This window comes from Electrophorus electricus, chromosome 6 (assembly GCF_041902795.1).
Source record: "Electrophorus electricus isolate QZ-2024a chromosome 6, ASM4190279v1, whole genome shotgun sequence".
In the NCBI taxonomy this organism is placed as follows: Eukaryota; Metazoa; Chordata; class Actinopteri; order Gymnotiformes; family Gymnotidae; genus Electrophorus; species Electrophorus electricus.
The window spans coordinates 13497051-13567579 of record NC_137502.1 but is presented as its reverse complement, the minus strand read 5'-3'; the positions used below and the strand labels follow the sequence as shown (position 1 = coordinate 13567579).

The 70529-nt window shown below is 38.0% G+C and overlaps 6 protein-coding genes and 1 pseudogene across 11 annotated transcripts in view; all 7 read left to right on the top strand.

Annotated features, from left to right (window-relative positions):
- The first annotated feature begins 1881 nt into the window (after positions 1–1881).
- On the top strand, positions 1882–10684 carry chrna3 (cholinergic receptor, nicotinic, alpha 3). 2 transcript variants are annotated; one of them, XM_027008015.3, is made up of 6 exons: positions 1882–2054; positions 3047–3186; positions 5943–5987; positions 7852–7961; positions 8095–9253; positions 9690–10684. In XM_027008015.3, exons 1-6 carry the CDS (start codon positions 1958–1960, stop codon positions 9816–9818), a joined length of 1680 nt encoding a protein of 559 aa, XP_026863816.2. In that variant the 5' UTR covers positions 1882–1957; the 3' UTR covers positions 9819–10684. The 2 variants fall into 2 exon arrangements, with proteins under 2 accessions (XP_026863816.2, XP_081572090.1); XM_081715964.1 differs by lacking the exon at positions 3047–3186 and having other exon boundaries at positions 9690–10683.
- A 1818-nt stretch (positions 10685–12502) lies between these two features.
- Positions 12503–14794, top strand: LOC145658563 (uncharacterized). The gene is made up of 7 exons (XM_081715965.1): positions 12503–13391; positions 13653–13751; positions 13885–13909; positions 13996–14045; positions 14236–14275; positions 14478–14518; positions 14691–14794. The coding sequence occupies exons 1-7, from the start codon at positions 13124–13126 to the stop codon at positions 14753–14755; spliced, it is 588 nt and encodes a 195-aa protein (XP_081572091.1). The 5' UTR covers positions 12503–13123; the 3' UTR covers positions 14756–14794.
- A 6703-nt stretch (positions 14795–21497) lies between these two features.
- On the top strand, positions 21498–23828 carry LOC145658554 (uncharacterized). The gene is made up of 5 exons (XM_081715824.1): positions 21498–21707; positions 22006–22030; positions 22129–22196; positions 22404–22528; positions 22804–23828. The coding sequence occupies exon 5, from the start codon at positions 22812–22814 to the stop codon at positions 23121–23123; it is 312 nt and encodes a 103-aa protein (XP_081571950.1). The 5' UTR covers positions 21498–21707; positions 22006–22030; positions 22129–22196; positions 22404–22528; positions 22804–22811; the 3' UTR covers positions 23124–23828.
- Positions 23829–28485: 4657 nt separating this feature from the next.
- Positions 28486–37850, top strand: chrna5 (cholinergic receptor, nicotinic, alpha 5). The gene is made up of 11 exons (XM_081716018.1): positions 28486–28623; positions 28958–29101; positions 32148–32299; positions 32588–32632; positions 33169–33278; positions 33518–33695; positions 33879–34211; positions 34437–34811; positions 34946–35024; positions 35256–35347; positions 37664–37850. The coding sequence occupies exons 2-11, from the start codon at positions 29029–29031 to the stop codon at positions 37679–37681; spliced, it is 1455 nt and encodes a 484-aa protein (XP_081572144.1). The 5' UTR covers positions 28486–28623; positions 28958–29028; the 3' UTR covers positions 37682–37850.
- Positions 37851–39576: 1726 nt separating this feature from the next.
- LOC145658478 (uncharacterized) lies at positions 39577–41194 on the top strand (annotated as a pseudogene).
- Positions 41195–49317: 8123 nt separating this feature from the next.
- On the top strand, positions 49318–56441 carry ugt5f1 (UDP glucuronosyltransferase 5 family, polypeptide F1). The gene is given in 5 exon segments (XM_081716647.1): positions 49318–49637; positions 53735–54175; positions 54177–54437; positions 54439–55097; positions 55099–56441. Coding segments are annotated over 4 exon segments (1491 nt in total). The 5' UTR covers positions 49318–49637; positions 53735–53773; the 3' UTR covers positions 55268–56441.
- Positions 56442–63029: 6588 nt separating this feature from the next.
- nptnb (neuroplastin b) overlaps positions 63030–70529 on the top strand; it is a 23226-nt gene continuing 15726 nt past the window's right edge. Inside the window, exons 1-3 of one of the 5 annotated variants that reach the window (XM_081715585.1) lie at positions 63030–63184; positions 63522–63688; positions 70190–70529. The exon at positions 70190–70529 is cut by the window's right edge and continues 8 nt beyond it. In XM_081715585.1, coding sequence (XP_081571711.1) covers positions 63613–63688; positions 70190–70529 — 416 coding nt within the window. In that variant the 5' untranslated portion in view covers positions 63030–63184; positions 63522–63612. Of the gene's footprint in view, positions 63185–63306; positions 63689–66819; positions 66938–70189 lie in introns of those variants that run through there. The other 4 variants (XM_081715587.1, XM_081715586.1, XR_014124075.1 and 1 more) reach the window with 4 other exon arrangements.

Sequence of the window (70529 nt, the reverse complement as noted above, 5' to 3'; positions counted from 1 at the left end):
GCTGTTAACACAAGCATCCTGCACTACACCTGGCTACATGACACCTAACTTTATACTCAGATCATCAAACGGCATTCAATCAGACTTCATCAGCTGCCTGACAAAGTGGAGAAGCACAAGTCTTGATATAGTTGACTCGAAGACCTATATAGTTGACATAGTTGAATGTCTCTCACACGCATACATGCTCAAGACGTAACATTCCAGTCTGCAGGAATGAAAGCTAGGTCATTGCTATCCATCCCTGTGGTTGCACCCAGAGCTCCCAACCAGAGGAGACATTTTGCCGTTATTGTAGCAAAGCATGTAGCAAGTCTCCACCAAGATTAGCTGCAAGTAATTTATGTCAGTCTTAGGCATACACCCTCCATCGCCACATAAAAAGCTCGACACTTTCAGCTTCAAGCTTGTTTAAAAAATTGTTACATATTTTCATACTTATTGACAGACTTGCTAAAACTATATATACACATTTCCAAAAAGGTAATAAATGCAACATCAAACTATCTGAAAGTGTGTTTACTATAGACATCGTCAACGCCATCTTTATCGTCATTGCTCCTTTTGCATACCGTCTTCGGTACTGAATTGCACAAACCTCTGAAAATACAAAGACGACGCAATACCCCTGGAGTTTGAACGTACTAGAGACAATGTAAAAATTCTGCAGAGTAAGACTATGTCCTCTTTTTCCCTGATATGTCCCCTTTTGGGACCTAAAAATGTGTCCAAACGGGATTTCTAAAATGTCCGGGATTTCGCTTTCCTTTCATGCTGATATTTGTTTTCTACAATCGTCATACACTGATGCTGCTTTTGCATTGCTCTGACCATTCTTTATAGGTCCCGCCTTCTCGCACACCACAATTGGTCGATCATGTACACGCCGTACACGGAACCACTGGCCACACTGCTTCTCAGAAGCGTATGGCTAGAGACTGTACATTAAGTTAATCTTCTATATGATCTTTTGTATGACGCATTAACAAGGTAAAAAAACAAAACAGCAACAACAACAACAAAAAAGCCAAATGCAGAGCTCTGAGCGTTGGGCTCGTTTTGGTGATGTACCTTTTGTCCGTGTGTAGCCTGCAAATGATAAAATCATTTGACGTACATCAGTCTCCTTACGCTTACACTCGACCACCTACACTGATTTAATTACTTTTTAGGCTCGTGAGTCTATTAGAACAGAACTTAAAAACAAATCGGACAGAATTATAGATATGAAGCGACTGAGTTTGTGTGGAAATCAATATTTTTATATCTATTGATCTTCAGGAAAATATAACTGGGTACACCAGAACTACCGAAAAATATCTAGCGAAGTAGTGGATTTTTATGGCAAGTGATTTAAATTTATTCCATGATGATGAATAAATTAATTTTATTTGTAAGGAACATCTGAATGGAGAGGAATAAGATTATCTGGCCATATAGGCTCTGAAGTCTATTGTAATTGCATTGTAGTTATTATTTTCCTGTAATAAAATATATTTGTTAAAAGTAGTTATGTATAGGTGACCCATCCCCCTGTCCCCTTTTAAAGACCAAAATATGGTCACTCTACCTAATATTTAGTTGATACTATTAATGTATCTTAAGTTTCATTTCCATTAAGCGAACTGTGAAAGGCAAGAGTTTCATTCATCTTAAGGAGTGAAAATTGATTGACTAAATAATCGGTTATCTTATTCTAATGTAACTACCTTGGGCTGGTTCTAACATAAGTCAATATGAACTTAACCAGCACCGGTCTTGTAAATATTTAGAGTATCCGTAGGGAAAAGTACCCATTTCGGTTATCATAAATGACAGAAGCGCTCTGCCACCCCCACTCTATCTCACTCTTGCTGGTCTCGGTATGGTACTCGTCTTTCGTACTCAACATCCCACAGGAGCGCTTACTTTTCGTGCGCTGTCTAGATATCTTCGTCTTCACGCGGCCGCAGTATTTATGGATGAATATTTCAGGAATTATCCAGATTTAACAATGAATGCCATAGCCTCCCAATTTTTCCTCGTCTGCTACAGCCTTGTTTTCCTTTTTCAAGGTAAGCAGAAAGAAGATTAATATGGTCTTTAAAAGAAGCGACAGACTTTTGTGCTACTTGTTGCAGGCTATAAACATGTAAAGAGTAGCAGTTAAAGACATGACATGTCTACTCAACCTTTGCAGTCAAGGTGACAAAAACAGACAATACACGGAATATGAAAGCCAGTAGTCAGACGTTTGCTTAAATGTAGAATTTTGCATTGTTTTTGGCTGCAATAACATTTCCATGTGTAGGAATGAAGTGATCAAGCAGCTGTAACAAATTCTTGTAGCATATATGCTTAAAATGTAGATTCAGATGCAGATTCATATAAGCGTTAGTTTAGTAAATCTGCACGTGGAAGTTCTAAACGAGCTCAAGCGGTAACCGATAAGTGTTACTTAAAGATTGCCTATGTTAGCCTGACAGTCTGTTTTTTAAAATGACAAATTAGTATTACGCCCTTGTCTCAGCGAAACTGCTGAAAGTGGATGTAATTATTCTGACCTGCAAAACTCTATTATTATTGAAACGTTATCGAAACATTTGAGGACGAAAGCGTTTGCGTTTCCCCTCTCGCTCTCTTCCCAACGGTTTCAGCGTTTAGTGAGGATTAACTACTCTGACGTTCAAACGATTTAACCAAAGGTCGCAGAATGGAGTTCGTATAGCTCTGACACTAAAGGAAATTGTACTGTCATATTCAGTGAACTGCTCTGAAAACAGATCCTGTAGCCTTCAGGAAAAAAAAAAAGTGTTTAAGTGACATCACGAAGATTCGCGGGTCATACCTGTGTATTGTCTCTGATGAAGTTTTATTTCCAATATATTTACTTACTAGTGGGTCTAAAATTGTGAATGTTATTTTCAAGCAGAATTCAATCCTTGCCTTTCAATGACAAAATTGACTATCACTGCCTAGGGCAAAATGTAAAATTGTTAAGATCTAATGAAAAGTAGAATCATTACAAAATAATATCACTTCTTTCATTCACCTGTACTTTTTTCAGGAGGAACCTGCTCTGAGGCAGAGCATAAATTGTTTTCCATGATCTTCTCCAAATACAACCAGTACATCAGACCAGTGGAGAATGTTTCAGACCCTGTAATAGTCCAGTTTGAGGTCTCAATGTCCCAGCTGGTTAAAGTGGTAAGTGGTAAAAGCAGACAGTAGTGTACTGTGGACTGTGTTGGCTTCATTGTAAAGAATGCAGAAGAAGGCTGGACACTGCCACGAAGACAAATCACTCAGTGAGCATACTGTCTGGCAGCATGCCTGTCTGGGTGTGTGTGTGTGTGTGTGTGCGTGAGTGTGTGTGCGTGTGTGTGTGTGCGGGTGTGTGTGTGTGTGTGTGTGTGTGTGTGTGTGTGAGTGTGCGTGTGTGTGTGTGTGTGTGAGTGTGTGTGTGTGTGTGTGTGTGTGAGTGTGTGTGTGTGTGTGTGTGTGTGTGTGTGTGTGTGTGCGTGTGTGTGCGTGTGCGTGAGTGTGTGTGCGTGTGTGTGTGTGTGTGTATGTGAGTAGTAGATACTTTTTGTGCACAGTTTATGTATGTTTTGTGTGCATGGGTTTGCACATGTGCTTTTTTATCCACCCACTCTATTTAGTCATGAAATGGGTTGTCGGCTCCATTTTTGGTAACACAGCTTCATGCTCCGGTACACGCTAGCTATGCTGTCTGAATTAGTCCTAAAAACACAGAGCTTTGGGGGAGGCTAAAAGGATCAGTGGTCATGAGTGAATGCGTGACTGGTCAGAAGGAAACAGGACTTGTCTGCTTATCCCTCGTGTCCTGCTTTCTGCCTCACTCTCTCGTTTACCCTTCAGCAATTGTTATCTTTCAGTGCCTGTTGCCATCAGACCATATCACTATCTTTAACCTTACCCATCAGTGCTAATCTTTCTTTGTTCCTATATCTATCTATCTATCTATCTATCTATCTATCTATCTATCTATCTATCTATCTATCTATCTATCTATCTATCTATCTATCTATCTATCTATCTATCTATCTATCTATCTGTCTGTCTGTCTGTCTGTCTGTCTGTCTGTCTGTCTGTCTGTCTGTTACTTATAACTGTCTATTACAGATTATAACAAATGCTTATTTTTGGAGTGATAGACAGAAGGATAGAGATGTAGGGGAGAAACAGAAGAAAATAGGAGAGTGAATGGATGTTTTCAAAAAAGAAAATATGTTGCTGTGACTAAAGTCCAATATGTTTATTAATGACCACAGTCAGAAACATGACACAATTAAACTGGCTCATATAATTGTATTTAACACACAAAATATTTCCACAAAATATTGATAGATTCTGATGCTGCAATTTATCCATCACAATACTATTCTAATTGACTTCAGCCAGAAACAGTAATCTGCAACTGTTGTTTTAAACCATGCCATTGTCAGACTGTCTAATTTTATAAAATACCACTTTAGTATGTCCTTGTCACAGCAGCGCAATTGCCAAAAGTGACTGTAATTATGTGGTGCATTATTCTGGAACAACATTTGCATCTGAAAGCTTTAATTTGCTTTTCTCTCTTGCTTCCGTTCTGTCTGGATTGGTGTTTAATGAGGATTACTCTAATGCTCAATCAACACTTTTGCTAAATGTTGCATGGCTATGCACAAAGTGGCTTTGGGGAAATAATCTGCTGCTTGTTGCAATTCAAGATGACATAAAATGGAAAACCAAAGCATGTCTCCTCAACAGAAATAAGCTTTGGAAGTTTTGACAGGCACTTGTGCCAGCCCCTAAGGAGAGTGAACAACTCTAAAGGGCCTTAATTATTCATCCCAATATTTGTCTTTGATGCAAATATGCATGCAGTTTTGGACACATCTTGACCTAGCCTGATCTAAATGCTTAGATGACCTCATCTCTCTTATATATACCTCTGCAACATGTGTGCTTTAAATCCATCATTTAGAGAGCATTTTATCTTCTTTTTCTTGTACGGGCTATGAAATGGCTAGCAAATGATGGCAAAGCTCTCATTAAGCTGTCATAAAAGAACATTAACCATTGTGATTAGTCATGTTGATGCTGATGGTAGAATTTTAATTTGGGGTGGGGTGGGGGGGGGTTACAAAAGGGTAGTTACAATCTGCCATTGTTAATAACTTTCATTATATTTAAGTATTTTTCATGAATTGCTTTAATACCACTTGTTATACGGTAACACCAACCGTTTTCATGTTTAAAGTGAGTTAGTTGCTTTTGAATTTGCCTTTGAGAGTCAATTGGATGATACTACAGCTTGTCCTACTATGTTTAGGAATTTTATACTGGAGATCCTCCTTATTCAGAACTATTAAGTCTATTCAATGTATCACATCTTAGGTCTGAGCTCTATAGTCCATTTCCTTTTAAAATGAGTCTTTGTAGACCACTGGTCCTGCGAACTAGATCACACACCTAGGGAAACGTTTGGGAGTTCGTGAATGAGGTCTACCATATCAATACCAAGCATGATTTGTGTTTGTGTATCAGTGGGAATGTTTACTTCCTTGGACATTCCTTTCCTTCGGTGAAGTTGCTCCAAGCTCTTGATCTCTTTTCGTGATCTGGGACTTGTGCTGTGGTGTCCCTTCAGCAGCTGAGGTAGCACACTTGGCAGGCAGCCCTGAGGTCCTGCAGTGCCGAGCGGCATGCCTTTAGGCACGGGGGCTCAGGTGGCTGTTCCACTCCACCAGAGCCCAGGCCATCTGTGGACTACTGCGAGACGGCAATGGGACACGGTCGCCTTCCACAGAGCCATGCCTGCAGACGGATTGCTTATGATAGCCCCTTTCTTTTCTGTGCTCTGAAGTATTCATTTAGGGAAAGCGTTGTGTTCCCCTAGTGACTAGCAGTCTACTTATCACTATGTCTCTCCCCACCCCCTGCATTTTTCACAGGATGAGGTCAATCAGATTATGGAGACCAATTTGTGGCTACGGCACGTAAGTTTTCACCTCCTTCACCCATGAGTGGAGTTCACAAGGTCACTGCAAGTGCCAAACCATTAGCTCCAACACTGCAGACTGTCACCACATTATCATATTTCTGCAGACTGAGGTCAATGACCAAACACTGTGATAAGCTCTGAAAGAATATTGCTAAATCAGAAGATTAACATTTCAGTGAACAGTGAGCCATTTGTCACTCAGAAAAGAAATTACCCAATGAGATTTTTTTTATGTGAACATGTCACAAATTCAAGTTCATAATTAATTATTTTTAAAATTCCAAATTTACATCTCTCCAGTATCCTCTCACTTACTGTGTCTCTCTCACTCTTACAGAAACTAGAATCCAATGTTCAGTTTTCACAAAGCTTTCTTTCATTTAGTTGTGTTTAAAAAATGCAACATGCATTTCTGTATATCAGTTCTAGATTTCAGCCTGGTCATTATGATTTTATATGGTGGATAAACCATCAAAAGGTTAATGCGACCAGATACTATGAGTTAACATGACAATTGTAAATGTTTCCCATTGCTGTCTTTTGAAAAGGGAATCATTTACACAATCTCACTGTAACCTGGAAGAAGCAGAGTTCCACAGGAATTCTGCTTTAGTTTTAGACTTTCAACTATGCAGAACATCACTATGCTTGCATCACCTGGTACACATTGATCCTCATTTTTCTTGCCTTTATGGGATTACAGTATACTGTGTGAAGCACATTCAAGTTCATCGACTTGGATGAACATTTATTACACACAACGGCACTCACATATAACATGAATGATGAACATGAACATGAATATATTTAACAACAATGAGACTAACCATATCATCATCACGCTACACCAACAATGACCAATACACTGCACACAATGACAAGGGTTTATATACATAAAGACGAACAAGGTGCATGTGTGTGCAGGTGTGATTGCAAACAAAACAACCCTCCCACTGCACGTGGTGGGCCAAACCACATGACAAAATTAAAAGCTAAAGCATCTTAGAAAGAAAGTTTTGTATTTATCTATGGAATTGTTTTATAGACACGGAAAGTGTTTGTGACCTCTGTTTTCTATAAGGTTGTTCAGTCATCAAGCTTATTGGATGTGCCATAGTAGTAAGTTAAGGTAAATGGACTTATAATTTTGAAGATCTTTCACTACTCAGCCTGTTCTAAATCTTTAGTTTTCCATATCTATTTTTTTTTCACAAGGTTGAGTGGGCTTAAGCTATTATATTCTGTCATATGAATCAGCTTTATCTCCTTTATGAGGTAATAAAACAAGTCATAAAGCAAAACGAAACAGGATGAAAAAAGCAATCATCATTTATCACAGAAAGTATATGTGCTTTTAAACTCTACACAAAATATTTAGAGAGCTGGATCAAAGCGTCTCCTTTCAGGACTGTGGGAAGTCACAGAAGTCAGAGTCTTCGATATGTAGCAGAATAACAAATGAGTCAAGAGTACAGTGCTGTGTCTGATCTATACATATTAATTCTTAAATCACTAATTAACTAATTAATTGTTGTGCAAGTGAACCATGACTTTCAACCTGACTTCAGGTCTGTGCAGACATTAAAAAAGGGAATTTCATACTGTGATTGTCTAAAAGCTGACTGCGATTCAAAATATGGCTGATTTCCTAAAGTACTTCAAATTGTGCTTAGCTGCTAGAGCAAAACCCCACTGGCCTCTCTAACCCTAACCCTAGGCAGTGCAAGGTTCTTGCCCCTCCAAGGTCATGGATATGATTCCCAGGAAGCACACCTTCTGTTATACTAATAAATATACAAATTGCTATAGAGAAGAGCATCTGCCAGATGCCGTAAATGTAATATTTCCATTTTCCATAGATATGGAATGACTACAAACTCAGATGGGATCCCAGAGCTTTTGGAGGGGTAGAATTTATTCGTGTGCCTTCCAACAGGATTTGGAAGCCAGATATTGTGTTGTACAACAAGTAAGGCAATAAACATTAAGTTTTCATGAATCTTACTGATCTACATAATAATGCCTAGAATAGTTGCTCATAATGCTCATATGTTATGTTTCATAACCTTAATTCCTAATCTGGGCTTAATTCTGAACCACAGTGCAGTGGGAGACTTCCAGGTGGATGATAAAACCAAAGCTCTTCTTCGCTACAATGGAGATGTGACATGGATCCCACCAGCCATCTTCAAAAGCTCCTGCAAGATCGATGTTACCTACTTTCCCTTTGACTACCAGAACTGTACCATGAAGTTTGGGTCATGGACTTATGACAAGGCCAAGATTGATCTGGTACTGATAGGTACTACGATCAACCTGAAGGATTTCTGGGAGAGTGGGGAGTGGATGATTATCGATGCTCCAGGCTACAAGCATGACATCAAATACAACTGTTGTGAGGAGATCTACACCGACATCACCTACTCTCTCTATATCCGTCGCCTGCCTCTTTTCTACACCATCAACATGATCATCCCCTGCCTACTCATTTCCTTCTTGACGGTCTTGGTGTTCTACCTGCCATCGGACTGTGGCGAGAAAGTGACGCTCTGCATCTCCGTCCTGCTCTCCCTCACTGTCTTCCTCCTGGTCATCACCGAGACCATCCCTTCTACCTCCCTCGTCATCCCGCTGATCGGCGAGTACCTCCTCTTCACCATGATCTTCGTCACCCTCTCCATCGTCATCACAGTGTTTGTGCTCAATGTGCATTACCGAACGCCTAAAACCCACACCATGCCGCACTGGGTGCGCAGTGTGTTCCTTGGCCTCCTCCCCAGGGTCATGTTCATGACCAGGCCAGAGAGAGATCATGAGAGGCACACAGGCTCCAGAGGCCCAGCTCAGTCCTGCGTCCTGCGCAATCCTGCCTACTTCCCCCAGCATCTCATCAAACAGCAGAGCCTTCCGGGGGCCCTGCCGCCACGCACTCCCCTCTTCCTCAGCACAGAACTGAATATCCTAGGTCAGGTTGCTAAGGTGGGCTCGAGTTTCCCGTGCCAAGAGGGGAGGTGTAACTGCTGCTTGAGGCAATGCTCCAGCAAACTGCCCACAGACAGACGTGCAGGCAATGCAGGGGCAGGGGTGGGAAGTCTGGGAGCCGTCAGTGGGACGGTGGGGGAACAAAGCCCTTGTTCAAGCTCAGAGTCTTTGGATGGGGGACTTTTGACTCTCTCTGCACTCTCACCAGAGATCCAGGAAGCTATAGAAAGTGTTAAGTATATTGCAAAGAATATGAAGCTACAGAATGAAGCCAAAGAGGTAAGAGATTTTTTTAACTTGTGGCATTGTCACTGACTCTGAATATTTCCTATAGGTAAATGTGTTTATGTTAAACACATGTCACATAAACTTTGACTGAAATTGTAACGTTGCTGCTGGCCCGAGTGCCATAGGGTGCGGGGCAGGATGCACAGACTCCTTTGACGATGTGAAACATTTAATGACTTTAAACATGTACAACAAGGGTGGCACTCACACATAATACTGAAAACATGACTGCACACTTAACGTTAAACATAGAACACGGATACATTAATATACGATTATACAAAACAACATTTTGGAGGGAGGGGGGAGCGTCCCATGACAGAAATTACTGAGTGAGATTACTTGTATAAAACAGCAGGTATTTTTAACTTTTAACTTTATATACAAACCATAGCATGATTCAACTCTTTTGCTTTACTTGTTCAAGGTCCAGGATGATTGGAAATATGTTGCCATGGTGATCGACAGAATTTTTCTGTGGGTTTTCATTCTGGTGTGCATTCTGGGTACAGCTGGACTCTTTCTGCAGCCCCTCCTTCTTGGGGAAGACATGTGATGCTTGCACACATGCAGACTGTGTGACTGGTCCACCCACTTTAAACAGCCACACATGAAATGTCTGCACCAATTTTAAGGCAGAAAATGGAGGACGCAAAGTGCTCAAAACTCCCTGTCTAGATTCCCTTCCTTAAGAAGACTTAAGTGTACTATTCAAATTTCCTTCCAATTTCCTAAAGAAACAAAAGTAATTTAAATGTGTTATGCTTATAAAGTTCTTATAGAGTACCTATAAAGTGAAGCATCAATCCGGAATTGTTTTTTAATAGAATTTTGATGTAGTTCCTGATAATCTGTTATAGTGTCTTTAATGCCATGTGTGGATTACATTTTTTAAAAACAAATAAAAATGGCTTCAAGGTTACCATTAATCAAGTTTTGTCACAACAAAGATTTTTGCGGGGACTGACTCTATGCTAAATACAATATCATTATTTGTTCACTTGATTTCTTTTGTCCAAATTTGGAGGAGAGTGCCATCAAGTGGGTAAATTAAGCCAGTACCAGCCATTTATTCTTGTTTTACAATGTACTGTGCTATTATTACTTTTATGCTGTTATGACATCTCGGTTACAAATTGGGGTTTGTGACTGTTGGTTACAGATCAACCAGTAAAATGTGCTTCTAGCATTAAAACATGTGTTCCCATGTGCATGGTTTGATGTGCACTTTGTTGTAAAATTAACCACAGGCAAGAAGAACAGCATTAGTCTATCTTGTGGTATACCAAGATGGATGAGAATAAACTTGAGAGCTCACTTTCACTAGCTGGATAATTAGCAGTGAGCAAAAAAAAGGTTAAACTTTTGATTACAGACCCAAGCCTGAGAACTTATATTTGGCTTTTTAACCATTTATGAAGTAACATAACTGAGGCGGTAAACAAGTTGTTTAGGGCAGATCATTAGATCACTCAACCCATTAGATGGAAACTCAATGATAAACAGAGAACACTAATCTTAAGTGAACTTATTACAGCATTAATTGTTAATGCTTGCTGTAATTGGTAGTATGATAGTCTAATGGCAAAGCACATCACACACACACACACACACACACACACACACACACACACACACACACACACACACAAATATATATATATATATATGAAGCATACACTAGTAGTCCAATAGACAAAACCAGGTCACTCACGATGGAGTCCACACACAAGGTTGGGACTCAGGTACTGAAATCAAATAACAATGATCCACTATGCAGGTCTAAACTAAGCTACTCTTTTTAACAGGGTAAAGCTTGATGGTATCCTCAGACTTTAGCTTAAATGTGTGGTAGTTTGCATAGCAGAGCTATTCAGTAGGTGCATATAAAACTCAGTATATATAAAATAAATAAATGAACAGATAAATACAGCTAATATGTTGTGAAGAATGTTGTGATTTACATAAATGTGGTTATAATGAAATTAGTTGTAAAATAGCTGTAAAGGGACAGTTTAAAATATTAACATATTTGAAAAACAAATTAGGATTTTATAGACACTAAATTGTCACTCATAATGTTACAACATTTTTACACCACGTCTCTCTTTCGGGGGAGGGTAAACTGATGACTTCCGTATTTTATACAGGCGCAAATTACCTTTGTACTAACAGCCTTGTGAGTTCTCCCTGACTTCAGAACAAAGACATAAGGACAGCAGACATCTTTTTATAAACCTCTAAGATGCTTCCCTTCATACTTATATTAAGTAAGTGATACATATGTCTACATGACATTAAAATACACTAAATATTTAACTTGATTAAGAAGTCAGAGTTTGTCTGACGTCTGGTTTCATTTAACAGCAATCTTGTTCTGGTTAACTCAGGTTCAAGGTAAGAATTAATGAATAGGATACTAAAGTGTTTTAACATTACAATAAAATTAAGAAATCACATATTACCTGTCACTGTCTGGAGTCAAGCACCTCATGTTTCTATTCACAGGTGAAAACATATATCCAGCAAAGATTTATGGTAACACTAACTTCAAAGAAGGAGGCAGTCTGTTGATCAAATGCAGCATATTTGGTTTAAAGCAACCATCAGGAAAAGTATATTTCTACCTGTGTAGGAATGGTGAAGGCATGCTTATGCAAGAATCAATGTGTCTAGATGTTATGTTTAGTATACACAGCATCACAAAAAAATACACAGGCAATTACAGTTGTGTCTTCTCAGAACAGAAGTATGATGCCAAAGAAGTTAGAATACAATCTCCTAATGTCCTTATTACAGTGCACGGTAAGCATTATAGCACTTCTTTCTTTACTTGTTTACTTAATTCTAATTCACTTTACCACATCTTCTAAATTGGCCTTAGAGAGTAGTCTAAACATGTAATATAATGTGACTAATTATAATGTTCCAAAGATGTCTGATATCCAATGGTTTAATAATATTCAGTTGTTATTGTATATAGCATGTTGATTTTCTCATAGTGCATTTTCTATGACTACAGTATCCATAATGCATTAAAAATGCAATAATAAGGGTTTATAAGATTTTCATAATGCTTTTATAATCTATATTGTATTTCATGTATTCAGAACAAGTGTGTTTCAAAACTTTCAAGTGTTTCTCCAAACTTACTGACTCCTGTATCTGATTCCTGTCTCTGATAGGGTCTATCTTAATGATGGCCTTATTTACTAGACTAGTTAGAATAACTACATACAGTATAGCATACAGTTTATTTATGTCAGTCTAAGAAGATAAAGTCCATCTAAATTGCTCTGGACTGTCTGAATGCTGAATACGTAAATGTAGACACTATTAGAAGACTCTTGCTGTCCTTACAATGAAAGTAGTTTTTGTGACTATAACATCTTACAGGGGGTTATATCCTAAAGGTATGCTTGGATCAAAACTTATTCTGATAACTCAATAAGCTACTGGTCAGTGTTGGACGTATTTGACTAGAATTATCTGTTTTGATGTTTATAAGTATATAGGACTTATACACACACTCTGGTTTAACAGCTAATACATAACCTCTGAAAATCTGTAATGACAGCTTGTAGTGATGTTAGAGGCCACTTAATAAAAAAATGAACATACCAAAGAGCTGACAGCAGTTAGTATGGAGCCATACAGCAAAATGTATATGAACATTTGTAAATGTAAATGTTTATTACACTGGTCTTCTGTATAATGTAACAAAATGGTTGAACATTATAAAAAGTTAAGAAATGTAGTATTATAAATGGTTATGGATTCATAAAATGTTTTACATAAGTTTTTCTCACATGCACAGATTCTTCTGTCCCTGCAAACATAAACTGGCCTGCGATAAGTGTGATGGAAGGAACTGATGTTGAATTCAGGTGTACGTCTTCAAAATTGCTTGATGGCTGGAAGAACATAAGTAATATTTATGCCTATCTATGCAAGAATGGAACTGTTATTCAGGTGAACATTTGGAATACAGAAAAGAAGGAGACCATTTTTACCCTAAAAAAAGTCGAGATGCGTGATGCTGGAACATATATATGTTTTTTGTCAACTGACATATGGCCTATTCCTGACATGATATATGGGAACAATGAAGCTAACCTCCACATTACCGGTAAGAGTTGGCGTGAAAATCAAAACACTCCTTATAATAATACCAGAAACCATTTTTGGAATAGTGTCCATCAGTTATTTTGAAAGGACTTTAGAAACTGTATGAGAATTTATCATGTATATACAATCAATCCAAAAAACTGTAGTCAAGCTGAATGTTAGACTTGTTAACTAAATAAACGCTAAGAGCTTGTTTTTTTCAGTTTATCAGTAGTGTGGTATTACATAAGCCAATAAGTGTTATGCTGCTTCAATTTCACAGAAGGCTTAAGCGACACAGTACAAATCGGGTTGGCATGCTCTGCTTTGTCTTTGTTCCTCATTTTGTCTCTGGGACTTTTCGCCTTGATTAAGAGTCAAGGTAAGTTATTGCTTCTATACATATGACCAGTATTACATAATGGCGATGCATTTGAAACTTTGGATATAGGTCATACCGTCTACATTTTCTCAATAAAGAAAACTTTATTCTTTGTTTTATTTTTCTTCAACAGTCTGCAAGAAATGTAACAGTGAAAGGTTCGTTTATGCTTCTTTTCGTGTGGTTTGTGTTTTTCTTATTCCTGTATTGTTTAAAAAGGTACTGACATTTTTCTGTTGAGCAGATCGTCTGAACCTGGGGATACATCAAGAGGAGTTGGGATTGTGTGTGAAGGTATTGAATGCTTATCTTTATAGCTACACATATCATTTATAGATGTCATGCAGCTATACCTTGAAAGATTTTAAGATTTCATTTGGTTCTTTTTCATTTCTAAGTGCATTCATTTGTGCCCAGAATGGTATCAATTACTTTAACAGACTCTTGTAATGACTCCTCTAATTTCCTCTCATGATCTTTTAAGAAGAAATTTCCCCTACAGATCAAATGCAAAATGAGCCAAGGTAAGCTATATTATAGTTAATCCCCCTGATGTTGTTAACCAGATTTTAAAAGCACAATAAATTGTAAAATAAATAAATAAATAGATAGATAAATAAAATGTGAAAATGAATGCCAAATCCTAATATTATGTTCCCATTTATTTTCCAATTTTCCAATTTATTTTTTGAATATCCAAAAAATTTTTTGAATTTATTTTCTCAGTTTCTCTGAGTGGGACGATTCCTCTGATTGTAATGAAAGTGGTGAGTCTGCATTTTTTCATAATCTCTTTTAACTTAGAAAGTATTTTCACAAAATATGTTGTATGTGCCAGTGATTTTTGCCTTGAACTTTGCAAAAAAAAACAGTTGTCTTATGTAGAGCTACAAGTCCCAGTGTCATTCCAAATGATAACTTGTTTAACTTTTCTCACAGCTTGTGAGTTACAAGAAGATATATATCAGGTGAGAAATGATACATACATCAGTTACAGTGTGTAAAAACATACTGTGCAATAATGATACTTTACTACGATGATGTTTTAGGCACATTGTTTAAAATAAATTAAACTCAAGGCGTAATATTTTACAAAAAAATTGTATTTTCGATAATTGTCATACCTTTTAAATTTATATATATATATATATATATATATATATATATATATATATATATATATATATATATATATATATATATATATATATATATAAAATTCGATTTCAATAAATGTCATAGTTATGAAAACAAAAGTTGCATTGTTTTCAAATTAAAATATAAACATCTATGACTAAAACGTATGCAAAAAGGAGATAGCAAAGTGAGCGTGTTGAATACCTCTAGGTTTCCGTGACGTCATACTTTTTGTAGCATAGATTCCACAAAATTCCCCCCCAAAAAAAGCCAGCAAACCCCTTGCACGTCGGCAACAGATTATTTACTGTTAGAATGCTAAAACAATGTGCAAGAAGGTCACATCTCACTGATTTAGAGGAAGTTGTTTCTTTCATTGAAGGAAAATCTGAATCTCAATCACTTTCCTCTCCTCCCCATCGCGCTGCTAATGAAAAAAGGGGCTGTAATTACACAAAGCACATTCATCAAAATGAAAACACGCGTGCAACATTTCCGAAACGCTGTGCAAATTCTAAAAACCAGCTACTCTGTTACCACTGGTCTCATAGGAGTCCATCTCCTTTGGATGTCCTCTGGAAACAGTTCATTTGTGTTGTGGCTAGATTTGCAGCGTTTCTGAACGTGTATATGTTTTCCTAATTTGCACCGCGTTACCGAAATGTAGCGCAAGTGATGTCATTCATTTTGAATATATTATTTTGTGAACGTGTATAGCGTTCATTAATTTGTGTGTGTATAGAAGTGTTTAACCATGCTTGTCCTCTTCATAACAATGTTCGCAACAAACTTGTAGTGGATACAACTCCTAAAGTTTCTCACTTCCAAGACTAAAATCATTTGAATAGCATATCAAATATGTTATTATGATATAGAAAAGTGCTAAATCTATGTTAAATGAACATTTAAGTATCTCTCACCTTAATTGTTTTAAATATTGTTTATACATTTATGTAATTTTGCCTTAATTTTAACAATGTGCTTTTCCTTCATATGTATGTGATGACCCATAAAAATATCTACTACAAAAGATATATATGCAACAATTGATTTTCTGTCATAAGAAAATCAAATCACAAGGGAGCTATTAATTTTGTCATATTTCATTAGACTGTCAAAGAGCACAATACTTACATTTTGAAAAGAATATCACAGCAATGAACAGTAATAGCAACAAAAATATTGTTCATTATAGACAATGCCCTTAGATGCAAACAGAGTGAACAAAACAGCATCACATTTTTATTTTGCAGAAGTTAACTTCACAAATACATAGCTGCATTTTACATGTTGTACACAAATTAGAACATCTTAATGGAAGAATTTGATTGATGCATTATCATAGTATAGTATTCTGGGTGAGTAATTAATGACTAACCATTGACTTCAGAAGTACCTTAGATTAGGTTCAGATTTCAACTCAAGGTAGCCAGTTGCTAGTGAAGTCTTCAAATAAAGATCATGATCACTGTTGTCTGTGCAGTTACATAACATAAGCTATGTTGCTCAAAAACAAATGCCACCTGCTTTGAGCCAACCTTGGTCTGGTTGACAGCACAACCATGAACCTGACCAACTAAAACTCAACTATGTTTTTATTCCTCAGCAATAATACTGGCATTGTAAAGGTGATCCTGATATGTAAGCTTAAAATAGGGCAACTAATTGGCAGGTGATGTTACTAGTTTGGAAAAATTAGAAGGAATGTTCAGATTACTTTAAAATTGATAAGTGATTGTTTACATGATTTATAGCTACACTGTATACACTATACTGTGTATTGCTGTTCTGGCAGAACTGTCAAAATGTATAGTATTCTACACTCCTTGCTCCCTGAGTGCATCATTGCAAATTGACTGGATAATCACAGTGGACACCTTACACTATATCAGCATGTTTATTATCTTCAAAAAATGAATTAACTCTTTATCTATTTTTTAAACAATACATATTTAGATTCCATGTTACAATTTTTACATGACAATATTACATAGGTTTTTGACAATGAATTCTGATATGTGGATAAACAGACCTACTCTACTGTATATGTACATTTTACATTGATTAACAGATTTTACTTTTAATTTTTATTTTTTTTCTGATTTGTGCTTCAGTGTCTACTGTAATTTTATATTTCCATTTACTTGTATTCATTTGGCATACCATTTTATTTAAAGCAAAATTAAAGTGCCATTCCAATTTTAATAGTAATTTAATTCATGATTTTGCATTGTATTATTTAGTTTTATACTTTTTGTTGGAAGGTGAATGTAAAATTAAAGAACTGATGCAAACCTAAAAATCAACATAAAATGCAAACTACCCCACCACAAAAAGTAAATTTGAAAATAGAACATTAATATTTCTTTGTTCATTGCTGCAATCAACTTTAAAATATGAAATTGCAGACCATTCATGTCTGACATAAAAAAAATTATTCAAGACACCTTTATTTCTGCTAGAAGTTCTTTATGAGTATCACAGTGTGCCAGGCAACCAGCCCTGGGGATGCACCCACTGCCACACACACACACACACACACACACACACACACACACAGCACCTTTTCCGGTCCCAGTCCCCGATTATTGATTGCCTGCACCTGTCCCTTGTTTGCCTTTTTGTTTCTGCTTTATATAAGCCTACAGAAATGTTTGTCTGCGCAGTATTGCTTGTGACAGCATGTACAGGACACCCTCCGTGTTACTGTGCTTTATCTCGGCACCTTGAATTTTACTGCCAGCACTATTGCTTCCTTTGTTTGCTTTTAGCCAGCTTGCCACTGTGCTTCATTTGTTGAACTATGGAGAATAAAGACACTCCAAACTTGCCCTTGTGACTCGCTCCCTCCCAGCCCCTATCACAAATGAGGACTGTAAATAATGTTATGCCAAGGGCTCACAAGTGTTATACTACACCAATAATTGCAGTAATAACACATCACATTGATAAAAAATAGCAATACATGAATACATGAACAAGGATGCGACTACGGCTAACATGGATGCCATGAACAATGTGAACATAAACAATGACAGACAACGATGCAAACACCAACAGGGATTTAAATACATACAGACATACTGAGACTGAACCAGGTGCAGGTGTGTGCTAAACAACATCGGTGTGGTTACAAATAAGGCAGACTGTGAATTCTCACTGCACGTGGCGGGCCTTACCACGTGACTAGTGGGGAGTGTTCTGTGACACGCAATAGTAACAGTAGAACATAATGGTAAAACTGTAGGTTCCATCACAACAGGCCAAGATAAAGTTACATTAAGATATGAAGTAAATGATCCTATTGAGAGCAGTACTTGGCATACCTGATAAAACATTTGAGTTTTACAATTGTACAGTTATGACAGTAGAATGATTTCATTAAAAAAAGTGTGGATGACAACAGCCTATAGACAGACTAACAAACTAATAATGCCTTAGATGTGTCCGGTAAACAGGGAATTGGTGCTTAAATAAAATCTCTCAATAACACAATCTCTAAAAAAAATGTAATAATGTAGAAAAGTAATGATATTAACAGCAACAAACTGACTGAACTTTCAGTGGCTGCTATAGCACTTAAGAGAAGCTGTGGAAGTGTGGTTATCAGAAGCAGAACATTTCTGTTTGCATGTAAATGTATGTATAAACATTTAGGTCAACCATAAAAAAATGTTGGACAGAATTTCCAGGGTGGGTAGCTAAAAACATTCTGATCTGCTATTGGCCAATACCAAGAATCAGACTGGTTACAGTGTGGTTAATGAAGCTTAACCCAGAACAAACACAATTAGTGATAGTAGGTCAAACAAACGTGAAGTGTTGGAGCAGCAGCCGGCATGTGGTGCATCACAGTATGTAAGTAACTTCTGTAATTTAAACATTTAAAATGCTTTAAATATAACTTAAATGTAGTTAATTTTAAAGTGACTATAAAATTGTGTACACCAATATTTATTGCATTTCTTAGCATAGCTTGCCAAAAAGATCTTTTCCATTTTCTATTAAAATAAACTGCATGAACGTTTTTCTCCTTTGTCTTTCTGAAAAGGTGTTTTATTAATGATGATCATATCAATATCTCCAGTAGAAGGTACTTTGGATCTTTTTCTCATACTGATTACATGATCATTACTGTTAAATTAGTTAAACACTGTCATCTTAACTACTACATTTATTTTACTATATAAAAGCATATAACATTTTAAAATACAAATTCTGATTTCTTTTGAGCAGTACTGATGGTAGCGGATGTTTTAATTGTTTTAAATTCTCTTAATATGCTTTTAAAGCACTTTGTAATGCCTGTTTAAAAAGTGCTATGTAAATCAAGCTTATCATTTTTATTAATACTATTATTCTTTTATCAATAAATGATTTCCAGCCCGCAGAAATTTATGGAGGCACCACAGCAAACGCTGGGGAATATTTAATGTTCAGATGTAACATCTTTGAAAAAAGGAGATCAAGTGGCCTACTTCACATGTACTTGTGTAAAAATGGTGTTGGGGTGAGGTTGCAACTACTTGGGGAAAAAAACGAACATACCTTCATTTTAAGAACAACTTCAGTACAGGATTCTGGTAACTACAGTTGTGTGTATTCATCTCATAAATATCCTCCAAATAATGTGATGGCATCAGGACATAAAATAATCCAAGTCCAGGTCTATGGTAAGCGATTTGAGTTTCCCCTCATTTTAAAGTAAAGCAACATGAAGTTCAATGAGTTTCCAAAAGAATCTTGACACTAAAACTGCAAACAGCCTTTAATAAATGAAAAGGGATGAAGCAAACTCAGAGTTAGTTGGGGACAGGCAGATAGTTGAGCAATCAGGAAATGGTCAGTGGATCAATTCAAAAAGTGAAGCCAGTAACCAGACAAATGGATCAGAACACCAAGAAGAGAAATGTTCAGTCATGAGCTGGCTCAGGAGACTTTGCAGTTAGACATGGGAAATGGGAACATGCGGTAGGGGCATGACTGGTCATCAGAACAGGGATAATGCTGATTGAGGGAGTGTGGATGGTATCAAGGCAGGGAGAGTGATGATGATGATGAAGATGACGATGACTGAAACAGTAATGCAAGTATACATTAATACAGTTAGAAGTAGCAAGATTTTTGTAAAGTAAAATGATCTATTTAACTAACTAATTTGAAAACTGTTCCATGTTCATTCCTGTGTTGACAGGAATACAGCTACTCCTGCTACCAACCCAGTTGGTGAGATATATTTGCAAGCAGATTCTGTGGTACAAATAATTGTATCTCTTGGAACTACGGTTTTGGTTGGGATAGCTTTTATTCAAACTATTTCCTTCTTGAAGCAGAACGTACAATGATAATTTTTTTCTTCTGTTTTTTTCTAATGCATTTACTTGATGAAGACCGCAACATTGTCTTCAACAAAAGATATTTCTTTTTTCTATTTTTACAGTTCAGTAAAATTCCTTTTCCTTCATGCTTCACACTATTAGATTAAACTCTGCAATATCATTCATCTATATGCCTGTGCATGTACCCACCTCTCCTCATTCAGAATACAGTTGAAAAATTATCTCTTCCAGGTTTTTCTCTAACATAATCAATGTTCCCTGTAAATATATTGTAGAAGCTACATGCATATTAAGAGATATACTCAGATTCACAAGATGGCTCAGGAGACTTGACAGTTAGTCAAGGGGAATGTGAACATGTGGTAGGGGCATAACTGGTCCTCAGTACAAGGGCAATGCTGAGTGAGGAAGTGTGGAAGGTGTCAAGGCAAGGAGGGAGATGATGATGATGATGATGATGATGATGATGATGAACATGAATAAAACATTAATGTTAGTATACATTAATACAAGTAAATGTAGCAAGAATTTTCATTAAGTAAAGCAATCTATTTGTCTAAGTAATTTGAAAACTGTTCCATGTTGATTCCTTTGTTGACAGAAACTTCTACTACATGTACTCCTACTATCAAGCCTGAAGCTAAGAACAAAACATATTTGGTCACTCTTGGAACGTTGCTTTTGGTTGGGATAGTTTTCTTTGGAATATATCGCTGCATAATATTTAAGAGTAAGTAATGTTAACTGGCTGACTTTTACTAAACAGATCTTGAATTTCAGTTAAACAGAACACATAGGATCAGAGCCACTTTCTCAATCCATAATGTACTTAAATGAAATTTAATAAGACATTTAAAAAAATTGAAGCAAATACATTAAATTCTTGTTTTTATTCTTTACGGAGTTGTGTCAAAATCAGAGACATAGGTACAATAGATCCATAACCAACACTGCAGTAGAATACCTTATTAGAATTTTTATATGAATTAATATTCTTTCCTGCAATGTACAGGATAATACACTCTGTAAAGGTAATTTTTATAATAATGTTACATTCTTTTGTTGCAATGTAATAATGTTACATTTCATTTTACATTCATAAATCACTTGTCAAATTTAAATCATTTACTTATTTTATTACTTTTCAAGGTTCAAAGCAAGTGAAGCAAACAATGGTTGGGTATGTTTTGTTGTGAGCTCTGCAGACAAAACATTTTTATTGAAAAAATTTAAATCCTTTGCTAAGCAAATCTAAATTTATTTTTAGATTTAGAGGTTTATTGCCATTTAAACAGATACATGGCAGCACAGGTACATCAGAATTTTTGTATGTCTCACAGAGTCAACTTTATAAAACACAGATTATGTAACACAATTAAAAATAACATTTACTATCTATGTGCAAATAATTTATGTAATAAATGTTATAGGGAGTCCAATGATGACATGCTTGAATACGCTACAATACAAGAAACAGCAGGTAAAATATGATTTTGTCTGGCTTTACACACAGGGTGTAAAATAGGGCTGCGCTAAAATATGACATGACTACATCCATTTGAAGCAAAATCATGCAGAGCACAATTTTTCCTCATCCTGATGTAAATATTAAATGAAGCGTTTGACCCATGTGCGCATCATCTTATGCATTTCACTGCTGCCACATGATTGTCTGAATGGATAATTACACAAATGAGCAGGTGTCCAGCTGTTCCTAATAAAGTGGTCCAATTACATTATATATATATATATATATATTCTTTTTTTTTAACCCACAGCTAATACAAGGCCACTCACATTTCGGTATGTAACAGATGCTTCCTATGCATTTTTTCTGTAAAAGCAATGACTGTTAAAAATATTAGCAAAACTTGATTAAACTCTGGCTGTTCTCTTCCCAGTGATGCTGAGAGTAGGGTGTGCAGTCTTGCACAGGAAACAGAGATATACAGCCTGGCACTGCTTACAGGTGTGTATAATACATTCTGTGGACATTTACCGACATACTGTCAAGTAAGTAACGTTTATAGTCATGACCATAGTGTGTATTTGATTATTATGCCTTTAAATAGAATATATAATAACCAGGCTGGTAGGAAGCATTAATACTGCTTTATCATTTCATAAAAAGAAAATGATAAAATCTGACTTTGTTGTTGTGTGCAACTGAAAAAAGAAAAAGAAATTCCAGATACAAAGGACAAGACTACACAACCAGTCTATGGAAAAGTACAGAAACAGAAAACGGACACTTGTGTTGAAATTGTCATCTATGAATCAATTGATGCAATACAACATTAGGTAAAGTCAATCGATACTGCTGCAACGTCTTGTCATTCATAATATTAAATGCAAATTTAGGATCAATTTGATGACAGTGTGTACTCATTTTACATAAAGCCTCAGGAGCAAAACCAGATGAAAACCTCAATCTGTATTAAGAAATAGTAAAAGCAATAATAATAAAGCCTCAAATAACACACCACAATAACCCAGTAGCTACAGCTGATTACAGGAGAATGCTGTTTCTGGTTTGCATACCTGAATTCTAATCAGGAACAAATTATGTTCTCCAGACTGGGACATGTTCCGGCGCAGTACTGATGTCAGCGAGTTTACGGAGGCAGTAGTAGGGTTTATTGGGAAACTGGTGGACGACACGATTCCAAGAATCCCCATCAGGTTTCCCAACCAGAAGCCCTGGATGGACAAAACCATCCGCGAGGCTCTGAACTCTCGCACTGCTGCCTACAACGCGGGGATCATCAACGGGAACATGGACGAGTACAAGTCTGCGGCATACGGAGTGCGCAGGGCGGTGAGGGAGGCGAAGCGGCGCTACGGGAGGAAACTAGAGACACAGTTCCAGCAGAGTGGCTCTAGATCCCTGTGGTAGGTACTATGGACGAACTCGGACTACAGGAGCCCACCCTCCGGACTGATGAGTGCGGATGAGTCTCTGGCGTACGAGCTGAATACATTCTTCGCTCGCTTCGAGGCTACATCTAGCAGGGACAATGCTAACAGCGCTAGTGCTAATGGGACTATCGGCGCAGAGCCCACCATAGAACAGCACCCTCTCATAATCACGGAGAGTGACGTGATGAGAGTGTTTGTTTAAAAGGGTGAATACCAGGAAGGCGGTGGGTTAATTTTCAATATTTCCCTTGGCAGACAAATCTTTTCAGGTTACTGTGCTTAGTTGGAGTGATCATTTTTGTGTGTAACAGTGATGCTTGTCATCAACACAAGGTTGTATTCTTCCAACCTGAAATCAGCAAAAGATGCACCCTATCAGCTCTTGTAGAGTCAAAACCAAGACTAAGTTTCATATTCATAATGTACAACTAGGTTGGTGTCATCATTGTGAGGCTTCTCTACTGTCCAGTACATGAATTACCACATTTATAAAATGTCATTTTAAAGAAGTTTGTTATTACAGTGTTACTACTCAGTTTTTCTGTTTCCTGTTCTGGAATCCCAGTTTGAATGGTGACTGCATATTGTAGTTTTTTGTTCTACTTTTTTTTTAAATACATCCTATGCTTAACATTTACATTTTTGATGTTGATTCATCAATAAAATTCATTTATTCAATAAATTGGTCAATGTGGAGAATATATTAAATTAGGTCACGGCACACATCTCAAATTCTAATTTCAGCATGAAACTGTAACTGTTTTTGCTCCAATGTTTTTTAGTCATTTTTTGAGTTAGCATAGATATAATTAAGCTACTCTTTCTTTATATTAACTGCAGCAGTGGAAACCATGTGCTGCATACTGTAGTGCAGTTCTGTGGTAAGTGAGTTCCAAAAAACCCACGTCTTGACGTTCTGATGTTTGAGGTCAAGTGTAAATATAACACAGCCATCAACTGACAGTTGCCTAACCTTCACATACACTGTTTAATAGCAAAACCCTGCTCATGCAAGCTGTGAAACTACGAACAGAAATATGCACTCATCCTTACAGTCGCAATATTGTATTGTTCAAAACCACAAGATATGCTGGTTGAGCAACATGTGTATGATGAAAAAGCTTTTGAAAAAAGGTACTCTGGTGGACCAAATAAGCACTGAACAGTACATGCAATATACTACTTGGAACACATCAAATTAAATTGTTTTAAACATTACATGTTTAGGGTGGTGTCCCATTGTTAATTTATACATTAAACATATTTTGCTATAACCAAAATGCTGCTTTTAGAACATGTTGTGGGCCTGCAAGGTGATGTGGTGAATTGCTTCAAGTCATATCTGCATCATAGAACTTTTGCAATGAACATTGGGAGTCGTATGTCTCTGGTGGCTGCTATTAAAATATGGGGCAATTACTTATTGCACTATACTTTCTGCCTGTGGGTGACAAAATTAAAAAGCATAATGTCTTGTTTCATTGCTAGGCAGATGACACTAAACAATACATCCCTGTAAGGCCTATGGATTTGTGTTCTATTGCATGCTTTGTTAGAGTGTCTAGTTGAGATTGTGGATTGTGGAGTTGTGGATTCACACAATTCGTTTAAATTCAAAGGTGATAGTGCCTTTGCTACAGGAGCTCCAACACTTTGGAACAGTCTACCCATGGACATTAGGTATGCACTTTTTCATTTTCAAGTCAAGCTTGAAAACTTACCCTTTCCAGATTGCATTCCCTAGTGTGATGATTTTTGCAATCTGTGTTTTATGTATTTATTTGGTTTAATGTGTCTGTTATATGTTTCCTATTGTTATGTATGTTGTATGTTTCATGTTATATTCTATTTTAATATATATTATATATTAATATTATATATTTTGTTATATTTTATGTTATTTATTATGGTCTTGTGTATTTGGTTTTGTATCAGGCCAGTTCAGTATGCCAGTTTTTTGGCCTTATATTTGTTCAGCGCTTTGGTCCATTAAATGTGCTATATAAATAAATTACTATTTTACAGGCTTATTAAACTGAGTGAGTGCAGCCTATATACGATAACATAAATGCTTTACATTTGCCTATATAGGCAGCACTCAGGTTAATTATTCTGTAAAAGTCACACTCCTGGGGCCTGTGAAGTGGTATTACAACCTTGAGGCCCATAATTTGACAAGCATAGACTAGACCTAAGGGAGATGGCTTATTCCATGTTTGAAGGAATTAGGTCAAAGGGCTGGCATTCTGTGACCCTTTACATTTGTCTATATAGGCCAAATACATTGGAATTGGAAAGGTCCAAGTAACATTCCAGGGGCCTGTGGACCAGCCTTGTGGCCTAGGGACCCCAAATTTGATAGGCATAAACTAAACCTTAGTGACATGGCATATATCATTTTTGAAGATCCTAGGTCAAAATGTTGCTGTCCAGTGACCCTTTACATTTGCCTATATAGGCAAAATTCAATTTAGTCTGTAAAATCAACACTTTCGGGGTTTGTGCACCAGTCATTGGATCTATTGGACCTAAACCTGACACACATAAACCAGGCCTTAGGGAGACAGAGTAGGCTGCATTTGAAGGTCCTAGGTTGCAAGGTTGGTGTCCCGTGAGCCTTTAAATTTGACTGTACTCTTTTCGTTTATGTAACATTTTGTTAAAGTGATAAAATTTTAGAATTCTGTTGAATGAGGTTTATATGTATTATGATTCTACCCAAGGGCCTATAAATTTAATTGTCTAAGGAATTGATTAGCTTTTTTTCAGTTTTGATATCTGCATCAGAGAGGTAAACTAGCACTACTGGCCTAATTCTGGCACCTACATATACTGATTGTACTGTCCAAATTAATAAAAACAGATACACTAACATATGGAATCATTTTGTTTTATAGAGGTCAGCCCAGATCATGACCAAAGGTGCTGTATACACAAGAATTTTGCTAAAAAGTCAAAACAGAGTTAACTCACCACTCCAAGAGAGTAAAGCCAGTACTGATTACAACACTTACTTTCATCTCTCTCAGTGACACTCCACACAGTGGAGACATATCGGTTCTATTATTTCAGAACAAATCACACATACCTAAGCTGTACTCTGCTTCTTTATTTTAACTGCAGCAATGGAAAACGTGCTGCACACTGTAGTGCAGTTCTGTGGTAAGTGGGTTCCAAAAAACAAAAACAAAACCCACGTCTTGACGTTATGATGGTTGAGGACAAGTGTAAATATAACACAGCCATCAACTGACAATTAACTAAACTTCACATACACTTTTTAATAGCAAAAGCCTGCTCATGCAAGCTGTGAAACTAAAAATAGAAATATGCACTCATCCTTACAGATTCACATCAAGCTACATTGCCGTGTTGTTTAAAACCACAAGATAAGCTGGTTGAGCAGCATGTGTATGATGAAAAAGCTTTTGGAAAAAAAGGGGTCTGGCAGACCAAATAAGCACTGAGGAGTATGCAATATACTACTTAAAACACATAAAATTAAATTGTTTTAAACATTACATGCCAATTAAATTTTCATATCTCAAATATTTAATGGTATTTCAGAGGGCCTTATATGTCCAGTTTTTGGACCAGGATTTTATAAGTAAGTAAAAGCCTTCATTCATCTTTCTCTCTCTCTCTCTCTCTCTCTCTCTGTGCATATATATATATATATATATATATATATATATATATATATATATATATATATATATATATATATATATATATATATATATATATATATATATTTTTTTTTTTAAATTATATAAATGAAGTATATTGCAGTAATATTACAGTTTGGATAAATGAATAAGTTACATTGGAGGTATATAGTGACAGTGCATTTGTGTTTGCACATGGACATTTTAAGCAGAGAAAAGCATAATTTTACAGTTTAAATTACACTGTGTAAAGTATACATGAGATGTGCAAAAGTGCATAGTGTACAGGGTGACTGTCTGTGTTGAAGGAGGATAGTCATTTAGGTGTAATAGAGGCCACAGTTCTTGGGAAGAAGCTGTTTCTCAGTCTGTGTGTGTGGATAGCCCTGTACCACCTGCCAGACAGCAGCACGTCAAACAAGCAGTGTTGAAGGTGTGTTGTGTCTCTGCTGATACATCCAACCTTCTTCTTTAGTGGGTTAGCATAAGCATTGTCTGGATTGGAGAGGTCAGTCCCAATGATCCATTCTGCTCCCTGATCACACGATGCAGATCCTTCCCCTTTGAGACAGTGTAGCTGGAGTAACGCACAATCATGCAGTAGGAAAGGATGCTCTCAGCAGTGCTGCGGTAGAAGCTCACCAGGAGTGTTTGTGGGAGTTGGGCCTGTTTAAACTTCTTCAGGAAGTGCAGTCTGTGTTGTGCCCTCTTGCAGAGGTATGAGGTGTTAGGAGACAACCTTAAGTGTAGTTAAACAGACACTGAGGAACTTCATGCTCTCAACACCTTCCATGCTCCAGATATGTGGAGGGGGAGGTGATCTGACTTCCCTGTTCTCCTGAAGTCCACAGTGATCTCCTTTATCTTGGAAGTGTTAAGCACTAAGTCATTGACTTTGCACAATTAACCCACACATTCCACCTCATTCCTATAGGCACTCTCATTGCCATCTGAATTAATTGTGCCAACTATTGTGGTGTTATCTGAGACTTTCATTATGGCATTGGAGGGGTGGATGGGGGGGGGGGGGGCACAGTAGTGCATGAACAGAATAAAGAGCATGGGGCTCATCACGCAGCCCTGCAGGGTCCCAGTCAGAATGGAGCAGGTGTGGTTTCCGATCCTGTAAAACAGGGAGTCCCTGACCCAGGAGCAGTTGGAGCTGCTCAGAACTAAACTTCCCATTTTCTAAACAGTTTATGAAAGAATATGGTGTTAAAGTCACAACTGAAATCCACAAATACATGTTTGGTTGTTCCAGGTGTGACCATGTCAGGTGAAGTGCCATGGATTGGTTTGATTGGTAGGCAAACTGGTGTTGGTCTAAATTTGAAGGGACGACGGCTCTGATATGGAAAAACACCAGCTTCTTTATGCATTTACTAACTGCTGGTATTAGCGCAACTGGTCAATAGTCATTTTGCAGCATGTTTTTTGGAGAACGGGTTAGTTGTGGAGGTTTTAAAGCTCTTTGGGACATCAGCTTATTGTATTGAGAGGTTGATTATGTTTGTAAACATCTCTCTTAATTGCATAGCACAAACATTCTGTATCCCACTGGAACCTCCGTCCCCATCACATAATTATCTTCCTGTGTGTGTGTTTGTGTGTGTGTGCGTGTGGAAGGGGGAGCAGAAGAAAGGGGGCTGGGCTTCTTTTGCAAACTGGGAGGGGAGAGAGGTGGAGAAGATATGTTGTGTGTGAGTCCAACTGCAGTGCACTGGAAAACAGGCTTGGTGGCATGGGCATTGAGCTACTAAACAGAAGAGCAGAACACTGAAGACCTATCCTCTTTCTCTGCACAGTTAGGTTAGAGGCTGAGGGGTCGGGGGAGGGGTGGGGGTGAGAGGAGACACTGAATGTCCGCCTGCATGTGTTTATTTGGAGCACGCATGCTGAGTATGAGTGCAGGACCTGTTCATGCTTGGACTATTGTGGCAGTAAGCGTAACACTCATGCAGAAATGTATCTTATTCTATAGTTTTCCATGCATGTTTTTGTGCATAAATATGTTTTGGGGTATTTTGCATGCATGTGTTAAATGTACACAATCAAATGTGTCCAGTGGGGCTTTGTGTTTTTGCTAGTACACAGGAAGCTGGCAGCATTTACACATGTTATGCTACACACTGTCTGTATGCAGTCTGCTCAGCTCAGAAGTGGTCATGGTACTTTAAAGATCTCCTCTGCTGCCTTGATGCTACTAGCGGCATCATGCCGCCAGCTCACAGCACACGCTCCGGACTGATTCTTCTAGCCTGCTGCTGTCTCCTGTGCTCCACAGTAGGTGAGTTTCTGCAACCTTGCCTCCACACGTTCATCTTCATCTCTCATTCTCCTCATTCGCAAAGCTGCAGACCAGTTTGATGTCAGGAGAATGGATGGATTCCCAAGTCATTGTTCTACAGCAGGAACTCTTTTGAGTGTTCAAAAGAAACTAAATAGGGTATTATGAAATTCAGAATTAAATTATGAAATGCAGGAAACAATTTTTACATTTGATTCAGAGCAATTTTGATTAGTTTAAACTAAGCTTTCCATGAATTTGAAAACAGTAAGGTTGTTAATACTGTTCATAATACTTGAATAATACTTAGAATCTAATGAGCATAATATGCAAACACATATAAACACTAGCACAGCAACATACACCATATAATGAGAGGAATATTTTAATTGTCAGACGAGTTGCATAGCATGGCCCATGCTGTTGGTTAGAAAATCTCCCAACCTCAAGGTTACATTAATGCATGAGTGTCAGTAGAGTGGGTCTTATGAAGAAATGTCATGTCATTTGTCAATTTCTATGGCTATTGACCCATGTTTTGGTAGTACACAGTGAGCAGATTAATTTTACACAAAGCGAGCAATTGTGTATTTATGATTTTTGTCTATATTACAATTGAGCTTCTAACAGGATGCAGATATTTTAGTCATTTAATATGTTTACTTTACCATATGTCCTTCAGTGTTTATTTCTTTTTGTTCTGGTAAATTCCCTGACTCATATCTTAAGGCTACCCACAATACTGACAGAAGTATTGTTGGTTATAGACCTGTTTGAAATTCAAACACACAGTCATGGAAGTCAGTATGTCAGTAAGAAACCTGAGCAAAATGTTCCTGTTCACAGAGCTGGACCAGTAAAAACAGGCTAGAAACTTACTGACATTTCATTACTACTGTGTATTTGTTTGGTAGTTAAGCAGATTTATGTCATCAGATAGGCTGTAGATCGGAGGTGGGGGGGGTGTCCCATGTGTGGTCTCGGAGGGGCGGAGTCCTGTAAAACGTAGTGATTGCTCTGCTCAGACACACCTACTAAACCTTGAATGATCATTGAATCAGGTGTGTTTAACTAATATTACTTAATATAGCATTGTGTCAAACCCTGTTCCAAGAGACCAGTGTGTTTTGGTAATTGCATACATAAATGCACCCGAATCAACTCATCAATCAATTGCTAGGTTTAGTAGGTGTGTCTGAGCAGATCAATCACTAAACTTTGCAGGACTCCAGATTTCCAGGACCAGACTTGAAGCCCCCTGCCATAGACAACTGATGTTGTGAACATGATTAATATCATTGACATCTGGTACAGTTTTAATATGAACGGTCATAGAAATTTACATTTAACTCTTTACTGATGTGATGAGTTATAGCTATTTAATGATTTACCAATTTGTGATATCTTCAAGGCAAACTATTAAGGTCTTGAGAAACTCTTGTTCTGCAGTGTTATGTTCAGCTGTGACAGACACTGGAGAAAAGATAGATTTGCTAATCAGTCACATATCGACTGAGAAGTCCTAGAGGCATAGTTACTGATCTATGGTGGCATAGACACAGTGGAGGTTTGACTGCAAAATTGGCCAGTCACATAATACAGAAATGTATGGCCCCATTATCCTACATCTAAGGTATATTCAAAGAACAGAACATACCAAGCTGTTTAATCTTTGCTGAGTTGTTTAATAGTTACACCTGCTCTATAGCTCTAGAAGTTCATTCACATTTAATAACCTCTGCACATTTGTGACATGTGTTCAGTGGCCTGTTCCAGGATTTAAAATTTATATTTTTTTGGTGAAGAGGTTGTTTGTATGTTTTTGTATTTCCCCAAAGCATGAATAATTCTGTATTTTTTTGTTTTGTTTTGTTTTTTGCTATTTGTTCTGGACAAGAGCAACTGTTGTAAAGGTAAATATATGCTTGGAAAGGGATAGAAACTGCCCTTTGTTCAGAAAGGTCACTTATGAAAGATGCCAACAAAGGTTGTTACATTGTACACAAGGTACAAGGCTCTGGAACAGTCAGTCAACAGACTTTATGGTATAAGCAGTGCTGGGAGTAATGTATTACAGCTTAGCAGGAGTATCTATGGGCCAGGTGTAATAATTAAAATGTTCACTTAGTGTATGTTCCATAAGTCTAATGAAAAACATTCTCAAAACCAATCGAAAATATCAGTGTCAGGTTTTGTAATACTGTCTGCAAAGATAGCAAACAGCAAATGAAAGTTTAGCCATGTCTTTATTAGGTTAATACTCCTCGAATGCACTCTACTGTCAGTAGCAATGTGTGAAAAGAAGAAGAGTAGACACCCCTTTCATTTCAGCCTCTACATTGTCAAGAACACAGATGATCAATGTGTGCTCTTAGTCATCTGGAGAATTCTAGAACCTAGACATGATCTCTTACAGGTGTAGTTAAGTATGTAGTGAACTATTACAACCATTTCAACTGAACACAAACCATACATGATACTGTCATATGAAAAGGTTTTAATGTGTCATGCAATAAAGTGATTGTTTTCAGTAAATGCAATTACATCTTGGTCTAAGATCTATAACTGACCTTTAATCTGTAACATGTTATTCTCTGTGAAAACTCAGCCATTACTGAGGCTAACCTGAATTCCGTACTATAAAAGGATTTGTTCATATGAACTGACATGTTCGGGTTGATCTACCTTTACAGTTCTGATATCAACTTGATTGTATATAGATTAACAATGGTCCAAGATTACAATATGTAAAAATAAAAGTTCATTGTGAATATTGCAGCTTAGTTATAAAGAATCATACCACTGATTATGAAAGAATAGAAACTTTGGAAACCAAATCTGTGCTTCTTAATATCATGCATCTACATTTGTAATTGAATATGTTGTTTCAGTAATGCACTTAGTTGAACATAGCTTGCTGGACTATATTTATTGTGTGGATTCATAAATCGTTGAACCAGTGGCACTGGGAGCAAGATTGACTTTGTGGTGGTTGATCATGATGGGTAAGGACAGAGGTTTACATTGTGCTTTTGCTGTGCCTTAGCTCCCCCCAAACTATCTTCATATGCCAAAACTGAAGACAAGCTGTTCAAGCATTTGTTCTTTAACTACCAGAAGTGGGTGAGACCAGTGGAAGATCTCAATGCAACAATACGGGTCAAATTTGGACTGGCCATATCTCAGCTGGTGGATGTGGTAATTCAGTTATATTCATTTAAATATATTCACTACATTCATATATATATATATATATATATATATATATATATATATATATATATATATATATATATATATATATATATATTTTTTTTTTTTTTTTTTTTTTTTTTTTTTTTATTTACTTGCCCATTTTCTGGGATAAAAGACATTGTCTGCAAAAGACCTAGTAATATAACTGTGGATAAAATTCCATTTAATCTTTGGTGTGCTTTAAATGTTCTCACATAAGATTTAATCACTTTTATGACCATGACATATAAGGATGAGAAGAACCAACTGATGACCACCAATGTGTGGATGAAGCAGGTAATGCATCTTATGTAATATTTGTCTTTTTTGGAGAATTGGTTTAGATGTCTCTTGTGCACACAAAGTGTCTTAATGGCATTGACACCAGTGACACCATTTTAATCTCTCCCACTGCTTTCTCACCCCCCTCGTCTTCCGACCACTACCATCAGTCTATGTGAATCTGCCCTGCCTCTGACAGCTTGATTTGCCAGCGGGGATTGTAACTGCCTCACCACTGCTTCCATAAGGGTCAGAGGGTCAGTGGGTTCATTAACAGGGCTTGGAAGGACACAAAGAGAGGGAATGAACTTTGATCCATAAGACAGTAAAGACAGCATTTGAAACATGTCTCTTTTCCCTGCCAGTGTTCCAGTGGTGCATGGGTGAACTCAGTGAACACAGAAATAGTAAACTAGGCAGTATTCAGAATAAATCACAAGTCCTGAGTCTCAGAAGACTGCAGCAACAGACAAGCTATAAAGGAAATCTTCTAGCGCCAAGGAACTTGCATTTCTAGGTTTTGGTTTTCAGTATTTTGTATGTGTGTTCAGGAATGGGTTGATATGAAGCTGCGATGGAATCCACAACACTACTTGGGCATCACATCTATCAGAGTGCCATCTGACTCTATCTGGATCCCAGACATTGTGCTTTATGACAAGTATGCACTGCCATTTATACTATATTGTTAGATTGGGAATTGAAACTACTGAACAAGACAAGAAAAGGAACAGATCCCCAATTACTGCTGTTTTACCAAACTCAAAAGGCATTCATTGTACATAGGGAATTTCAAATGTTTTTAATGAATACATTAATTATTCATTTAATATAATTAAATGGTTCAATATAATTAAATATTCATTATAAAAATAAAATATTATTTATATCATACAATAGTGCAGATGGGCATTTTGAGGCCACTGTCACTAAAGCTGTGGTGAAGTACGATGGCACTATCTCCTGGACACCTCCCGCGAACTACAAATCCACCTGCACTATAGATGTTACCTTCTTCCCCTTTGATCTTCAGAACTGCTCTATGAAATTTGGCTCCTGGACCTATGATGGCACACAGGTTTATTTTCGATTACACTAAAACACAATCTGAAAGGGTGCAAATCTAAGCAACTTTTGTGTCTTAATAGCTGCTAGTGTAGCATGTCATCAATTTTCTCTACGCACAAACCTTATGGAGAGTTATACTAATAAGATGTATGTACAAATGCTTCTGATGACCATACTAAATCGCTCCTGCCAGGTGGACATTCTCTTGGAGGACATCCATGTGGATAAGCGCGACTACTTTGACAATGGCGAGTGGGAGATTATAACAGCTACGGGCAGCCGGGGCTTAAGGATGGACGGCACCTGCTCCTATCCCTTCATAACTTACTCCTTCATCATCCAACGTCTCCCTCTCTTTTACACCCTCTTCCTTATCGTTCCCTGCATCGGCCTGTCCTTCTTAACCGTGCTGGTCTTCTACCTGCCCTCGAACTGTGGAGAGAAAATCTCACTGTGTACCTCTGTTCTCGTCTCACTCACTGTATTTCTCTTGGTGATTGAGGAGATCATCCCCTCCTCCTCCAAGGTAGGCCTAACGTGAGCATACACTTTATATCTAAGTGATTAAAGCTTTTGCCATCTTAAAGCTGTTTTTTTTTTAAACTTATTTGACAGTCCTGACCACATATTTTTTGTATCCCAGATTATAAGGTAATTATTATGCAAAATTATTTATTGTAGTTAATATAAACAAACTTTTTTTTTTGTCCTATATTTATTGGATTCTAAGTCACAGTTTAATCCTGCATAGGTGATCCCACTCATTGGGGAGTATTTGGTCTTCACCATGATCTTCGTCACACTCTCAATCGTCATCACAGTCTTTGCCATCAATATTCACCACCGCTCGTCGTCCACGCACCACGGGATGGCGCCCTGGGTCCGTCGCATCTTCCTGCACAGGCTGCCGAAGCTACTGTGTATGCGCAGCCATGTCGATCGCTATGCCACCACCGGAGGGAGCCAGAGAGCGGGGCAGAGCAGAGGTCCTGTGGGGTTCAGCTGTGGGAAGGGTTTGACTCGAGAGACCACGTCTCTTCACAGCTCAAGACACAACCTGCAAGCGGCACTGGACTCCATTCGTTACATCACTCTCCATGTTGTCAAGGAGAATGAAGTCAGAGAGGTAAGAGTGGCATTCACTGGCTTTGCCTCTCTTTGGAAGGGCAGTATATCTCCAACTAGTTATGTATGCTTTCATCATCTAAAATTAATGGGGGGTGTCAGCAACAAGGGGTGACCGTCTTTTTCTGTCCTCAGGTTGTTCAGGACTGGAAGTTTGTGGCTCAAGTGCTTGACCGCATGTTCCTGTGGACCTTCCTCTTGGTGTCTGTGCTAGGTTCTGCTCTGCTTTTTGTTCCTGTCATTTATAAATGGACCAGCATCATTGTCCCAAACTATGCTGGTGGCACTAGCTAAAACAGGAAGGTCTCTCACAGCTTAGTGTGAAAAATTACATGAAGAAAGAAAACAGTGAATCATTACTGTAGAAGTAGGAATATTTATAGTATGTTCTATTTAATGAGGAATTTAATGAAAACTTGCATTTAATATATTACGTTTCCAGTAGGAATGAGGCAACCCCCCACTGAAGCATACAAGAACAGGGCGTGCAAAAAAAAAACAAACAAACCACAGACGAGACACAGACAAGTGGAACGGGTAAGACATGGAGCAGGGACAAGACCCAGAAAAAGAGGCAGGAGAACAGGAAATACAAAAAGGGCTATACGAGGCAGAGACAGGGCCAATAGACAGGACCGGAGACAGGGGGGGGGGGGCAGGAAGAGACATGCGGAACAAACAAAAAAGCGGAAGCTGGGGTAGGCGCAGGACTACAGACAGGGACCATGGCAGGACCAGGGGCATATACAAGATACAAGACCAAACCCTGGACAGGTGCAGGAGTCAGGGCAGATTGAGGGATGGAAGTAGGACGGGAAAGGGAGTCGGACTGGCAATACAGCGGGAAGAGGAGTCAGGAGAGGAGACACGCTGGTAGTGGGAACAGGGACAGAAGGAAGGACAGAGGTAAGTATATTCAGCACAACAGACACAGGAACAAAATACACAATTGGCACGGGCAAGGGAACAAATGCCACAAGGCAGGGTAACAGGTTTCACCAGGGTAACAAACAGGCACGGACGTATGGACCGGAACACAGCCGAAACCAGGAACAGGAACAGGCAAAACAGTAACTGAGGAAGCGTTAGAAGCAGCCTCAAGGGGCAGAGGAGGTACAGGAAGAGTATATGATGAGGATATAGGAATTGTAGGGGTCCGGGAGGCTGATGGAAAAGTCTTAAGGGTGTCATTGGCTCGCTGCAAGGTGTGGCTGGAGTCCTAGACGTCTTTGGAGGCACACCTGTAGCAGCTATTGGGGACACAGGGGAGTCTCGAGGAGCAACTATGGGGACTTACCCTCCACCATTACACTCACTGGGTGTTGCCATAAGCGAGGGTAGAGCCAAAGGTTTCCCCTTCTGTAAGCGTAGAGAGCAGGGCCCAGATGTCACCCATGTCCCATTTCGGGAGTAAACCATTGCCTGGGGGTGGCTGGGCTGACGTGGACGGAACACGACATGACTTGGAGAGGTCCTCCCAGTTCTCGCTGTGGCTGGTTATTCTGTCACGTTTCCAGTAGGAATGAGGCAAGAGGCAGAACGCAGCTGCAGGAGGCGTTTAATAATGAGTGAGATCAAACATGAAGGGCAAAACGAAGAGAGGCAAAGGGGAAATACCGAGGGTAAATAAGCGCGCACACACTGAGCAACCGAAAAGGGCAAGGGCATTGACCATAAGCGAGACTCAACAGACGAACCTGACTTACCTAAATAACCAGCAAACTAGAAAAACAACAGCCAGGGCTAAAATAACCAAAACAATCAAGGATAATCAGACGCAGGTGAACATAACAGGGAGAACTAAAACTCGGACTAGAACTGAGGAACAGACGAGGGGCGGAGAAAATGAAACAAGGAAGTGAAGGAAAAGCAAAGAGACGACAGAGAAATCATAAGATAGGGACGCCAGGAGGGGGGCCAATAGTCACATATATAGAGAAATTGTATATATATATATATATATATATATATATATATATATATATATATATATCCTTAACCCTCAACTGCTCAAGTTGTACTCATAATTGTAAGTCATTATGGATAAAAGCATCAGCTAAATGCAATAAATTGAAATGATAGATATCAAGTTTTCATTAAATTCCTCATTAATATTTTAGTACAGAGAAGCTCAAATTATAGTTACAAATGATGCACATTTCAGTATTTTAGTTAGGATTTAGAATTGGGACTTTTTAATTAGTCTACAGATTATGTAGTTTAGGCACCAATGTGCAGTCCTTTTAAACATGGGGCTTAAGAGTCCAATCATAATACAGACTTATCTCAATAAACTATTCAGTAAAGACCAAATGGGAAACAGTAATCAAATATATTTTGTAAAAGGCTTTGTCTAAAATACATATTTATATAAGATTTTGAAAAAATGCATAAATTAAATTTTATTATATTTAGAATTGTGAACAGCATGTTTTCATGTATTCAATTTATTGTACTTTTTTTCTGTTTTATACACATAAAATAACCAAATTACTCCTGTTAGGATACACACTAATGAAATTCACCTTACTGAATGCACTTGATTCTTTCTAATCTCATAATATTTTTGTCATCATGTTTTTGTTCTCATATTGGATGTCATGAACCGAGCTCATGTTCCCAGTGGGCAGACTGACACACCCCTACCTGGAAATGCAACCACTTCTAACCAACACTTAAATTCACCTAAACACCAACCTGCCGTACCTCCCTCCTCTTTCTTCCACTCACCTTTCTCCTTCAGCTCTTTATATGCCATACATATTCCCTTCCCCTTTGCAAAGTATTGCCAACTCCATACCAAGGGTTTATCCTGCCTGCCTACCTGTGTCTCGACCTGTGCTTTGTTTTCAGACTACGCCTCCAGTCTAGCCCTCTGGTACCTACACTTCTCTGCCTGCCGACACCGTACCTGGATCTCCTTGAGCGCACCTTATGCCTGCTGTTTGGAATTTGTTGTGGATAAGGGTGGACTGTTGTGTTTGAGGTGCACTGCGCACTCCTGCCTCTCACACTATTAAAGATAAACCCCTGACTATTAGAGCTCTGCATTGACTGAATCTTTGTCTTCATGACCTTGAGACCTTAAATGTGTCATTTATTTATCAATCAATTAAAATTCTTCCAGTAAAATAACAACTACAAGCATACCTTTATGGCCAGTCAGAAAGAAAATTGTTATCCGATATCCATATATTGTAGTATCACTGTTGCGCTTATAAGTTGATGCTTTACAAATTTACAAAACAGTTAGAAATTTGATTAAAGCATAAGTGAGTATTTTAATATGTATACTTCCTGTTTCCATGAAAGCCTGCCTAAATAGGGACACCCAAGAGGCAGTGCTTCCTGAGTGGGTAGCCTTGGGTCTAAGGACACAATAAGTATATGGCCACTGTGAACATTCAGAGCATCTGGCATGGGTATATATACTTGGCGGTGTTAGAAATTCACCAGTGAAGAGTCAGGAGGCTGTACAAAGGCTGTTTATTTGTGCTTGTCGTGCATATTGAGACCACCTCTTTATCATGAGCATGCTAGTCTAGCATCAGACAATTAGCCTAACAACACAGCAGTGAGGTCAGGCTTAAGCAGAAGGGGAGGGGGGAGGAGCGAGGTCTTTGGGGCCACAGTAAATGGCCACAATGACATTCAAAAAACTGATAGGAGTACTTAGCATAAACCTTAGGAGTAAATCTATCAAATGTAATACAAAACCGAATAAGAAATGATTACAAAATGAAACAAGCATTTAAGATACACTGAGGCTACATAAATTCCTTCCGTAGGAGCAGCTTTAATTCCCTGTTCATGTTACTAACTCCCCACATTTATAGCCTATAACAGTTTTTAAATGCACTTCACAACACAACTTAGGTATTATATGCACCATAGTTCTACATACACTTGTGTATGCATACAGATAAGTGTCTGAGGGAATTGACATGTATTCAGACAGTATTTAGACATGTATATAACAGTGAAACTTGACACTGTGTAGGCTATATAGACATGTTTGTAACATATAATCCTGACTCTGTTACCCATAACATACATATATACACGGAGAATATTTAAATAGGGAAATATAAGTCAGTAGTTGTGTATCAAAATGAGAAATTATAATCTCTGCATTCCATGATGGTTATGAGATGCGCTTCTGAATATGAGTCGAATCAACGTTGCCTTTGTTAATGTTAATGTTACAAGAAAATAAGTAGGATAAAACAAGCAAACGATCCATAACTTACACTTGAAAATGCCTCCTATAAATTATCATCTGTACCATCTGTCCTGATATTTTAACTCAAAAGAGGCAGGATCAGACAATATAACTATCATCCAAAACACAGGAGTAAATACATAAGGTGTCTTTCAAAAAGAAATTACATATTTTGAACAGTCAACTCAGATTACTGACCTGAATCTATTTAATACACATGGTGCAATCTAAAGCTAATCCTTCAAGGAAGACATCCAAAACAAAGCAAAGTGATTGAAGCATGAAAAAGATATGGAACAAAGATGAAAAATAAAAAATGGTTAGATGTAACATTTATGCAATTGTCTTTTCATCCAGGTCATTTGTTTGTGAGTGAGAGGCTGCCATACTCCTTTCAGTGTGTAACATTTCAGAAAGGCTGTTTAAGCATCAAAAATAAATAATAATACATAAATGTTAATTTGATTCTTTGCATGTTCTACTTTATTTTTAATAGTTAGCTGAAAGCTACATTGCACTTAAAATTGTGCTTACTTGATCGACAATGTCTGAAAATGATTTACACTTACCTATGAAGGCTATTGCTGACACCATCTGTGGTGCCAAAGAAGAGAGGATGGATGAAGCCAACAAAAGGAAGCAAGCCAAGTATGTAGACATGGTGGACGAGTACCACAGAAAAGGGGTGGAGAACGCAGTGTGTGCCCTCAGTGGTGGGCTGCATTTGGGTTTGGAAGGCTAATAACACAGTGGCCACCTCACCTGCTCCAAAGAGGACATAGACTATCATCTCCATAATACCTAAAGTGATGCATCAAGGTCCTAGAGGTCCTAGTCTTGATTAATCTGCCACAGCCCAACACTGATTTTAACAATAAGGAGCCCAGGTGGGGAGATGTACCAGATGTTATCAAGGCACTGAGAACCAGTTCGGCCCCAGGACCCAGTAGAGTACCCTACAAAGTGTAAATGGTGTCCCAGGCTTCTGCTCCAACTGGAGAAGGGGGAAGGTAGCCCAACAGTGGAGATGTGTGGAAGGTGTGTGGATTCATAAGGAGAACTCAAGCAAGACTGAGCAGTTCAGAACTCATTGCTCAGCACTGAGGGGGAAGATATTTTTTAGTGCCATGGCCCAACACCTAACTCAGTACTTTCTGAAGAATATATACAATGACACACATGTTCAGAAAGGTGGGATCCTGAATGTCCCAGGATGCCTTGAACATACAGGAGTCATGACAGAACCTATCAGAGAGCCATGAGAAGGAAGCTCAGCACTGGAATGGCACCATGTCCCAAGTAAGATCAGGGACCATGCACTAGACTGTTATCATATCTTAAATCTGAGAGCCACCTCGGCATCAGTCACTTCACCAGCTGGAAAGAGGCATCATCAGTGGATATACTATTTCAGTGATCTTCTTTGTCTTGGTCATGAATATACTGGTAAAGTTAGCTGAGGTGGAACGCAAAAGCCCCCTGACAAAGTCTGGAGTTTGACAGCCTGCTGTAGACTCTGAATCTGCATGTAGGTTCTTCAGGGTTTAGAGAAACTCATCACATGTGCACAGATGAGCTTAATGCCAGTTAAGTTCAGGTCCGTGATGCTGAAAAAGAGGAATGTAATTTGACCATTTTCATCTGGGATATAGTAAGATACCATCAGTCATGGAGAAGCCTTGGAAAGATCATTGACAGCATTAGTCCACTAAGGCCATAGACCAAGAGTTGGAGGCATGCTTGGCAGCATTTAACAAATCAGGGCAACCACAAGAATTCAAAGCCTGGATCTATCATTATGGAATCCTTCCCAGGTTTTGTGACTACTAGTCTAAGAATTCCCTTTGTCAGTGGTAGATGGCCTCGAGAGGAAGGTTAGGTACCTGGGCCTGCCACGCAACCTAAGCAGCATCTCTGTATGGGAAGAGCCTCAAGCCTCAATGATCAGTCTAAGTGAGGGGTTGATGGTCATCCATGCAAAAGAGGTGTTGCAGTATAGGGAGTCATATGACCCAAAGGTCTGCCAGGCCAGCATTGAGGTAAGAACAGGGAGAAAATGGAAGTCACAGGATGCAGTGGAGCAGAGAGAATAATGCCTGCAGCAGAAAGCTCTGGTGGGGACATTGGCATCAGGGAGCTTTTCATCAATTCATTATAACTAAACTGAGGGCAAGGATTTTGAAAAAGCACACGACTGGCAGATGAGGGTCAATCTAGGAAGGCAGCTCTGATTTTCAGAGAGCATCCCAGAGACCTCCCTGAGACCAGAGATTGTGCTGGTTTTCGAAACATCAAAGCAAATGGTCATATCCTGGGAGGGGAGGATGGAGGAAGCAAATGAAAGGAAGTGAGCCAAGTACACAGACTTGGTGGATGAATTCCACAGAAAGGGTTGGAGATTCCAGTTTGTGCCAAAAGAGGTGGACTGCAGAGGATTTCCAGCTCAGTCTCTGTGTAAGGCCTACAGTCTTTTGGTTTCACATGTTCATGTAGTCACAAGGTTAACAGGTTCATACAGAGTTCACATTATTGCTTGCTTGGCTGCATAACAAGAAATGATATTACCACATGGCTCATGTATTATAATGTCACCAATGATATAAAAGAGTGATAGGATACTGGAGTGATTGGCACTAGAACAGTTATGCCCTGATTTCTTTGTACGGATATTGTAATTCTGCGTATCTATCAACAGACAGGCTCTGTCTGCCTGTCTGAGTTAAAAGGGTAACCAAAAGGTGAGGACATCAGTATGTGGTTATAAAAGGAAGTATGTACTGTGTGTGCAGCAGAGAAGTGCTGCTTGTAGTTGTGTGCTCACAGTTCAGCTCCCCAGTATAGATTTCGGAATAAATAACCGTTGCTCACTGAAGCACGGTATATGACCTTCCTAAATGGGGAATCTGAGATTTTGGGAATCATATATCCAACATTTTTGGTGCAGTCAGCAGGTTCTCCGACTCTGAGGTGTGGACTCATTAGTGGGATACTAAAGCATGCTATAAGGGGGGACCACTCATGGGTCTGGGAAATTCCTGCCGTGTGTGCTTGCAGCATGGCTCCTCTCTACATGCTGTGTGCTCACCCTGTCATGGTGTGGTGGAGTTGTCCTGTTGGTGTTTGTTTAAATAAAACATTAGGTAGGCATTTCAAGTATATAAGCAGGCAGAATAATGGATTTGTTGTTGTAAATTATGTTGTGGGGGTTGCTCTAGGAGGAACATGAGCAGTGGGCCTAAAAAGATAAATAGAAAATATGTAAGGCAGTTAATAAATAAAAAAATAGAAAAGACCTACTAAGGGTTTATTTACAATGGATGGTACAATGAGCATTAATACATTGGTAGGGCTAAAGATGAATTACATAGGTCAGGGAAAGATGCAGATTGGAGACTGTTTGTCTTCTAGTAGAGGGAGGCAGAGCAATGAGCAGAGAAGCAGGCAAGGGGGGCAGAATCAGCAAAGCTGTTTGTCAACAAGAAATGGAACCTGGACACAGGCACCCTGCTCTTGCCATAACGCAGAAAGTGTCAGCCGGCGCTGTCTGCTGTGGTTGACGAGAAGGAACAACCAGCACAACCTTCAAGCAGCTCTAGATGAAGAGAACGGAAACAACTGAAGACTGCTCACCCAATTGCATGCTGTTAAACATTCCAACTTTATTCCAGAATAAAATGTACAGCTTCGAACTTTCCTTTAGTGAGGGTCTCTGTAGGCAATGGCGAGATGGCCGTGGTTCCACAACTGTGGGACCCCCAGGAGTTGCAAGCTGTCATCAAAGCCCTACCTTCCATAAGTGAGGGGTTGCAATGGATGGAACAAATAAGCCTATCCAACAAGGCATGATTGGACTCCCACAACGATGGTAATATGGGAAGCAAATGAAAAGAGACAGGATGCAGAGCTACTAACCAAGGAAGTGGATTCTGTCTCCCCTTGGATGGATTAAGAATTTATAGAACAAAAGGAACAGTCATTTGGGAATGCTGGGACCCCCCCATGCCAACATTATGGATTTTGCTTTACCAAGACTAACTTTGAGTTCAAATCGGTCCCCTAGAATAAAAATATATGTTACAGGGTAAGAAGTCTACTAAATTGTTTAGTAGAGACAGGATCAAAAATTATATTATGCTAGGTAGGAACAAAGTGGGCAGTAAGTAATCAATACATGTTAAGAACTATTACCACAGTAGTTAGAGGCAGAATTAGACTAAAGACCTAACTTGTTTTCCTCCTTAGTTCTGTTTTCCTCCCAAAATCTTAAAGACAGGACCTACTTTGTATGGTAATGTTTCTAAATCCCCAATTAACTAGTTTTAAAGTTAAACATACAAACAGAAAATAAACATGCAGACTTCAGAATATGTTGAAGAGAATATGTTGTCCTTTATTGCAAGTCAATGTTAACAAGCATTATTGAGGCACCTTATGGAGAAAGTCTAACAATCACACAAAGAACCCAAATTTTTATAGTTTTCCAAAGTGATTTTGTATTTGCACAAACTTCTTTTACATAATAATGTTTAAAATCTCCACCATTATATCTAAACCATACCTTAGTCAATATATGTAAATAGATATTCAATACCCACACCAGTTGGAGCCTGGTACCACTACAGTCCAAGAGAAGACTTCTCTTTAAAAAAAAAATAAAATAAAATAAATAAATAAATAAATAATAATAATAATAAATCATCTTGGAGAAGCTTGTTTTTCTGTACCATCCTGTGCCTGATAGAGAGATAATATTTCTTACTCTGAAGCCTACCCAGAATCCTTTGCAGAAGTCTGTTCACTCGGTAACCAGATCATTTCTAACGATAAAGAATCTCTTTGATCAATATTTGATTACTTGATCAATATGATTCATCTTTATGATTCAATGTTTAAGCCTCTTTTTACTGTTGTGACGGCCTGAGTGCCGTAGGGCACGGAGCAGGACGCACAGACTCGTTTGACTTTGATAGAGGTTTATTGACATATAACGCATACGACGACGGCACTCACACAACATAAACGGTTAACATGAGTACACGTATCACTCGCATGAACACTAACGACGGCAACACGAACATATACGTTTACCATGAATACGCGTATGACTGGCAACACAAACAATGACCAACACCGATGCACCCACCAACAGGGGGTTTAAATACACACAGACACATACCATTAAACCAGCTGCAGGTGTGTGCCATCATGTTGGCGTGGTTACAAACAATACAAAGTGACTTCCACTGCAGGCGGTGGGTGGTACCACGTGACCAGTAGCAAGCGGAGCATTCCGTGACAATTGTAAAAACTCTTTTTATTACCTCAGTAGGCATGACACTCAGACTCATTAGGAAAAGTATAGAATGCTGTAGAATAACTTCTTCATTACTACTGGCAAAAACAAATCCTCTCTGGGTTGATTTTGAATCGGAGGAAACTGAGTTGCTGTATACTTTAAAGGTTTAAGCAAGCAGGGAATCTCCTGGACAGCTGCACTACACCATGGTGTTCTTTCAGGAACATGAGGTAGACTATGAATTTCTGTGTGTGGAGTTACAGTGTGAGATCACACAAAATGTTGACGTCTGCAGAGTGCACAAGAGGCAGCTGCCAGGTAGTGCTGCTGCAACTGCAGAAACTGTTTTTGAGTACAAAATTAGTTTACACGCATGTCTCTAGAAAAAACAAACAATGTCAGGGAATGTATAGAATTGGGCCCATGGGTAAAGAATTGATTTAAATAAAGTGTTTGAATTTTTTTTTTCTCAAATTATGTGCACATATTACCAAACTGTGGCTCTCCTTATGTGTCTCTGTGCGTGTCCATGTGTCTGTCTTCAAGTGTTATCATTTGTTGTATCATTAGTTAGACAGGAGAAAGAAAACAACGAGGTAAATTAGGAGGGAGCCAGAAACAGCAGCAGTAACAGTAGCAGAAAATAGAGAAATAAACTAGAAGAGATGTTGGCTAGCATCCCACAGACATTGTGAACAAGAGTGGATTCAAGAATATCAAACAGTGGCACCTTTTGAAAAATGCAATAGGCTTTCCCACTGTAAAGCCATGGATGAAGATGTGCCATGGACAGATAAATGTGAGCAAAAATTCAGTTTAGCTGAGAGCTAGTTTAGACTCAACCCTGGCTTTAAGCCTGCCAAATTATGATTTTGCCTTTCAATTCATTTGTGTCAGAAAGCAATGGGTTTATGTCAGCTGTGAAATGCCAACAGCATGGGGGACAAAGGCCAATTGCTTTTATTCTGAGCATAGGACTTAGTTCCTTGTCTGCAAGCGGTAGCAGCTGTTGCTGCCATCATAATGGCTTGTGCTGATTTAGTAGCCATGCATGTTTTGGTCCTGCATGTGACTCACACTGTTCACCTTAGACAGTTGTCTTATTAGCACATCTTGCTGGCTATGCCAAATATAATTCTGAAATGGTGCACAGACTTAAAATAAGCTAAACACAGTGCTTGTGTGGAGGATGGGGATCCCCATGATTGCTGTGCTGTTGTTGAAATGTCTCACAAGCCCAAGCCGGACCTCTCATAGGTTCCTATTGGGAATCCACTGCCAAGCGTGTGGCCAAACAAGGTGTGCCTTGTCCGTTCCCCCTTCAGATGCTCAAAACTATATTGCTATAACCTATAACCTATACTAATCCAAGAGTTCATTCTTAGCCAAGTGCATCTTAGCGGAGTGCATTGCCAGTAGCAATAAGAAAATGAAACGAACACTGTGAACTCCATACTGGTTTCTGAGTAAACATATGAACACATTAACTGAACTTCCTCTTTTACCCAATTCTTGTTTCCCTCACCAGATAGAAATATCGGCTATATGTGCTGCAGTGTCAGAGAGATGGTTCACACGGGATGATTTTTATTTCAAGTTCCTTATCTGCTTGGATGCCAATACTTCCTCTGGAATGCCAGTGCCAGTGGCTTATCACCCAAACCCACAAATGTCTTTCCAGCATTTGCTGATGAGCTCACCCATGTAAAAATTGTAAATAATGTCTGGTCATATCTGATTTGTTCTCAATACGAATTGAGGGCATCCCTTGCTGAAAGGCAACAGCCGCACAGGTGGCAATGGCTCTAGTCAAGGACACTGTTCCAAGGTGGGAATTTCTCACAAAGCTATCCTCTGACAATGGTATGCATTTTGTGAATCAAGTAATTTCAGAAGTCTCCTCCACCCTAGGAATTACTCTAAAATACCACTGTGTTGATCACCCACAGTCTGGAAGAGCTGTGAAAAGTGGAATGGGGCAATAAAAGTAAAATTGGTTAAACTCACATAGAAAACTTGTCTGGAATGAGTGACCTGCTTACCCTGGGCACTGATGTATTTTATGGGATGAGTCACTCCACAGGTTTGAGCCCCTATGAAACTCTGGCAGGCTATTCAATGGCACTCCCAGGCCTATCAGCTCCAGTAGACCTTCCAGTTGACAGACAATTGGCTTCATATAAAGGGTATGCATGTAATGTCAAAGTTGGTTGGTGTCACTGCAGTTACGCCCACTGAGTGGCAGAAACACTAACTGAGTGGCACTGTTAGTGTTCAGTGTAAATGCTGCAAAACACAAAACAACTAAAATGTGAAAGTGCTGTTGTACAGTTGACTGTAAAAAAAAAATCCGTACCAATAGATTTGTACGTTTACAGATTGCCAAAAGTTAAAGAAAGGATAAGACAGTGTTAGCTACCAAAGACCAACCCAGTTTAGACTGTTAACTGATTTGAAAGTTATCTCGACTTAATGGAGAAACATTGAATATCATGGTCTCCAAACTATATGCTAGCAGAAAACCAAGCCTGTTGAGTGAAATACTATGACCTGGCTGTGAAATGGTCTGGAATATATGTTAGTCATTGTCTCTGTGATTACTGTCAGTTCCCGCTTTGTTCCATTTTTAGAAAATCCTGATATGCCACCATGTGTATCAACAATCATGTCACCAATGATAAGTCATTAAGTAGGGATTTTGACTCAGATGATACTAATTAAATGTGCTATGTCTCTATGCTGTGTGTTACTAAGCATTCACTGGGAGAAAATTGTCATGTCTGTGAAGCCTTTCACATGCAACATGTGTCAGTCTTACTTTAGCAAAGTTCTCATGCAATAGTATGCAGCTCTCTACCCCTTATTTGCTGACACTGATAAGTGGCTGATCTAACTGGCCAGTGTAAAGTTGTCACTGACACAAAAGATAAAAGAATGATGGGTACTACAGTGATTAGCACTAGAACAGAAATACCCTGATTTCTTGAAAACAACATTGTAACTAGAATAGATATGCCCTGATTTCTTGGAAACATCATTGTAACTCTACTTATCTAGCAACATATAGGCAACGTCTGCCTATCTGCGGGAAAAGTGGAACTTGAGGGTGGAAAAGTGAGTGTCTACAAGCATGTTGTATATCCTTCCTAAATGGGGAATTTGAGAATCATTTCTCCAACATCTATTGAATAGCATGGTGCACTTTCTTGAACAGGGAATTGAACCCCTGTCCCTAATGTAAGAGGCAACATTGTTACCCACTAAAAAATGAAAAAAGATGCCTTTCCCCTTCAGCAGCAGATTTCTCAAGGGAAACCCACTCTTAACCCACTTTGAGAAGTAATCTATTACAGTATGTGCTGGAAACCATCTGCAGTTTTGGGGAATGGTCTGATTAGGTCTATTGCAACAAGCTCCCAGACAGCAGAGACATACCAAGGAAACATTAAATATAGTGTATATTTAAGGCTGTCAAACATAATGCTTTAATAATGCATTAACAACATTTTAATGCCATTATTTCTTTTATACAATTAATGTATTTTCCTGGATTCATCCTACAACTCATCCGTAGCACACATTGAAACCCAAATTGTTGAACTGTATTTTGCTAGGATAGAATCTGCCATTGCAGCCCTTTTGTTCAAAGCCTACAGCTTTTAAAAGAATAGCTTCAGCACCAGTTGTAGACTAGGTGGACAATGTTCATGAGAGATCTATGAGCAGCAAAGTACAGTTATCACTTGCTGTTGAAACACAGCAGCAGTAAACACAGTGACTACAAAAAAAATCCTCTAATTTTTAGAGTCGACCGACATGCCATGTCAGTAAAATATAGAACACATGGTACCCCATGTTTTTATGATGTCTGAATGCACACTGAATGAAACTTGTCAAACAGGATCTTGGCTGCCTCTTTGGTTTTAATTACCTACATTAAAAAAAATAAACCCACATAATTACATTAACAGGACATCAGATCTTTTTAGTATTTCAAATATTAAGCAACGAGCATTAGAGAAAGACATGGAATAGATGGAAGAGATGACAAAGTTGACTTTGTTTAACATAATAAAGTATTGAACCAAACCGAGTATTGGATGATAATTACAAACTGGAGCGGTATGAAAATGGACACATGGAAATATGAAATCAACACTTCTTAGAGCAAAAGAACAGATACAAATACAATTAATACAACTAAACTAAAATGTCATTATATGATCATATGATAATTTAAAAGGCATACAGAAAACTAAAGCTACTAGAAAGGTGAAACAAATCAGTCCATTATACATTACCTACAAACATATGCTCTGTGTAGAAATGGCTGTGGATGTGTTAGTAGAAATCGGGTTCATGTACACTAGTTAATGAATGCAATTCAGCGCCTTCTAATATCTGCATATGAGATATATGCTTGTACTTCCAGAAGTCCAAGGCAAAGCTTGCCGAGACATCAATCGACCTTTTTTTGGCGGTTTGGATTTGCCTTGTTCAGTTCCCGAACACTAAGGTATATAATATAGATGACCGTCGGAATTAAAATGATTAAAATTAAAATGTTACTAAATATAAGTTATAACTAATATCACACCAAAGATGAGAAAGTGCTGGGACAACCAATTACTTTTGGCGACTTTGATTCGCTTTGCACACTTTCTGAGAACACTATAGAACATTATAACATTAAGCTGAATTTATATAATGTACTTGAAGGCTGAATTAATATTAAAACAAAACAAAACATTACAAAAATGCAAGATATAACGCTAATGCGGAGAAACAAGCAACATTAACCATGGGGTAAAATAAAGATATCGTTGTGCGCATGCGCAATAACCATCTTAGGCTATGTTGGAAAACCTGGCAACCGTACACAGTTACCCACGCCAAATAACCTTAACTCACAGTCCCCTCGACTCCGGTCCCTCGGGTCTCCGTTAGCCTGCACTCTCACTTAATAATCACTCACTGGTGAAACCTTGCAGTAAGGAGCACCGCCTGCCCGGCTAGGTTATATCTTATTTTATATCCCTTGAGAAAAAAAGAGCCTATACATTATAATTTGTTGTTTTCTATAGTATTGTATTTTCTCATAAGCTAATATTCGATTGATGCTACGTATAAACCTAATTTTCCTATAACAACCCGATGCCACGCAAATAAGGAATTCATAGGTAACGCTCCCTCTTCTGGCAGGCGGGCGTGGGCAGTAAACCACGTGGAATATTTATACATACTTTGGATAACAAGGAAATAGTCTCTTAAGTTTTTGTCACTTTCATCGCACCTCCTGTCTTCGCAAAGTAAGTAGTTAGGTTAATTTCATGAAGCAAATGTTTAAAGCAGAATAAACATGAAACAGCAAAGCAAAAACAGTAAACGTAATACACCATACTCTGTATTCTAGTTTATCTCGTTTTAAGATACTCTAACTATGCTACTTAGTAAAACACAGCTTGAATAAAACAAAATCTTAATTAAATAAAAAATTATACGATTTTTATTGTTTGACAGAAAAAGGCGCGATATTAATTAAACTTTATTTTAGAAACATCAACGCATTGGTCGATCTCTTATTTATTTATTTGTTCATTTATTTGTTGCTGCTGTCGCCTAATATAGTCGTTTACTCTTCTAAAGCAAGTCATGTTTCATCGTCATGTGAACTTTAAATACAGATACTTTCCAAATATAAGTCAAGTAACCTTTAGCTCTGCTACTTGATATATAGTCTATTGTAAATAGGCTAAGCGCTGACGCAGGATAGAGTAAGCACAGTTTCAAATTAAAACTCCACGCGCATGAATCATTGCGATATATCATTTGATCTGTTTATTGTGTTAATAAATGTGGTCAAAACTATTCAAGGCAAGGCACGTTTATTTATATAGAACCTTTTTTTTATACACAATGGCAATTAAACGTGTTTCACACAAATAAAGGATCATTTAAATAATAAAAGAAAACTAGATACATATAGATAGTCCACTGTCAGGGCAAACCTGAGGTTCTATGACAGTTGTTTCTATAGGCCAAACTCTGGTCTATGAAGTGTTTTTCTCATCTCTCTACACTGCTGTGCATTTATGATCTTCTCACAGACATAAGGGTGACAGAATTACAATGGTTATTTTGGACCTGACTCACTAGAAATGGTCAATAGTTATTTAGAACTGTAAATCAGTGTCATGCCACCAGTTTGAGTCGCTGTGGCTGTGTCTTTTGGTGGGGGTGTTACCAGGTGGTTACTTTTGATTGGTCAGTGGTTTCAAACCCTTTTCTTAGATGAGATATGACTGAAGAAGAGGTTGACAAACGTTTTTTTTTGGTCAAGATATGGCTCAAGGAAGTCTGGGCCTAGGAGTAGAAGGATTTTTGAGGAGAGCTAATATGGAGCTAGGACAGAGCTGGTGGAAACCAGGTCTTTTAATCTGAGGGCTCTAGAGTCGAGAGAGGCAGCAAGTGTACATCAGTCACCTTTATTTCCAAATAAAATAAACTATTTCTAAAATATTGTTTTATCTGTTTTCATCTGTAGGAGGGTTTTGCACATTCAGTCTGTAATATGTTCAAGGCACTGGCATAGTGAGTTGATAGGACCATAGTTATTTGATGAAAGTATGAAATAAATCTGCATCAATCTGTATAGTTGTGGTAACATATTTCATAATCTTGTTGGATTTGGACATGGGGAAGTAAGTGTAAGAGGCCCAAGAACAGAACCCTGGGTGACATTACAGGTAATAGACAGCTGCTCAGATAGGCATATGTCTATTTCAGCATAGTAGTTCCTGCTGCACATATATGATCTATATCAGTTAAGACTGTTGCTGAGAGTCCAGCCTAATTCACAACCTAATTCTATCTAAGAGTATTTTATGATGCTGCGGTTGGGCCTGGGACTGGGCTATTTCAACCATATTATGTAGAGATAGTGTGAAGACATTTCTGGTCATAGAATTACTAATGGCCTGTCTGATATTATGGATTATAATGTTGATAAACTATGCTCATTTGATCTTTTAGCTGACATAATTTCTCTCATTTATCTCCTTTTTACCTGAACTATGGAAGTATTTCCCCATGGTGCTTTTAGACTACATTACATGGTTTTAACTGTAACTTCTGTAATCACACCCATGTCACTGATCATTTTTGAGTTTAAATCAGTATCTACTAATTTATCAGTATCTACTGACCCAGTTAAGTTAATGTACTTTTTGTCCATGAAGAGAGTGCCTGTGTGATTTTCTGTGAATCTTTCTTGAAGTCTGGTCTTGATGTCTAGCAAGGCCCACTTATCAAAGAAAATGCAGTAGAGAAAGAGCTGAAAGAGCTCCATCCTTAACAGTGCTAGAAATGTTGAGACCTTTTGAGATAGCCAAGTACAGGGTGTGACCATGGCAATGTGTAGGACCAGTCACATGAGAGACTGAAAGAGTCCTTTGTCTATGTGTATATTAAAATCATCAGCAATGACAAAGTGATCTAAATCAGTGGAAATGAAAGACAACATGACCACAAAATCAGTTAAATTAATATAGTAATTAGGAGGCCTGTAGGCAGTTACTAGTAATATTTATATTGCCCTTACAGAGTTGCACGGAGAGATTTAAAGGAGTTAAATTCCACAAATTATAACTATTTGCCCTGAAAAGAATCTTTAAATAGAGCAGTTATGCTGCCATCTTTTGTGTTGACTCGTGAGGCTTTTGTAAAATTGAAGTTTGGTGGAGCTGAATCAGTTAACACAGGTGCACTGCTACATTAGCTTAGCCATGTTTCTGTTAAAAGCATGAAATCAAATTTGTGGCCTTCAGTGAAATTATTACTTAAGAATGACTTGTTAGTAAGAGATCTTATTTTAAACAGCTAACAATGGATTTGAAATGTTGCATAAATGAGAAAAGGCTGCACTTTTTAGGGGGGTGACACAACTGCTAAAAGAAAACAAAGTAGCTGAGATCTAAAATTGCCAAGATTGTTTTTACAAATAAAACGGAGGAAAGGTTTTATACAAGTAATCCCAAACAGAAATGGCAGGGCCTCAATAAAATGATGGAGAGGGTGCCTACAAATATAACTGTATTAGACAGCCCTTGTTTCTGAATGATCTTCATTTCTTTTATGGTAGGTTTGACACTGGATTTTAGTATTGATATTAGGGGATTATGTGACAATATCCCAAAAATTGTGCAGTCAGAGAGTGAAGTTGTTTTGTGCCTCTCGAATAAAGCCTCGAAAGGCACCTGGCCCTGATGGACTTGGGAAGCTTACTTTTAAAATATATTTTATGACAGATTATAGAATACGTGCCTTTAAATGAAATTTGTAATGTATTCCAGTAGATTACTCAGAGTACCATATTTTAAATAATATGTATTACTTCATCATTGTCCAAGACAATGATGATGCAAGCCAGTGTATTTAAAATGTTGCTCATTTTTATTACATTTAAATGATATTTGCAATGTGTAGGCTACTTGTTATTGTCTCAAGATGTATGTAAGTTCCTATAAAACCATGAAATATGGTCCTCTGTGTGTGTGTATGTGCAGATATGCAGGATACATAATTTGCTGGTTAGGTAGGTTATTTTATAGGGCTGATGGATCTAAAACTCTGTACCAGAGTTTCAGTTTGGGACTTTTTTTGAGGTGTGAGATCAGCTGATGAATTTATTATTTTTTTTGTGGGACAGTTCACTGACTCTATCTTATACATTTTTAATATTTGATTCATAAATACAATTAAATTGACATTAAAAAAATTAGGCAGATTTTGTTTTCTCATTTGGTATGTTTTCCTTTATTTATTTTTGCATGAACCATTTGCATATAATAGTGATCCGGATCGTTCCATCATTGTAAAATGAAAGTTAAAAAGATTATCAAAAGACCATTTATTAAAGACAAAATGATTTAAAGAATGGCACTCGTGTCCATTATAATCCTTCAGTAGTCTACAAAAATCATGCAGTAACTTTTGTAGGCGACGTATAGTACTTTGAGAATTAATACAAAAAAAGAGTCAGTTTGTGATAAACGGCCAAATGTTTGGCACATCTTTTTTGTTTCTGTGAACAGCTGCATTCAGCTTAGTGACTTTGTCTCAAGCAATGAAGTTTAGAAATGAGCAATTTGGTGTTCTTTATAGTTTGTTCCATCTCTGCCTTATAAATGTAATAGTGTAAAAGCAGTTTTTCTTTAGACATTGTACCTTAGTTTATTAGTGTCTAAGCACTGTTACATATTACACTTTTTCTTAATTTGCAGTGTTTTATTGAGCTCTTTGTGGGGGTTTTTTCTTAAGAAATACATCGTATTGTTGTGCAAAAGAGAAAACTGAAATGTATGGGTGTATTTTAATTCTGCATAACACTCTTTAACTTGTGTTTCAGACATTGTTTTGCCTGCTTCAAGTGGAGGTTTCTTAAAAGATGTTTCATGCAATTTCTATAGTTATCACACTGGGCTTTACAGTCTCCAGCCATTGTGGAAAGGTCCTGGTCTTCCCCCACGATGGCAGCCACTGGGTTAACATGAATGTTTTGATACAGGAGTTACACAGTAGAGGTCTCCATATTATGGTCATTCGTGCAGCTGATGGCTGGTACATCAAAGAGGATTCACCCCATTATAATTCTATAACAGTTGCGCTGGGTGTTGATGAGGCATTTTACAGTGCCTTCGTTTCCAGGCAACTGTAAATTCGGTGGGAAAGAAGCTCCATCTGGACTAGAGTGTACTTGGACATGGAGCTGAAAAACAGATTTTTGGAGATACACAGAAAGATATGTGAAATGATAATCCATAGAATTGAGGATCATGACTTGATAGGTTTCCATCAGAGAAGCCAAGTATGATGTGGTGTTAACAGACCCTGCCAATGATGGTGGAATTGTGCTTGCACATTATCTTGGCTTACCATTGATTTTTGATGCCCGTTGGACGATACATGGAGAGGCCCATTTTGGAATTGCTCCTTCACCCCTGTCCTATGTTCCTTTTCCTCTAGCCATGTTAACCAACAAAATGACTTTCTTCCAAAGGTTATATAACATTCTTTTCTATAGCATAAGGCTTTTCCTTTACAAGAGCACTTCAGGTCCACATTATTATTGAATTATTTCAAGGAGCCGATATGTGGCTTATGAGAATTGACTTTGTGTTTGAATATTCAGGGCCAACTATGCCCAATGTTGTTTACGTGGGTTGCTTCCAATGCAAACCAGTAAAATCTCTTCCAAAAGACCTGGAGCTGTTTGTGGAAAGTTCTGGAGAGCATGGTATTGTTATCATATCTTTGGGAACTCTGGTTGGAGAACTTCCACTAGACATAGCTGATGAAGTAGCTGCTGCTCTGGCTGAACTCCCCCAGAAAGTGATTTGGAGATACACAGGAAAAAGACCATCCACTCTTGGCAATAACACATTAGTAGTTGACTGGATGCGACAGAATGATCTTTTGGGACATACCAAGACCAGAGCTTTTGTGAGCCATGGGGGAACAAATGGAATTCATGAGGCTGTTTATCATGGTATTCCAATAGTTGGCTTACCACTAGTTTTTGATCAATATGACAGTCTCTCAAGAATGAAACAAAAAGGGGTGGCACAGGTCTTGGATATAGTCACCATAAATAAGAATGTATTTTTGGAGGCTATAAAAGAAATTATACATGAGCCATCCTACAGAATTAACATGCAAAGACTGTCCAGGCTTCACAAAGATAAACCAGTAAAACCACTTGACAGTGCTATCTCATCTTCGAACAGAGTCCTATAAAATGCATTGGTATGCATACCACGGCACTGATGTAATAGTGTTCTTAGTGTTGCTTGTCTCAGTTACAGTCTTTCTTATTGCTGCAATTATCCGATACATGTGTTGCAGAACATGTATGAAACAAAGACAAAGAAACAATCTTTAAATCTTTAAATTTGCTGTAATCAATTCTTGCTAACTTCCATCAGATTTAGCCTCCAAAGAAGTCCTCTTTTTTTAATCCTATGCCCTCTGTTCAAAGCTTTTTACAATTCTCCTACAAAGACATGCATTTACCTTACCTACCCTTACATGTCTTGTATCAAAATACACAAAATAATAGACACGGAGAACCAGTTCCTTGTAGAGAAGTTTCGGGATTGCTTAGTACAGTTGGACTGTGTTACAATTTTTACAACCCATTTACAGCTGGTCACTCCATGCACTTCAGTATACATCTTTATGCATTTCAGGACTAGCCAGTAAATATATACTTTTCTATAATCCATAATTGATCTTCTAAATTCTCAATACATTACAATACATCACATTACATGATGTAACTTGACAGGATGACGTTAGCATCTCCCCTTAAATTAAACATACACAATAAAGAATTTCTAAATGTCTTGTGTCTTGTGTCTTGTGTTTTGTTCTGTTCCATAGTTTCGTTTTGTCCTCACATTGATTGCGTACACCTGTCCCTCGTTTCATGTATTTAAACCCTGCTGTGTGCCTTGGTCATGACTGTTCATTGTTTGTTTGTTGGTTTTGCTGTTTCATGGTTTGAATTAATGTTTGAGGGTTGTTTCTTTGTATTTATCTTAGCCTTCGTGTTCCCTAGCCTGCTTCTCTAGTTAGCCTTTGTGTGTTTTTGTTTTGTAATGTATCCCAGTACTCTCCATGTCGGCTGTGTGACCCTGGACTGCCTAAATGACCCTGATTTTGGATTTGCGCCTATTAAATCTCGCTCCTCTCAGCACATGCGTCCGCCTCCTTACCGCTCAGCATTACATCTGCCATCATTTAAAAAGAACACAACATAAAAATGGTTTTGCACCATATAGCAATAAGATTTTCATCAGAGACTAACCAGAGATGCATTGAATGCAAAGTGTAAATGCAGTTAAAATTGTATCTGCATACAATCCAGACAAAAAGTTGCATGAAATATCCAGGTGTAAATGATTAATAAGTTGCTGATTATAGAGTCCAGGAAACTCAAAGAGACAATTGTTTTCTCAGAGCAACTATTTCAGCGATAGCTACCAGGATGTAATATCAGTTTAGACATAGTGCTCTTAAAATAAATTGCTTACAGTAGCTTATGGATGAATCATATGGACAACAGTAAGATATAGATGGCATGACTGCAGCACAACTATGATAATGACTACTTTTCGACTGATTTATTTGATATTTTTCTACCAAACTATAGATCAGTATGACTTATTCAGTTAATATTGCTTAAAATGGATTTAGATGTAAAAGCTTAAGCTATATTGAATTTTTTCACTTTGTTAGATTTATCAAAAATAAATGTTAGTCTTCAAAGCACACATCAATGCATAATTAATGCATATTTTCACTTTATTGTACAGAATTTTAGTTTTATACAAATGAAAATGATAGCATGATTTAACTACTTATTTCATTATGTATGTTTTTAATGCTCTTTTTAAAAGTTTCACTAAGAAATGAGACATGCAATATAAATTCTTTGCTGACCGTTTCATGATGTCTTTATATGATAAATATATTGCTATCTGAAAATAGTGTGGTCTTCATTTTTCAGTTGGTACAAATGGTTATGTGAGAGATCAGAAAGCAGGATATTAACTGTCTCTGAGTAATTATATATTCTATTACATTGTACATGTTGAAAGTGAAAGATACTTTTCTGCTTAGATTTTGAATACAACTGGCATATACTTTATATAAATTAATGATGAGAGTTTTTTTTTTTTTTCCTGGTCCTACAATCAAAACCTCAAGTTCTAGTTCTTCAGTTATAAATAGCAATTAAATTATGTATATGGTGATCGCATGTTTGGTGGCACACAATAAACAATTCTCACTGTAAAGTGTAATTCACTGGAAGCCCATGCCTTTTATTTGATAGTTATATCCACTTTTATTATATTTCTTTTCCCCCAGACATGAAAATATCAAAATCATGGGTCAATAGTCACCTTCTGAAAGTTTGATGAAAAAGTGTGGTTTATGGTTGGTCACAATTGTGACTGGTGGGATAATGTTTTTTATACTGAATTAATATAGTTCTCCTATGCAGTCATCAAAATTCTTATATACCTCAGCCCGGTTATTAACACATTTAGAACGTAACACAATTTCTGTAAAATAAATAGCCATTTACGAGTGCAGTGTTGCGAGACCATGCAACACCATTTCATAGACGTGATCAAGATATGGTATCTTGAAACCTTTAGGTCAGGTTAGCCTTCATTGTGTACATCACTGCCATCAGTACGTGTGTTTTCTTGTAACACAGGTGTACTCATATATAATAAGGTTCCCACAAAATACAAGAACAAATATAATCATATACAGTTGCTAGTCCTGGGCCTGGGTGAAGGTCGGATGTTTCAGTAGTGAAATCTCCCTTATGGTGGGTGGAAACTAGGGAATCTTTTTGAACTTGATTCAAAGTGAAATGAGCTCAACTGGGATGCGGCAAACAACTGCTGTAAACAAAGCATCAGTTCTCCAAGAGTAGCGATCTCTTCTTTATATGGTTCACATACAATTTGAAGCACTGACTTAGCACCTAAGAAAACCTAACCATCCCAATCTGTCATTGCACAGGCAACGTATTAGACATTGGAGAATAGCAGAAATGATCACATAATTGCAAGCACAAAGATAAATAGGGATATCAGCATCAAAGTAAATGCCATACCTGCAAAAATGATTAACTAAAACGGTTCTCATTTGACCAGTGTGATGGCGTGAGTGCTGCAGGGCGTGGAGCAGGACACACAGACTCCCTCAACTTTGACAAACATTTAACATAGAACGTATACAACAATGGTGGCACTCACACAACTTTAACGATGAACATGAATACACTTAATGCTAATGACAATGACTATAACATGAACAGAGGCTACACAAACAATAACCAACGAGGGAGCACACACCAACAAGGGTTTAAATACAGACAGGCACACAACACTAAACCCTGTGTAGGTGTGTGCCATCAAGGAGGGTGTAGTTACAAACAAGACAAAGGTGAATCCCCCTGCACGCGGCGAGCCATACCACGTGACTAGGGGGGTGGGGGGGAGCATTCCATGACAACCAGGCTTTCGGGTCAGTTTAGACACTGTTCCTTTAGATCCTGTAGCACTACACTTTTAATTTGCAGGACTATAATGCACTTTTTTCTTTTGTCTTTTATTTTCATCATTTTTCTCAATGTTTATGTTTAATTTGATTTTATTTACTTTGTCTTCCATTACACATGTTTAATTCAAATTTGCTCTTTATTTAATTTTTTTATTTTTATTTTAAAATCATTGTTAATAATAGTTAATACTTACTGTATTTTTTGACTCTTAATTTCATTTTTAATATTTCATTAATTTGTTTTACATTTAAATCAACTATATTTAATCTTATTTTAATATATTGTTTTTGTAATGTTTTCTTTTTTATATGTGTCACGGAATGTGCCTCTTCCCACTGATCACATGGTACGGCCCACCGTGTGCAGTGAGAGTTCACTGACTGTTTATTGTTACTTGTGTCTTATTTGTGACCATACCACCTTGTTATTTCACAATTGCACCTTATTCTGTGTTTCATTTATGTCTGTATTTAAACCCCTGTATGTGTGTAATTCTTTGTCAGTCATTATTTGTGTTCAGGTTAGATGTTTCTTGTATTCATGCTGCTTGTTGTGTGTGAGTGCCATTTTGTTTATCGTTTGTGTCTAATAAATGTCTGTCTATGTCGACGGAGGTCTGTGCATCCTGCTCCTTGCCCTGTGGCACATGGGCTGTCACATCCTTTGAGGTTATAGACCACAGGATATAATAATCTTTATTGTTCTTCTATGGCTATGTAATGCACTTTCAATTGCCAATGTGTATGAAAAGTGCTATACATATAAACTTGCATTACCTTGGCTTGTCTTTGTTCCACAGAAAAAAATGTGATTTAACAATGGGCTAAGATTATCAAGCAAGTACAGCAGCCTGCTGAAATGCTGAACTCATTCATCACAGCACTTTATGCACTAACAGAAATATGTGTGGACATCACACCCTTAAATGACAAACTTTTGAGAGACAGATTAGTTGTAGGTCTTAGAGATTCATCACTGTCAGAGAGGATGCAACTCGATAAAGAATTCACCTTCATGAAGGCTATCACAATGGCTAGGCAGTCAGAGGCAATAAAGAGGCAACAGACTGACTTCAGAGGTGATGTGAATGCTAGCAAAAATGGCTATGGATGCAGTGCATATGAAGAGAGCAAAACAGCACAAACATAAAGTCAGGGAATATGCACATGGATAACCAAAAACTAAAAAATATGTACAAGGCAGGGGGGAACAAAGTGTGCCACAAATCTGGTAAATTACCATTTCACCCTTTCAGTGTTCAGCTAAGAATATGGAATGCCATAACCTTGGTAAACGGGGACACTTCAGGAAAGTAACTATGTCAACCAGTACTGTGAATGAGGTTGCAGAGAAGGTGGATGAGTTGTTTCTTGGCAAGGTGACTTCTGGTGAGGTACCATGCATGGCTGACATTGACATAAGGGATAGTAATTTGACCTTCACAACATATATAGATATAGATACTGCCATTCCTGAGCAGATGTATAAAATAATCACAGAGAAATGCTTTGTGGTAAGAAATCTGCAGGTGGTACTGTTAAGCAGACTGGCTTCAATGAGACTACAGTTAGTAGCTAGAGTTGACTCCAAAGACCAAGAGAAAGGTATATCCAAAACTCTGTGATGGAAGCTGGCTGGTTTAGAAACCTTTAAGATCAAACCAGCTTAGCCGTTTTCTCTTAAAGTGCCATAGCAAGTTCCATTACTGTTCATAGGCAAAGTGTAGAAAGTGATGGAGAGTCTAGAAGTAATCAGCCACGTAGAGCAACTGCCAGACTGGTGTAATAGCATGTTAGTAGCTCTGAAAATGTACACAGAGCAAATTCATACTTGGGTGGACATGACACCCTTAAATGAGTTACTATGCCAGAGAACATTTATTCTTCCTTCTGTAGACCAAGCTCTAGGCATTCTCACAGATGCTCAATATTTCAGTAAGAGACACAAACATGAGATTCTGGAAAATTCCTTTTCATCAGCTCTCTAGACTACCTTTATCATGCTGTTTGGGCATTACTACTTTAACTGTTTGCTTTTTGGCAAATTACCAGAACAGGATGGTGAGCAAGGCCACAAAGGAGCAGCATGATTTTAGTGTGCACACTGTTCTGGAGCAAACAGAGTAGGTTGGTGTCACACTTAACATGTCAAAATGTGAGTTTGGGAAGAGAGAGAAAAAATTCTTACATCAACTCAGCAATGGGCATGAAGGAAGATCTGAACAAAACAAGAGCCATGCTGGACATGAAAGAGCATGTATATAAGTGGGCTCAGGAGCTCCCTAGGGATGGTAAATCAGTGAGGAATGTTCATACCAAATCTGGCAGAGAAAACTCAAATGGCCAGGAAATGTGCTGACCACCCCCCCCCCCCCCCAAAAAAAAGATGCTTGTGCTATGAGCAGCAGAGAGCATTTTACAACCTCAAGTGGGAACTTTGCCACAGAACAGTTGTATGACTCCAATGAGCTACTGAAGATATCAGCTAATGCCTCAACTTATGGGCTAGGAACAGTGATGTTACAGAAGAATGATGAGATTTAGTCAAGAGGAGCTTATGGTTCCAGCTGGCTGCTGGATACAGAGCAGCAACTGGAAAAGGAGTCACTGGCACTGACATTAGAGGATCATCCTGGGGCTACATTTCAAGTTGGAAACCAAACACAAACCTCTTGTGAGTCTACTAGGTGGACAGTCTGTAGATACATATATTCAGGATACAGATCGGATACAGATGTGCTTAATGAGTTATGTCTACATAAACACACTTGCCGAAAAAGAGCCTCACAAAAGCCAACACACACTCTCACTCACTGCTCAAAGAGGGTGCTACATGAGCTGACTGGGACCTGATGGAAGACAATATCTATGTTGTCGGTGGTAAGTGGTCTCCTGAAAAATGATAGATATTTGACTGAGATTCAGGAATAGCTGTGTGAAGACAGTATATGCGCACAAGCCAATTGTCAAACACGAACCAGCTACAAGGGCCCATTATACACTACTGGCAGGAAAGAGCAGTCCTGAGTATGCCTGATTGACTACTTCTGTAGCGTATAAAGTTTGTTATTCCTGCTAGCATAAGAAAGCATGAGAGAATGTATCCAGATGGTAAATCCTAAAGAACCTGTGATGCCCACTAGACTTCCAGACAGACCTTGGTAAAAGCTAGCTGCATATCTGTTCACTTTAAGAGACAGTACCTATTTACTAGTGGTAGGTTATTTCTCTAGATATAGCAAAAGAGTGAAACCCACAGATATGACTTTATCTGAAATTAGTTTTTTACATGACAGCATCCCAGAGACATGTGATTTTTTTATTTGAAAAATAAGTAGCAAATGAAATTTTCTAAGAAAATGTGGATTGGGAGTATTCTGTAAGTTAGTTATATTGAACAGACATCATAGCTATAGTTTGCATTTAGCTTCTAGTATGTTGAGGGATGTGGTGTAATGTAATGTGATCTGTGTGGAGTTCAGCAGGCTCAGTATTGTCCTGTGTGTTACAGGCTACATGTGGAGCTGTGGTAAAACTGTAAAAGGTACTGAAACTTTTCTGTTGATAATGTACAAGTAAACAGTCTGAACCATAAGTTAAAGTAGTGTTTATTGTTAGTATTATGGACTCAACAAAGCAACAATGAAATCAGAGTTCGAAAAAATCCCAAACAGCTTTTGTTTTGTACACATTTGGGCTTGATTTCTGATGCATAAATAAATTAGACCCCGAGGCATGTATGGGAAGTCCAACTACTACACTTGCATTCCTATTAGTTTAATTTGTGACTACATTATTCTAAATATTTGGTTCAAAGTAGGTAACATGTTGAGCTTTGAGTTAAATTTCGCTTCCCATCATTATACTTCTGGAAGATGATAAAATGGAAAGGAAAACAAATTATAAACGACTCACTTATGAGGAGCTCTTTGGAGTCACAGCAATGCTATGTACAGATGTTTATACCCACATAAATTACTGGACATGAGTTATAGCATAAGTAACCTCGATAATATAGCTTAGTGTTTGTTTATCAATGCTATTTCTAATTCCGTGTCATTTAATTTATCATCCACGATACAAGAACGATAATTAATTCTAGTCTGAATAAGGTAAAACATTGGAGACAAGAACATACTTAAAACGCATTTCTCCGTTGTTGTTATTACCCTGTCGCATATCAGCTGTCTAAATCTATCTAAAAGGTTTGGTATCACATGGTTTAAGGTCATATTATTATAATCCATTTTCGGAATAGCGCAAATATATACTAGGTTAGTAACTTCTACTCCACTGGCAGGCCTACATCCTTTTCTGTGCTTTTCCATAAGATGGCGCGTTACTAATGTAGAAACTGAGACATGAAGGATTTGTTAGCCATGATAGCATGGATTTTGCATTCGTCTGGTTCTGCTTTCGCAGTGGCCTATGGCAGCAGCTCATCTGACTTTAAGCCTATCAAGGCATGATTAGGATGACAAAATCCGCATGCATCTGCTCAACTTTACGATACATCACAAAATGGTTATAGTACAATAGGTTCACCTTGCGCGACCTCACGAGACCCATTATGGTGATAACGGTATAATGGCCCTGACCTATAGGGTGTTAGGATAGAGGAGTTAGCCATAGTTTAAGTTACATAAATTAAACCATATCTGTTTGAATACTTAACCACGACTGATCCTAAATATGAAAACACGTGACTAGTAAGGTACGTAAATAAATGATTTATCTAGAACACTCCCTAACTGTTGTCTAAATTTATAATATTTTTTCCCAATTTACGCGCGAGACCGTCTGCGTACGTACGCAGCATTGATCTGCTTAAATCCTTCTGTGGGGGCGCACACTGGCATCGAAGGTTTTCCAGTCTGCAATGCAATGACGGACACTGCTCCGCAAATGGCCAGCTATCCGCTTTCTTGAGATTTTCTGACTTCTTGCAGCCATTACTCCTGTACTGCCAAAAAATAATAGTTTTTTAAATAGCCTATCCAAGTGGTTTTGCTGTTATCTACGGTCAAATTTTGCGCATCCCATCATCTTAGGCTCTCCGTCCCGTCCTGCTCACCTACTGTCATCCACACTCCTTCAGAACGGCTCTGGACTGGTACCTGGTACTTCGATTGATACACAAGGATGTATTCCTATGCAAAGATGCTGGCGGCTGTTGTTCTCGGAAATGTCATACTACAGTATGTCTCATCTCAAAACGGTAAGGCTCAAGATGCCGTTATGGCTCGATATAGACTATACATCGTTCATTGTGGCTGTATAATATCCAGAAGCACCTGGGCTCTCTATCTATACTCTGCAATAGTATCCTTTTTGGTATGGGTGTGGGAAACGGTTTAGTGATATAGTGTTTGTCCTACAATAGAACCACACACACACACACACACACACACACACACACACACACACACACACAATCAGTTATATTTCGATTCTTCCTTAAGTGGGAATTACTGTTGGCCACGTCCGCGATTAGCCCCACGTTCCTTATTATGTCAGCTACGGGCCAAAGAGGATTCCCGATTCAGTAGTCTAGTCTATGGACTATGCAGCCTGCTGGGTTTGTTTGTTTGTTTGTTTGTTTTTGGTATGTGTTTAGATTTAATAATATATACAGTTATAAGATGTTGATTTGTTCGGATTGTAGTTTGGAATTTATCATAGTTTTCATAATATCATAGTTCATGCGTCGTCCTTTATATGCTATTTCGGTTTGTTTACACTGAGGCAATTTATTATGTACGTAGATTATTATTCACGCATATGTCTCAGTGGGGTTTTCCTATATTATACCGATAGCAAAAGTGACAAACGTAAATCTAATCACTGTTTATGAAGAGTAAGGATGTAAAGTATGTTTCGTACTCTAGTTCATTCATTAAAAAATAAATAAACAAAAAACCTTTTAACCCACCACACATCTTTTTGCGTTAAAAAGCAGGCTGATTCAGTTTACTTTAAAAACCTTTCTGGTTATCAGTTGGAAAAATTCATTAAACATGTAGTTATGTACACAATTGATAAATTATCTGTGGCGATTTATTTTCAGGATGACCTCATCAATCTGATCACAAAAAGTATATCTTGTAATTTTTTTATTCCTTTTCTTTCTTTTTTTTTAAATTTATTTATTTTTTGTTTGACTACACTACAACTGAACATTATTAGGCATCATATATATTGCAGTATAATTTTCTTATTGATAAATAAATTGACTGGTCACAGAAAGACATACAATGTAAAGTTTATATAGGGAGTTCATACACCGAGGGTCCCCATTACAGCATAGCAGAGTGTGAGAAGACATAGATTTTGGTTGATAAAATAAATATTGCTGGACAAAGTGAATTCGTACAAGGCTACACTGTGGTTTCATGATATTGGCTACTTTCACTGCCCTCATGTAACAATTCCAATCACCACTATACCTAATTATTACTTAATTTGTTAGAAATTACCACTTGATGTCTGGAGTTCTGGGCTGATAGCCTTGGCATTGACTGATTTCTAACAAAGGAGCTTGAGATAAACTGTATAGTATTGATAAAGTCTGATTTAAAAGTGTTGTGAAGTACAGTCTTATGACTCATACCTGTGAAGTGCAGCCTGTGTGACATATTTTAAATTCTATCCTAATCCAAAAACAACAACAAACAAATAAATAAAAACAGACAAATGACAGTGTCAGATGTAGTGCTGACATGCTCAATTCCATTCACTAATGTCATCCGAGGGGCCTGTTATTATGACAGCTTTTTTGAAGAATTCAGATGTCTTTAGAAGACCAAATTTAGTCAGCATGTATGGGGAATGTCCACCAGGTACCATTGCACACGGAGTGTATGGATGGTTCTCAGAGAGACAGATTCAGCAACAGATATCTGCAGGACTGTAAATAGCTTTGGTCCATTTTGCCGCATGTTTCTATTCTTGGAGCATAGACATGGAGCACAGAACTGTGGCTTTAACATTCTTTTGTGGAACTGAATCCACTAACTCTTGATGGGTTGAGTCACATGGTAGTTGGTGCCTTTCTCTGTGATATGAGGAAGGCACATTTCAATGAACAATTAAAGCTTACAAAGGAAAAACTCAGACTTCACAGGAAATATTCTTAGAGAATATTCTTAGAGCTCAGAATACTTGGAAGGGTCTTGGATTATGTCTGACCTGGGCTACATTTTACTTAGTTACATGTTGCTTGAATTCATAAATTGTACAATGCTTTTGTTATCTTTTATTAAAAAGAATAAGCTTAAAAGGGAAATAACAATTAAAACTCACATGTATCTTATTTACAAATAAGCTTTAATCTAAAGTGTCAGTAGCTTGGACCGAACTCTTTCTGACTACATGAAACTATTATAATTATTAAGGACATTCACAATCTTTCATTGTTGTTTTTGTGGTAATTAATGATATCCATTGCTGAACTATGGCAATTTAGAATAATCAGTACAAGTACACATGGCACACACTTTCCAGGTCCTAGAGATTTCAGGCATTTTTTGTGATGCACTGGAACAACAAACAGTTGGAGAGTGCCTTTAATGGACTTGGATATCATGCTGTTTCTGTCAAAGGTCAATTGTAATCCATTTCCAGGATGTCACTAAAATGTACTGAAGATAAGTAATAATTAACATTGGTATGTTTAGCTATCGGGCAAGAACTGGTGGTTGTTTATTATAAATATCATACTGAATGAGTTAGATGGAAGGGATGTTTAAAAAGAAATAAGATAATTTAACTGTAGGAGGTCGTTCGGAGTTAAATCTCTTTATATTGCTGTCATGCTTTAGAACATTGCCAGGTTCCATGTCTCAGGAGAGGCATACATCCCCTTTGTAAAATTCCTCATTACAAGTCTTTCTGAGTGGAGAAATGAGAGAGGAATGAGAGAAATACTGAAGCCATTGTATTGGATAGATCTATAATGAAGCCTTCAATCCTATTCAGTGAAAAGAGTTTTACTCATAAACAGCACTGTGAGATTTTGGCAGGCAGCCTCAGAGTATGTGTAGCAGTATAATCAAAGATCAATATGATGCCCCTGAAAAGTCTAGTTAATATAAGCTCTAAATACGTATACCATTTTAATGAATTAATGTCAGACACAATGTAGAAAGTAGTCTGTGCGGAGACTATAATGATAAATGTGATACGATGTTCCACTGAGGTGAACAGCTACCCTGACATACCAAAGGAGTGGCATAGGCAAGTAACACATCATTCTTCTAACCCATTACAGATTCTGACATTTGTAATTTGTACTTTTTTTTAAAAATCATGAAACATGAGACTGAAATCGCAGGCATGTACCCCACACAGACCTACCCACCTGTGCCTACGTAACTGCATGCACATGATGATGAAAGGCTGTTTGAGCAGTTTGCTGCATTACACAGAAGAGATTGTGGTCCCGGTAAACCTGTCCTCTGCCAGGCAGGTAAGAATTCAGCCTGCACAAGCACCTCAGTCATGATCTACCATCCACAGGAGAGCTCCTGTTCTCTTCTGGGAATGGAGATATGCAAGTGGTTCCCAAGGAGTCTCCAGTCAGACCTGAAAGCGTGTACACCTTCATTAGTAGTCAGTTATCTCTGGAGTTTGGTTTTCTTTTATAAAATGTGATGAAGCACTGGGTAAAGTTATTTTTTGTCATGTGTGATCATTAAGTGTAAATGCATGCACTTAATGTATAATATTGTGCATCAACAAGAGAGCATCCAACTCCCTAAATGAATGTATGCCTATATAGTAGCTGTAGCTATCTGTATGTCACTGCTGAAGTGCAGGCACTGGCTGTGTGTTGTGTGTAATGTTGTTTGAGGTTACCTAAGCCAGAGCTGAAATGTTACTTTTGCTGAAGGCATGGCAAGGTTATTCCCTTCACTATTTTTATGTGTTAGACGAAATCAGTCTACATAACCTATTGCTGCACCAGGGAATATAGGCCTAAGCCTGATCCAGTTATTTTTGGTTTCAGTGGATCCTTATGTTTTTTTTCTTTTTCTGTGAAAATGGTGGGTTTGGTCTGTTCACCAGGCTGCAAGCAGCTCCACACACAGATGTCTCCATAGTAGAAGAATATAATTATGGCTCACATTAATAAGCTTCTGGCAGGGAATTCAGCTGAAGTGAAAATCTAATCTTACAGCTGTCCATACAGATGGAGACACTGCTTTCATTTAGTGGTCTAATTTAGATGAGATGTAGTACTCAAAGAGGAATGGCCTTGAGTACTTGCTATTTGAATGGTGCAAATGATCCCAACAAATATGATCCTAAAGTCAAAGCCAGTTCAGAGACCAAAAAAGCTCCAAGTCACTGAACACTCTTGTCCTGTTTACAGCTAAAATTTTCAAGCTCAGCTGGATAGTGGATTGCTAACTTTCATTACCAGATATTAGACGTTTACAAATGATAAAATATTTCTTTTATTTTTAGGTGAAATCCAGAAAGTATTCTCATTCTGGTCAATAAATTCTCTCTAGGTTCTGAATTATTTTATGCTTAGTAGAAAGTCACCTCAATTTTACAGAATTACAAGACCGAATTAACCTTATGTATGGATTATTTTTCATTTAGTAACAATTTCTGAATTCTTCAAAATCTTAATTGTAAGAACAGATGAGCTGACAAAATATAGTATTGCACACTCATACAGAGGTTTATTACAGTATTCAGTATAGTCCTTAGCAATGTTATTTTTATTTGTGTATGAGAAAGACTAAGAATGCATTCACAGAATTTGCAGGGCAATCATTTGCTATTATTATGGGTTCTAATATATATATATATATATATATATATATATATATATATATATATATATATTTTTTTTTTTTTTTTTCATTCTAAAATACGCCTAAATTGCTAAAAAATAATACAAAAGTAACATCAGTAAAATTAGAGTTCCCATCTAGATACTTTGTAGATGATTAGTTTATCTTTAACTAATCATTCAACTGAATATTAATTCAATGCAATTGAAACATATACAATATTTTATTAAATCTAACCCTAAACCTTCCCCAACCTTAATTTCAACCGAAAAACTAAACATAATTGTAAACTTTACTCTAACCTTAACCCTGTTGATAGAATCTCCTGATTTCCAGTTGATATTTTTGTTGCAATTTTTGCATTTGTAGATAATCTAAAGGGGCCATCAGAATAAAGCATCATTCGAGCTCCATTCACCACTGGCACTAGTAGCATCTTTTTTCTGGCATTCTCATATTCCAGTTGTTTTTTTTACAACACTCCACCCACTGATCTTATGCCAAGTGTGACTCAGGCAGTGAGACGCATCACACTATGCAGGTACTACTTATATAGTGACCTGTTTGCAGCTGATTCTGTTGGAAGCCTCAAAGTTAATGCTAATCGATTACTGAAAACAGGAATAAGCTTTAGAACTGTTGATGGTTTTGGTGAATAAGTGAATATGGAATGTAGAATAGAGCATAGTGAGCATAGTATTCAGTCCAAGAACTGAGTGATGATGCTACTTTTTCTCTCTCTTCATGTCACGCAGTAAGCCCACGACGGCTTCGTGTTACTGCTCAGAATTTTATTCTCATAATAGTTTATTGTAATATGGCTCCTACAAACAACAGCATGATTGTGACAGAAGGATTAATTATGAGAGTGAAACGTCATGCGCACACACACCCCCACACCAGAGGGTGGGTCGCTGAACTCAGCAGTTAAGGGAATCCCAATTCTACAAAGAGCCCTTGAAACTTTTTTTTTTGCTGCATTTAATGCAATAACTTGTTTATTAGTTATGTCTAGTTATGAGTATTTATGCATATGAGTATTTATAAGTATATAGTGACATGAAAAATAAGGCAATTTCAGCAATGTTGTGTGTTAATATTTTTTGTTAATGCAGTAATTACAGTGAATATTTCTTTCTAAAACATTTAAATGATAGAATGCGGCGTATGTATAGCTCTATGTAGTATTTCTTTACCTTTTATAAATGTATAAATCTCGAACAGTATCTTTGTATGTTTCAATTTCTTTTTTTATTTGTGTAGGGAGGGTGGTTATTCAATATATGCAGACATCTGCCACATTTGGATATTGTGTTTTGATTATGTCATCTTTTCCATTATAAACATCCAGTGTCTTGCATGCTACTCATAGTACTGAAAACAGTGTATTTTTACCTTGAAGATAAACCTACATTGGGTATGTCCAGAGAGGGGATTCACTGTAATTGTAGTAGACCCCTTGATACTGATACATTAATAGATATAAAATTATAGGTAGAACTAAATAATTGGGCCTTTCTGATTTAAATGTTGTACTGATGCTGAGAATATTTTTGAAGGATCACTGACCTCTACTGAAGGCCTTCTAACAAAGTTCCAGCAAGTCAAAAGACGTATTACGAAATCTGTCAATGGCCCATTAACCTGTTTCTCACTAATGCATTCACCCTCTTGCTCTTTTATCCTGTCTTTTGCTATATTCAAACTGTTTCCCAGTCATATATAATTTGTGGCTTGCTGCTTCTTGATTTGCTTTTGATCATTCTTCTTTCATTTTTCAACTGATCCATTTTATTTTACACCCCTGCATTCCTTGGCCTTTCCCTCCCCTCCCCTCCCCTCCCCTCCCTTCTCCCCACCCCCATCCTCCTTTCCATGTCCCCCTGTCACTCTGAAACCCTCTTCCTCTCCAGCTGGGTTTGTGAAGTCGCCCATGTCTGAGACAAAGCTTACGGGGGACACCTTTGAGCTGTACTGCGACGTGGTTGGTAACCCCACACCGGAGATCCAGTGGTGGTATGCTGAGATTAACCGGGCGGACTCCTTCAAGCAGCTGTGGGACGGTGCCCGCAAGCGACGGGTGTCCATCAACACGGCATACGGCACCAATGGCGTCAGTGTGCTGGGTGTCACTCGCCTTACGCTGGAGGACTCGGGGACCTACGAGTGCCGGGCCAGTAACGACCCGCGCCGCAACGACCTGCGACAAAACCCTGCCATCACCTGGATCCGAGCTCAGGCCACCATTTCCGT

Coding starts and splice junctions, on each gene's coding strand:
- chrna3 (XM_027008015.3), top strand. CDS start 1,958: ATGGATGAATATTTCAGGAATTATCCAGATTTAACAATGAATGCCATA. Junction 3,187..5,942: donor TGTCCCAGCTGGTTAAAGTG/GTAAGTGGTAAA, acceptor CATTTTTCACAG/GATGAGGTCAATCAGATTAT. Junction 7,962..8,094: donor GATATTGTGTTGTACAACAA/GTAAGGCAATAA, acceptor TCTGAACCACAG/TGCAGTGGGAGACTTCCAGG.
- LOC145658563 (XM_081715965.1), top strand. CDS start 13,124: ATGGAAGGAACTGATGTTGAATTCAGGTGTACGTCTTCAAAATTGCTT. Junction 13,752..13,884: donor CGCCTTGATTAAGAGTCAAG/GTAAGTTATTGC, acceptor TTTCTTCAACAG/TCTGCAAGAAATGTAACAGT. Junction 14,276..14,477: donor CAAATGCAAAATGAGCCAAG/GTAAGCTATATT, acceptor TTATTTTCTCAG/TTTCTCTGAGTGGGACGATT.
- LOC145658554 (XM_081715824.1), top strand. CDS start 22,812: ATGTTCCGGCGCAGTACTGATGTCAGCGAGTTTACGGAGGCAGTAGTA.
- chrna5 (XM_081716018.1), top strand. CDS start 29,029: ATGCCGCCAGCTCACAGCACACGCTCCGGACTGATTCTTCTAGCCTGC. Junction 32,300..32,587: donor TATCTCAGCTGGTGGATGTG/GTAATTCAGTTA, acceptor ATGACATATAAG/GATGAGAAGAACCAACTGAT. Junction 34,212..34,436: donor TCATCCCCTCCTCCTCCAAG/GTAGGCCTAACG, acceptor AATCCTGCATAG/GTGATCCCACTCATTGGGGA.